General features: G+C 43.8%; 1 long non-coding RNA gene across 1 annotated transcript; it reads left to right on the top strand.

Annotated features, from left to right (window-relative positions):
• The first annotated feature begins 20,115 nt into the window (after nt 1-20,115).
• LOC139275715 (uncharacterized) lies at nt 20,116-57,156 on the top strand. Its single transcript, XR_011595738.1, has 3 exons — nt 20,116-20,190; nt 27,652-27,749; nt 56,937-57,156. It is a non-coding gene; the product is annotated as an uncharacterized lncRNA (long non-coding RNA).
• Nucleotides 57,157-72,089: the final 14,933 nt, after the last annotated feature.

The following is a 72,089-nucleotide window of genomic DNA, read 5'->3' on the forward strand; positions in this document are numbered from 1 at the left end:
GAGGGACCGCCTATGATGATGATGAATATAAACCGCATTTTGCACAAGTAGTCCTGTTTTATGTACAAGTTTTATACTGCTGTGAAGTCCCATTTTTGACTGCATTCTGATTTGTAGGTCACAACTGTATGGAGATCTTTTAGTTCCTTCTTAATTGGTCAGCTTGGCGGGACCTTTGAGAAGAAACTTTGGGTTTTTTTTAAACTTCATTTCCGGGGCTTTAGTGTGCCGGAGCAGAATGCCTGTCCATTATAGATCCGATCCGAGTTTCATCCCATTGAAAGCAATAGGATAAAAATCAGACAAGTTCTATAAGGGACAGACTGTCTGCCATGTTAAAATACAATGTGACAAAAGCAATCCTTTTGCAGCTTTCTGAATTCAACTAACCTCACTGGGTTTTTTATATTCAGGGAGCTACTCCAAAAACCAGATGATGAAGGTCTGGATTTACAGGGAGTTGAACTGGAGCAATGTGTATACGGGAACTGATGGCGACCATTAATCTGACTTTTCGATGACATGTCATCATCGCTCAGCCCATCCAGATCCAACAGACTACCTAGAGAGAGGAAAAAAATAATCAGTTAGATTTTTGCAAAGACTACCAAACTAATGGTGGTTCTCAAATGTGCTGGGTCAAGGTCAGGTATCACATGGCACATTATTCTTGACTACAAATCAGGCCGAAGGCTGTGAATGAAAGAATGTCACTATACTGTTGCATTTGTAGAGCTGTGTTAACCCATTCTCATCAAAAGGTCCTATAGTACTATTATAGTAAAATGTTAAGTTGATGGCAATCAATTAGGTGAACTAATTTTGGTTCACATTTTTGTGTAATAATTTTGCAAATCTGTGTACCGCACTAGCTGAGTAGTTCCTCACTGTCATGTGTCATTGTCCCAACCCTCTTCTCAATCTTCCTCGCTGCCATGCTCCACATCACAGTCGACACGCTCCCCGCTTGAGTAGAACTAGACTGCAGAACCAGTGGGAACCTGTTCAACCTTCGCTGTCTCCAGGCCAGATTCAAGACCACCCCAACCTCTGTCCTCGAGCTACAGTATGCGGACGACGCCTGCGTCTGCGCACATACAGAGGCTGAACTCCAGGACATAGTCAATGTATTTACTGAGGCGTATGAAAGCATGGGCCTTACACTAAACATCAGTAAGACAAAGGTCCTCCACCAGCCTGTCCTCGCCGCACAGCACTGCCCCCCCAGTCATCAAGATCCATGGCGTGACCCTGGACAACGTGGACCACTTCCCTTATCTCAGGAGCCTCCCATCAACAAGAGCAGGCATTGACGACAAGAGCCAACACCGCCCCCAGTGCGCCAGTGCAGCCTTCGGCCGCCTAAGGAAAAGTGTTTGAAGACCAGGCCCTCAAAACTGTCACCAAGCTCATGGTCTACAGGGCTGTAGTAATACCCGCCCTCCTGTATGGCTCAGACACATGGACCATGTACAGTAGACACCTCAAGTCGCTGGAGAAATACCACCTACGATGTCTCCGCAAGATCCTACAAATCCCCTGGGAGGGCAGATGCACCAACATTAGTGTCCTCGACCAGGCCAACATCCCCAGCATTGAAGCACTGACCACACTTGATCAACTCTGCTGGGCAGGCCACATAGTTTGCATGCCAGACATGAGACTACCAAAGCAAGCGCTCTACTCAGAACCCCTTCATGGCAAATGAGCCAAAGGTGGGCAGCGGAAACGTTACAAGGACACCCTCAAAGCCTCCCTGATAAAGTGCAACATCCCCACTGACACCTGGGAGTCCCTGGCCAAAGACCGCCCTAAGTGGAGGACGTGCATCCGGGAGGGTGCTGAGCTCCTTGAGTCTCGTCACCGAGAGCATGCAGAAATCAAGCGCAGGCAGCAGAAAAAGCATGCGGCAAACCAGTCCCACCCTCCCTTTCCCTCAACGACTATCTGTCCCACCTGTGACAGAAACCGCGGTTCTCGTAGTGGACTGTACAGCCATCTAAGAACTCATTTTAAGAGTGGAAGCAAGTCTTCCTCGATTCCGAGGGACTGCCTATGATGATAACGATGATGAGTTTCTCACCCACCCCTGTCAAATCCTAGGAATTAAATTTAAGGTCTTCTGCATAACAGATAACAAATGCATAAGCTTTGAATGTCCACAAACCTTGTCTGAAACATCAGATTTGACTGAAGCAGTTAGAATTTTTTTAAATCAGTCGTTCCACAGGGAGAGGTTTCTGCAAGTTGCCATTCAGCAATTTCAGGCAGGGAATCTGAGCCCTTCCCACCCTTCCGTTGTGGAGACCTAACCATGGGGTTCTTTTAGGGCATTCCCATATATGCTCTCATGATGGAGGAAGAACTGGAGGAAGAGGAAATGCCAGAGGCATGCAAGATAAGACTACACTAAAGGAAAAAAATAGCAACTCAGAAGTACCCTTCCACCAGAGACTACAAACCATGCCATTTCCTCAATGATGTCTCAGAAGAGGTCTGCTTAAGGAGGCAATGGTTCAGTTGGGAAGCTTGGAAGGAACTCTCTTCCATTGCAAATCTACCTCTAAATCATTCTCTCAAACACAAAAATACAAAGAACAGACTTACTTGAGAACTCTTCATAATCATAAGTGGTTTCATTGTCCACATATATATCTTGTGACCTGCTCCTAATAGTATCCTGGTGATACCTGAGAGCCAGTGATGTCAGTGAGGCTTGTATTGTGAGCTTCTTGGGACTGATGTTGCCTCAGGGCTTTTGAGTTCGAATGGGCCAATTTAATAGGCTGCACCACCATTGCAGATATGTGGGCAGCCTGGTCAGATATTCTTGATACATGAGCTGGCATCTGGGGGTGCTTGCTAGCAAGGTCACATGAGCTGCTATCAGGTGAAAGGACTGTATCATGAAAGAAAATCTAGACATTGTATTTGTTCTGGGACAGCTGTTGCTCAGTGGGTAGCACACTTGCTTCAGAGTCAGAAGGTTGTGTTCAAGTCCCAAACCAGAAACTTGAACACACAAATCTAGGCTGACACTCCAATGCAGTGCTGAGGGAGTGCTGCGCTGTCTGAGGTGCCGTCTTTCGGATGAAACGTTAAACCGAGGCCCCGTCTGTTCTCTCAGGTGGATGTAAAAAATCACATGGCACTATTTTGAAGAAGAGCAGGGGAATTATCCCCGGTGCCCTAGCCAATATTTATCTCTCAATCAATATAACAAAAACAAATTATCTGGTAATTATCACATTGCTGTTTGTGGGAATTTGCTGTGTGCAAGTTGGCTGCCGCGTTTCCCACATTACAACAGTGACTACACTACAAAAAAGTACTTCATTGGTTGTAAAGTGCTTTGAGACGTCCAGTGGATGTGAAAGGCGTTATATAAATGCAAGTCTTTCTTCCTGGATCTGAGAGCCCACTGATCATCAGGAGGGCAAACCTGATGGCATCATAGATCCTGCAGACCCTGCTTTCACCACCCTTTCAGGCAGTGCATTCTAGATTGTAATAACTTGCTCCTCATTTCCCCCTAGATCATTAGCCACTTATCTTAAATCTGTGTCCTCTGGTTACCGACCCTCCTGCCTGTGGAAACAGTTTCACATTATCTACTTTGTCAAAACATTTCATAATTTTTGAACAACTCCATTAAATCTCCCCTTAACCTTCTCTGATCGAAGGTTAGTAATCCCAACTTCCCTAGTCTCTCCTCATCCTTCATCTCCTATGCACCCTCTCCAAGGCCTTGACATCCTTCCTATCTTGTAATGTCCAGAATTGAACACAATACTTTAGCTGAGGCCTAATTAGTGATTTATAAAGATTTAGCATATTTTCCTTGCTTTTGTACTCTATGCCTTTGTTTATAAAGCCAAGGATCCCATATGGTTTTTTAACAGCTTTATCAATTTGACCTGCCAACTTCAAAGATTTGAGTATGTGAAGCCTCCAGTACTCTCTGTTCTTGCACCCTCTTTAAAACTGCACTGTTTAGTTTATATTGCCTCTCCTCATTCTTTCTTTCTTGCTCCTTTTTGCTCATCTTGCAATGAACTAAAATAAATATATCAAAGCTTATTGTAGAATACTAGTTGATCTCCTGTGGTATTGATATGGACCAAAGAGGAAAATGGTGCATTTCTTTTCCTGTAATGTTCTCCTCTTCCTTCCTACTCCTGAGTCTTTCCATCTCCTGCTACAGGTGTGACTCTCAAGCTTTTATTGATGTATCTATTTCTCTGATTTCATTTCTCCCTCTGTTTGTAAGTGTCTCCTTTTCTTGGAATTCTGTGTGTCAGTTTATTTCACACATTTTCTCTTTCCCTCTGCATAACTGTAACAAAAGTTCTCTTTCTATATTATCCCTCGGTTTGTGACTCTCCCTCAAACATAACATCAAATTCATTCATATTGTAACTTTGCAAGATGTTGCCTTGCTGTCAGATTGTTAACTAATTCTGGTTCATTATTCATCCCCAAATCAGTATTGTAAGAAAGTGGCTTTTGATGTAATAAATTGTGAGGACTTCATTTTTAAATTGATATATTTTCATTACTGCTCTTTGATTCTGTTAATTTCTAACCACATGCTTTCAGGCAATCTTTATCAGAGCTTTCTTGATTACGTTAGAACGCTCCTGTTGTACTCCGTGCTTGTGGCAACTACCAGAGATAAAACAGGAATAATTAAATCAGAAAATAGCTGTTGATTACATTATTTGTTGTGATCTCTGATCAATCAAAGCCATGAAGAATATTCTGTCCTCATGACATGATCAAGACATATTGCAACAGGACTCGGGATATGATAAAAAAAAAAAGGGGAAGAATTGTTAAGGAATTCATCCAACAGCAGTGAAGATTTAAATGTGATTTGGGAGAGAGATTTTGAAGAGGAAAAGAGACGGGAACATCACAAGACGACTTCACTCGAGACTGTGACCCCTTCCCAGGTGCGAGTAATAATCTGTTATGAGCTACTTTTAAATCACTGTTCAAAGCATTAATATATACTAAAGCTTGCTAGTTTTTTTTGCAATAAATATTTGCTACTGTTGAAAACGATTACATTTGTGTCAACCACTTAAGTTTTACAATATGGCCTATTGACTTGTCGATTGGCCTAGAAATTGGATCGTGCTGCGCCCATGTCGAATGCACCCATAAGAATCCACTATGGCAGGTAGAGTTTGCGCTCCTTTCTCACCAGAAATGCGGCACCTGCCATCTTGGTTAGGGCATCTCCAGAGACATCCAGATAGAGTGCCTGAAACTGACGTTGGGGCCACTGCTTATGCAAATAGGCAGCCTAGAGCCTGTTTCTGGTCCCTTTACAAAATTGGACTGCGAAGAACCACAGTTTGTAAGTTATCCTAAATGTTCATTTGATGGAAAATATTAGTAATATCTAACCTGTCATTACATTTCTGAAAAAGCTTCTCTCCTTTTCTTCAGCCATTACTATTGGTTTCTCTTTGGGTTTGCTCACGGTCTGCAGCCAGGTAGGTGTTAATAGGATGTCAGTGAAGACATCACCCCTTGGATCATTAGAACTTTCAGTGCTTGACTTTGTCTGGCTTCCTGTGTCCTAACTGGCACCAAGTCCCACTCACCCATCACCCCAGTGCTCGCTGACCTACATTGGCTCCCAGTTAAGCAAAATCTCGATTACAAAATTCTCATCCTTGTTTTCAAATCCCTCTATGTCCTCACACCTCCCTATCTCTGTAATCTCCTACAGCTCCACAACCCTCTGAGATGTCTGCATTTCTCTAATGCTGTCCTTTTGAGCATCCCTGATTATAATGGCTCAACAATTGGCAGCCGTGCCTTCAGTTGCCAAGGCCCTAAGCTCTGGAATTCGCTGCCTAAATCTCTCCGCCTTTCTACCTCTCTTTCCTCCTTCAAGGCGTTCCTTAAAACCTACCTCTTTGACCAAGCTTTTGGTCACCTGCCCTAATTTCTCCTTATGTGGCTCGGTGTCAAATTTTTTGTCTCATAATACTCCAGTGAAGCACCTTGGGATGTTTATGTTAAAGGCGCTATATAAATACAAGTTGTTGTATTTGGGTGAGATAATAGAAATGGCAACAGGTTAAAATTAATCTGGGAAATCCCAATAAACATCCATAGTGTGAAGTTGTCTACATTTTGCCATTAAATGGTCACTTAAAGAATAGATCTGTCGCACTGGTGCAGTAAGTGTAAGATTAGGGCTGTGATATAATAGTGGGAGCCTTACCTTGACTTTAATCTTTTTTTTTTAAACCGAATTTCAGTGTTTCCCTATGAGATAGATGCGAAGAGACTGCAGGGTGACTTGGACAGGTTAGGTGAGTGGGCAAATGCATGACAGATGCAGTATAATGTGGATAAATGTGAGGTTATCCACTTTGGTGGCAAAAACACAAACGCAGAATATTATCTGAATGGCGGCAGATTAGGAAAAGGGGAGGTGCAACGAGACCTGGGTGTCATGGTACATCAGTCATTGAAAGTTGCCATGCAGGTACAGCAGGCGGTGAAGAAGACAAATGGTATGTTGGCCTTCATAGCTAGGGGATTTGAGTATAGGAGCAGGGAGGTCTTGCTGCAGTTGTACAGGGCCTTGGTGAGGCCTCACCTGGAATATTGTGTTCAGTTTTGGTCTCCTAATCTGAGGAAGGACATTCTTGCTATTGAGGGAGTGCAGCGAAGGTTCACCAAACTGATTCCCGGGATGGCAGGACTGACATATGAGGAGAGACTGAATCGACTGGGCCTGTATTCACTGGAGTTTAGAAGGATGAGAGGGGATCTCATAGAAACACACAAAATTCTGACGGAATTGGACAGTTTCGATGCAGGAAGAATGTTCCTGATGGTGGGGAAGTCCAGAATAAGGATAAGGGGTAAGCCATTTAGGACTGAAATGAGGACAAACGTCTTCACTCGGAGAGTTGTTAACCTGTGGAATTCTCTACCACAGAAAGTTGTTGATGCCAGTTCATTGGATATATTCAACAGGGAGTTAGATATGGCCCTTGCGGCTAAAGGGATCAAGGGGTATGGAGAGAAAGCAGGAAAGGGGTACTGAGGTGAAAGATCAGCCATGATCTTATTGAATGGTGGTGCAGGCTCGAAGGGCTGAATGGCCTACTCTTGCACCTATTTTCTATGTTTCTATGATCCTTAACAGTACAAACATATTGGAGTTTAGAAGAATGAAAGGTGATCTTATTGAAACATATTAAAGAAGCAGTAGCAGGACATTTGGAAAAGCAAAATTCGGTCAGTCGGCATGGATTTATGAAGGGGAAGTTATGTTTGACAAATTTGCTGGAGTTCTTTGAGGATGTAACAAACATGGTGGATAAAGGGAAACCAGTGGATGTGGTGTATTTGGACTTCCAGAAGGCATTTGACAAGGTGCCACATAAAAGGTTACTGCACAAGATAAAAGTTCACTGGGTTGGAGGTAATATATTAGCATGGATTGGCTAACTAACAGAGAGCAGAGAGTCGGGATACATGGTTCATTCTCTGGTTGGCAACCAGTAACTAGTGGGGTGCCGCAGGAATCAGTGCTGGGACCCCAACTATTTACAATCTATATTAACAACTTGGAAGAAGGGACTGAGTGCAATGTAGCCAAGTTTGCTGATTATACAAAGATGGGAGGAAAAGCAATGTGTGAGGAGGGCACACAAAATCTGCAAAAGGACATAGACAGGCTAAGTGAGTGGGCAAAAATTTGACATAGAGTATAATGTTGGGAAGTGTGAAGTCATGCACTTTGGCAGAAAAAAATCAAAGAGCAAGTTATTATTTAAATGGAGAAAGATTGCAAAGTGCCACAGTACAGCGGGACCTGGGGGTACTTGTGCATGAAACACAAAATGCAGGTACAGCAAGTTGATGCGTTCATAATGAAGGATGAAACTGATTACAATAAGCAAGTGTGACCTTAGCTGCTTTAATGAGACTCCAGAATGCAGGTACCTCGTGGGTGGTCTGCTTATATACCGTGCTCCCAAGGGATGCTGGGATCACTTGGGACTCCAACAAGTAGGCCCTCTGGTGGTAGTGTGATACAGGTTACAAGGGGTTAAATACACAACAGCACTCCCCCGTAAAGTCAATAGTACACTTATTTACAAGGTGAGACGATCTGGGGCTCTTCGCTCCCTTGTCGATCGTCTCGGTACAAATGCGGGTGTGGGTGAGTTGGTTAGTTCTTCACTGGGCTGCTGGGCAGCCGGCCTTGATGGGCCGCTGGGGATGGTGAGTTTGGCTTCGTGGTCAATCAAGATGTCAGTTGCCACTTGTGTGTGTGTTGGAGGGTCAAAGTTGGTGGTGTCTTCTTCAGGTTGTTTGTAGCTGTTGATGAACTGCAATTTGATTTGGTCCAAATCTTTTCTGCACGTTAGTCCATTGGCCAGTTTGACCTGAAACACCCTACTCCCCTCTTTGGCTATGATCGTGCCAGTGAGCCATTTGGGACCATGTCCATAATTGAGTACAAACACACGGTCCTTGACCTCAATATCGCTTGACAAATTTGCACGGTCATGGTACACACTTTGTTGATGCCGCCTGCCCTTCACGTGATCATAGAGATCAGGGTGGACAAAAGAGAGCCTAGTTTTGACACCCTTTTCATGAGCAGCTCGGCTGGGGGAGCCCCGGTGAGTGAGTGGGGTCTGGTGCGGTAGCTGAGCAACACTCGGGATAACTGGGTCTGCAGGGAGCCTTCCGACAGAAAGTTGTTGAGGCCAATTCACTAAATATATTCAAAAAGGAGTTAGATGAGGTCCTTACTACTAGGGGGATCAACGGCTATGGCGAGAAAGCAGGAATGGGGTACTGAAGTTGAATGTTCAGCCATGAACTCATTGAATGGCGGTGCAGGCTAGAGGGGCCGAATGGCCTACTCCTGCACCTATTTTCTATGTTTCTATGACACACGTTTCAAGCTTTGCTTGATGGTCTGAACTGCCCGTTCTGCCTGGCTGTTGGATGCGGGTTTGAACGGGGCAGATGTGACGTGCTTGATCCCATTGCGTGTCATGAATTCCTTGAATTCAGCACTGGTGAAACACGGCCCATTGTCGCTGACTAGGACATCAGGCAGACCGTGCATGGCAAACATGGCTCGTAGGCTTTCAATAGTGGCCGTGAACGTGCTTACAGACATTATTGCACATTCAATCTATTTTGAGTAAGCATCCACGACAACCAAGAACATTTTGCCGAGAAATGGGCCCGCATAATCCACGTGGATCCTCGACCACAGTTTGGAGGACCACGACCACAAACTTAGCAGTGCCTCTCTGGGTCCATTGCTCAGCTGAGAGCAAGTGTTGCACTGGAGCACGCATGACTCTAAATCGGAGTCGATGCAGGGCCACCACACATGGGATCTGGCTATGGCTTTTATCATTACAATGCCTGGGTGGGTGCTGTGCAGTTCACAAATGAACGTATCTCTGCCTTTCTTGGGCATGCGATTGCCCCACAATAGACAGTCCGCCTGCAGGGACATTTCGTCTTTGCGCATGTGGAACGGCTTAATTGCCTCCTGCATCTCTGCTGGGACGCTGGACCAGCTCCCATGGAAAACACAGTTTTTTACCAAGGACAGTAAAGGATCCTGGCTGGTCCAGGTCCTGATCTGGCAGGCCGTAACGGGGGACTTTTCATTTTCGAATGCATCCATTACCATGAGCAAGTCCGCAGGCTGTGCCATTTCCACCCCGGTGGTGGGCAATGGCAACCGACTGAGAGCATCAGCGCAGTTCTCTGTGCCCGGTCTGCCGGTCTGTGGCGGATTATATAGTTGTATGCCGACAGCGTGAGCGCCCATCTATGGATGCGGGCAGAGGCATTGGTGTTAATCCCTTTGCTCTGAGAACAGCGATATGAGCAGCTTATGGTCAATTTCTAACTCAAACTTGAGGCCAAATAAGTACTGGTGCATTTTCTTTACCCCGTAAATGCATGCCAGAGCTGCTTTTTCAATCATGCTGTTGGCCCTTTCGGCCTTGGACAAACTCCTGGACGCATAAGCGACCGGTTGCAAAATCCCCGATTCATTAACCTGTTGTAATACACACCCGACCCCATATGACGACGAATCGCAAGCTAACACTAATCGTTTACACAGGTTATACAGGACAAGCAGTTTGTAAGAACATAACAGATTCCTGGCTTTCTTAAAGGCAGCCTCTTGTGAATTCCCCCATACCCAGTTGTTTCCCTTGCACAGTAGCGCATGTAGGGTTCAAGCAGGGTGCTTAACCCAGGTAGGAAATTACCGAAATTAAGGAGTCCCAGAAACGACTGCAGCTCCGTCACGTTCTGTGGTCTTGGCTCGTTCTTGATGCCTCCGTCTTGGCGTCGGTGGGTCTGATGCCGTCTGCTGCGATTCTTCTTCCCAAGAACTCGACCTCCTGCGCCAGGAAAACACACTTCGAGCGTTTCAACCTGAATCCCACGCGATCCAACTGATTAAGAACCTCTTCCAGATTCTTCAAGTGCTCAATGGTGTCCCGACCTGTAACCAGTATGTCGTCCTGGAAAACCACGGTGCGAAGAACTGATTTTGCAGGCTCTCCATGTTCCATTGGAAGATTGCCATGGCCGACCGAATCCCGAACGGGCATCTGTTATAGATGAACAGACCTTTGTGCGTGTTGATGCAGGTGAGGCCTTTCAAAGACTCCTCCAGCTCCTGCATCATATAGGCCAAGGTCAGGTCCAGCTTGGTAAATGTCTTCCCTCCAGCCAGGGTTGCAAATAGGTCGTCTGCCTTGGGTAGCGGATACTGGTCTTATAGCAAAAAACGATTAATCGTTACTTTATAGTCCCTACAAATTCTGACCGTGCTGTCCTCTTTAAGTACCGGGACAATCGGACTAGCCCACTCATTGAATTCCACCGGCGCGATGATGCCTTCTCGCTGCAGCCTGTCCAGCTCAATTTCTACTTTCTCACGCATCATGTATGGTACCGCCCATGCCTTGTGGTGGATGGGTCGCGTACCAGGAACCAAATGGATCTGCACTTTCGCCCCTGAGAAGCTTCTAATGCCTGGCTCGAACAACGATGGAAACCTGCTCAGAACCTGAGCACGTGAGGCATCGTCGACGGACAAAAGCACTCGGATGTCGTCCCAGTTCCAGTGGATTTTGCCCAGCCAGCTTCTGCCAAACAATGTGGGGCCATCCCCTGGCACAATCCACAGCGGGAGTTCGTGTATTGCTCCATCATAGAAGACTTTGACTTCGGCACTGCCAATTACAGGGATTAGTTCCTTGGTGTAAGTCCTTAGTTTGGTATGAGGCTGAGCTTGGGCATGTGTGCCTTGTTGCCCCACAGCCTGTCGAAGGCCTTTTTACTCATTATGGACTGAATCGCACCCGTGTCCAATTCCATAGATACTGGAATTCCGTTCAGTTCAACTTTCAACATTATTGGTGGACATTTCGTGGTGAATGTGTGTACCCCGTACATTTCTGCCTCCTCGGTACGAGTCTCTAATTCAGCCTGATCCACAGTGGATCGATCTTCCTCTGCAACGTGGTGGTTTGCAGGGTTTGCAGCTCGCCTGCACATTCGCTGGAGGTGTCCCATTGTTCTGCAACCGTTGCACACATAGTGCTTGAAGTGGCATTGATGGGGCCGATGATCACCTCCGCAGCGCCAACAAGGCGTTAACTGCCTCGCATTAACGATTGATGGCGGACTCTGGATCATCTGAGGTCGAGCAGCATTAGCCACCGTGTACGTTCTGCCATGTATATTCCTGCTCGAAAACGATGTTACTTTGTTCACAGTACTGGCCGAAACTTCTTTACTCTGCGAAATTTGTTTGGTGTTGTCGCTGGTGGACATAAATGCCAGGGCTATCGTTATGGCTTTACTTAGATTAGGAGATTTCACAGTCAACAGTTTGCGAAGGATTACCTCATGGCCAATGCCCAGTACAAAAAAGTCTCTAAGCATTTTTTCTAAGAATCCCTCAAATTCGCAATGTCTTGCGAGGCGCCTTAGTTCGGCGACATAGCTCGCCACTTCCTGGCCCTCCAACCGTTGACACATGTAGAACCGATATCTCGCCATCAAAACGCTTTCCTTAGGATTTAGGTGCTCCCGGACCAGCGTACACAATTCTTCATAGGATTTTAGCTGTTGGTTTTACTGGAGCTTGGAGATTCTTCATGAGGCCAGAGGTTGTTGCCCCACAGACAGTTAGGAGGATCGCCCTTCGTTCGGCAGCGTTCTCGTCCCCTTCCAGCTCGTTGGCCACAACGTATTGGTCGAGTCTCTCCATGAATGCCTCCAAATCGTCCCCTTCTGAGAACTTCTCCAAGATACCAACTGTTCGCTGCATTTTCACACGGTTGTTCGTTACCTCGTCGCCAATTGATGCGTTCATAATCAAGGATGAAACTGAGTACTGTGTACAATGAGCAAGTGTGACCTTAGCTCCTTTAATGAAACTCCAGAGTGCAGGTACCTTGTAGGTGACCTGCTTATATACCGTGCTCCCAAGGGATGCTGGGATCCCTTGGGACTCCAACAGGTAGGCCCTCTGGTGGTAGTATAATACAGGTTGCAAGAGGTTAAATACATAACAGCAAGTGATCAGGAAGGCCATTGGTATCTTGGCCTTTATTGCAAAGGGGATGGAGTATAAAAGCAGGGAAGTCTTACTGCAGCTATATAAAGGTATTGGTGAGGTCATACCTGGAATACTGCGTGCAGTTTTGGTTTCCATATTTACAAAAGGATATACTTGCTTTGGAGGCAGTTCAGAGAAGGTTCACTAGGTTGATTCCGAGGTGGTTGACTTATGAGGAAAGGTTGAGTACGTTGTTCCTCTACTCAATGGAATTCAGAAGAATGAGAGGTGATCTTATCGAAGCATATAAGATTATGAGGGGGCTTGACAAGGTGGACGCAAAGAGGATGTTTCCGCTGATGGGGGAGACTAGAACTAGAGGGCATAATCTTAGAATAAGGGGCTGCCCATTTAAAACAGATGAGGAGAAATTTCTTCTCTGAGGGTTGTACATCTGTGGAATTTGCTGCCTCAGAGAGCTGTGGAAGCTGGGACATTGAAAAATTTAAGACAGAAATAGACAGTTTCTTAAACTAAGGGAATAAGGGGTTATGGGGAGCGGGCGGGAAAGTGGAGCTGAGTCCATGATCAGATCAGCCATGAACTTATTGAATGGCAGAGCAGGCTCAAGGGGCTGTATGGCCTACTCCTGTTCCTATTATGTTCTTATATAAGATACTGAGGGAGTTCGACAAGGTAGATGCAGAGAGGATGTTTCCACTTGTGAGGGAATCCACAACTATGGGGTATAGTTTCAGAATCGGGGGTCGCCCATTTAGAACTGAGTTGAGGAGGAATTTCTTCTCTTCCCCAGAGAGCTGTGGAGGCTGGGTCATTGAATATATTTAAGGTGGAGATAGACAGATTTTTCAGCGATAAGGGAGTGAAGGGTTATGGGGAGTGGGCAGGGAAGTGGAGCTGAGCCCAAGATCAAATCAGCCATGATCTTATTAAATGCGGAGCAGGCTCGAGGGGCCAAATGGCCAAATCCTGCTCCTATTATGTTCTTATATAACTCGGGTGCAAACAGAGGATTTGCTTCAGCATATGTGGCAAAGATTCTGCCTTCTACCAGGACCAATAATAGGAGGATTAACATTATAGTTATGCCGAGATGGCTGTCATTTTTCTGGCTTTTCCCAACACTTTTGACTTGCGTTCATAATGAAAAGGCAGCTTCTATAAGTAGTCTGAGCCTTTTATGATCTTATACATGTTAAATATGGACCAGTATGCCCAGGATTAACAATTACTCTCTCATTACAGCTCATTGGAGATCACGTGGAATGCCCTCCACCTTCTCCTGTCTGTTACGAAAGGCACAAGTTACGGTACCGACAGATTAATGCACATAAGTTAAAACTACTTGGTAAAAAATATTTATTTATTAAATCTATTTACAATTTAATTTTATCCAAAGAAGCCAGATACAGAAAAATACTGAATCAGCACAATATTTTAAAACCAAGTTGGAATCAATTCTTTTGTTCTTGTATATATAAAAGAAAAATCACCTTTTAACCCAAACTTTTCTTTTCTAAAAATTATAAGGCATTTTGATTGAGTAAATGGGGAGAAACTGTTTCCACTGTCAGGAGGGTCTGCAACCAGAGGACACAGATTTAAGGGAATTGGCAAAAGAACCAGAGGGGGGATGAGAATTATTTTTACGCAGTTATGATTTGGAATGCGCTGCCTGGAAGGATGGTGGATGCAGATTCAATTGTAACTTTCAAAAGGGAATTGGATAAATACTAGATGGGAAATTATTTGCAGGGCTGTGGGGAGAGAAAGGGGAGTGGGACTAATTGGTTAGCGCTTTCAAAAAGCTGACACAGGCATGATGGGGCAGATGGCCTCCTTCAGCGCTGTATGATTCTGTGACAAGAATTTAAAATATCCCTTCACGAGTTTGATAAGAGTCAAGAATTTTGGATGAAACATCCTTTTAGATCCTGTGTGGACAATGCAAATCTCAGCTCATCCATGGAGTTTGAACAGGAATAAAAACTATGGGAGAAATTCTCCAGTACTTATCCAGTTCTAAGGCTTCTGAAGTCAGCTGTCGATCATCTATGATTAAAGGTACAGTGGCAGAACCCTTGAAAAGATTGTGAGCAAGTAATCACATTACCTGGTTTCTGAGTGCCTGTTAACATCTTGATCAAATGCAATGTAATTAGCATCTAGAATTTGCAGACCAACCAGCCAACCTGAACTGACCCCAAAGATAACATGTCTGCAGGCATTCGTGTTGAATTTCCATTAGGAAAGATAGATTCTATTTTAACTTTAGCTATTTCAAGACCGTATCAAATAGAATACAGAAATATTCCCATTTTGTCACAGTGACAGACCAAATAAGGTGAGTTGACCTCTTTTGTGGCTGTGGACCCTAATGATCCCTTCTCTGGCCTGATTAAACAAAATAATTTATGTCCCCATGACAACGCCAGCTGAGATGTGGCGATATTTCAATTTATATCTTTTGTGAAGAAATACGTCACTATTTGGAAGCAGCTGGCTCTTCTCTATTTGGGTAAGTTTTGACAAACTGAAAGGAGGAACGTGTAATTAAACTTGGATTGTGAAGCTTGGTCTGTACTGGAAGAGAAAACTAAAGGAGTCCAGGAGTTCCATAATTTTGAGGTCCTGGGGGGAAAAATTAGAAAGGAGTTTGGTGCAACGACGCTTGATTTCATTAAATACACAAAGCAGGCAGAACATGTAGGATAGTACATTTAGAAGTTAGGAGGAACAAGAAAAGGAATTTCAGAGGATGACTATAGTACAATAGGGAGAAATGAGAGAGATCAGATTCATTAATTCTGTGAATATATCCTCAGTAAAGTTTGAAATTATGGCAGAAGCTTATTTAAATATGATTGGAAATGTGTTTGTTGGGGGGAAGAATGTGCAATCCATCAATCAGGACCAGTTTGGAGACTTTAGAATAGAACCAAGTGAAAGTCATTCCAGTAAATACCTCCAAGATGATGTTTCTTTGAATTGGAGGCCTGACCAAAGGCTTCATTATTGCAGGATGCAATTAGAGCCTCTGTGCTGTCGCTATCCACCGAAACCGGAGAAGCACGACTTGTACCCCTGTCTTTGTCTTCATCTGTAGGTGGAAATCACAGTACCGCTGTGAGTCACACTCAGTGTACTATATATGCATGCATTCTGATCCAGTGCAACAGCGAAGGACCAAAACAATACACTCCCTGCATATTCTCTGAAAACCTCCAGCTCGACTGCAGTAACTTTGGTCGAATATCGGCGGAAACCCTTGTTTACGCACGTGTCTGGCATTTCTGCAGATCTTCAGCCGAAGTTATGACGGCCTATCAGGAGAACCTCTGAGGAAATTCCTGCCAATTATGAAATGGATCAGAAGGAAGGAGCAGCAAACAGGTCTTGATTTAGATGTTTCGTTTTGTTAGAATGCTAAAAGGGCCAGATTTTGCTAAATGGAATAAAGTAGGCTACAAAATAATTATTAAAGCTCCCTCTCTCCCTCATCAAATCTAAAAGGTGAAATTGCATTTGTTATGGGGTGAGGGCAGAATTTAAGGGGTAACTCTGTAATCTCACACTAGCAGTGGGCTGCCATGCTTAATTTGCATTCTCTTTGAATGTGCCCTTGGAACGCTGTTTCTTCCTTACATTGTTGAATAATTCCGATTGAATGGCTCCCAGGAGTATGGCTGCACATATTCAGATCTTCACCTGGGTGTTTTGATTTAAAGAGACAAATCTAACCTAAATTAGCAAAGGCCTGAACTTGCTTCAGTTTAAACCAATCTCTGAAATTCGACTAACTCAGATCTCCAAAGCCAATCCTAAACAAATGTCAGACTGCAAAGCTAATTTCACACCAATTCATTAATTTATCACCATCTTGGCGGCAATGAGGAATCTGGCCACAAATTTACAATAGCCAAAAATAAAGTGGAATTATGCCGCAGATTAGTGTAGCATTGCACCTTGTTTGGAAGCTATAAAGCGTTAAGCTTTGATAAGCACAGCACCATATTGAAACTTCTGGACCAGATATAAGTGGTTGAAATATTCTAAGTAAATGTTCACCACCTCCTTTCCCATTCATGCATTATATTGTCCATAAAGAAGGCTTAAATGCCTCTAGTTAATTTTCTATTAACAGCTTTCTTACCTCCTGTTCTGGTTTTATTACCCTTACATATACAGTACAAGGTGATGTTAAGCAACATTAATTTACCATCCCATGATTGGAGCCTTTGATCGAAACTGTTCACTCCCTCACTTGATTTAGTTGGACCACTTTTCTCTTCAATGTTGAAATATTCAAATCTGTCAACAGTTTTGAAAACAAATCAAGATAGTCAGTTAATTTGCCTGCAAATGAAAATAAACAATCTTCATACCCTCACAAAGGAATTAAACATGATTTGTTTGGTGGTCTTGTTGCAATAGCATATCTTGTGAGATAGGACACTCAGGCTGATACTGTGTACAGACTCATGCCCTTACCCTCCCACTAGTCTCTGACAGACACTGTCAGCTAGACTGGCTTCTCAGTTATGTTCTGACAGAAGCTCTGTACCCCACTAAGTCAGTCTGCAGGCCAAACTACTGTCCAATGAGAGAATGCCAATCTTCCTCCTTTCATTAATATTAAGAGGCACTCGAAGTAATAGTTGCGGGGGAAGAAGACATTGGAAATGGATTTTGAGAACTTCTTCTCAGCCAAAGAATTACAACTGACCATCTTCCAACACTGCAGAATGATATTAACAAGCACTTTCTCTCCTTGCCTCAGCTGTGAAGATGGGGAGACACACTGCAACTGGGATGGAAAAGAAGACTTTTTCTGTAGGACCGTCTCCTCGTCTTTTTTAGGCAGCTCTCCCTTCTGTGTTGATATTGCATCATCACCTAGCAATCCAAGCACACAGAAATTACTTGCCAAAAGAAAATGAAGAGGATTCCTGACAGCTAAAACAATATAAAGATTTAATAATATGGAACAAATTAGGTCAAGCCACTTAACTTTTTTATTCTTGTGATCTAAATTTTCCTTTTTAACTGGAATTGTAAAGTACAGGATGGGTTAAAATTAATTGTGAAATTAATGCATTGGATACAAGTAATTAACAATAAAAAATATAAAATCAAGTAGGTACTTTGATCTTTGGACCATGTGACTTTATCCGACTTACATAGAAATATAGAAATTTACAGCGCAGAAGGAGGCCATTTCGGCCCATTTAGTCCGCACCGACTGACGAAGAGCAACACGGCCCTCGGTCAGCAGCCCCGAATGTTACATATAAACCAATGAACAATGGCGGACAGGTAAAGAGCATCCGGCCCAACCAGTCCACCCCACACAACTGGGATACCCCATGTATCACAACATTTTACACTCCACTCCACCCGGAGCCATGCGATCTCCTGGGAGAGGCAAAAAAACAGATAAAACCCAGGTCAATTGGGGAAAAACATCTGGAAAATTTCCTCTCCGGCCCATCCAGACAATCGAAACAGGTCCAGGAGACCACCCTGGATGTATTCGATTCCCTGAAGTACTTACCATCCTATCTGCGCCAGCCAACAAGAGGTTATCCAGTCTAATCCCACTTACCAGCTCTAGGTCTGTAACCCTGCAGGTTATGGCATTTCAAGTGCCCATCCAAGTACCTTTTAAATGTGGTGAGGGTTTCTACCTCTACCACTTTTCCAGGCATTGAGTTCTAGAACGCCACAACCCTCTGCATGAAGAAGCTTCCCCTCAAATCACCTCTAAACCTTCCACCAACCACCTTAAACCAATGCCCTCTCATAATTGACCCTTCCACCAAGGGAAGTAGGCCCTTGCTATCCACTATATCCAGGCCCCTCAAAATGTTATACATCTCAATGAGGTCTCCCCTCAGCCTCCTCTGTTCCAAGGAGAACAAACCCAGCCTATCCAATCTGTCTTCATAACAAAGATTCTCCATTCGAGGCAGCATCCTAGTAAATCTTCTCTGCACCCTCTCCAGTGCAATCATGTCCTTCCTATAATACGGCGACCAGAACTGCGCACAATATGCCAGCTGTGGCCTAACCAGTGCATTGTACAATTTAAGCATAACCTCCCTGCTCTTGTATTCTATGCCTTGGCCAATAAAGGCAAGCATTCCGTATGCCTTCTTTAACCACCTTATCCACCTGACCTGCCACTTTCGGGGTTCTGTGGATAAGCACTCCAAGGTCCCTTTGTTCATCTACACTTCTAAGTGCATTTAATGTGTATACCCTTTCCTTATTAGCCCTCCCCAAGTGCATTACCTCACACTTCTCTGAAGAAAATTCCAGTTGCCATTGTTCTGTCCATCTGACAGTAGATTGATATCCTCCTGCAGTCCATGACTTTCCTCTTCATTATCAACACACAGCCAATTTTAGTGTCATCTGCAAACTTTTTAATCATATTCCCTATATTGAAATCTAAATCATTGATATATACCACAAAAAGCAAGGGACCCAGTACTGAGCCCTGCGAAACCCCACTGGAAACATCATTCCAGTCACAAAAACATCATCAACCATTACCCTTTGCTTCCTACCTCTAAGCCAATTTTGGATCCAACTTGCCACTCTTCGTGACCAGTCTGCCATGTGGGACCTTATCAAAAGCTTGGCTAAAGTCCATATATGCTACATCATAAGCACTACCCTCATCGACCCTCCTGGTTACCACCTCGAAAATTCAATCAGGTTAGTCAAACGCAATCTTCCCTTAACACATCTGTGCTGACTGTGGTAGAACAAATTAGTCAGGGGGAAAATTAATTTAGTAAATTTAAAATCTTAAGCAAGAAAGGGTGAAAGAAAAGATATACATGTGTTCATGATGGAATAGCTGAGCTCTGCAGTTCAGTAACTAGCGGTTATAGCCTTATCATTGAACTCATCACAGCAAAACACGTTCTGTTTCTATATTATCAAAACTAGAAGAAGTTATAAAACCCAGCTAAATACATCATTAGAAGGAGCTAAAACTGAGGTTTAAACAACTCCCAGGAAGATAAACCAGATAGTTGAAAAAAATACACTCCAAGGCGAGGTCACATGGGGTGGTAAGAGATTACGAGAAACAATATACGATTGAAAAACATATCAAATGTTTCAAATCAGTTAGGATAAGAAGACAAAGAGTTCAAGGAGCTTCAGAATGATGTGACCACGGAACTTATCGGATAAACGGCGCACAGTGGAGGTAACAAAGTTTGCTGTCAATATAATTGTATTAACCAATTAATTATAGTACGTAGGCGAAAAGTTTGTGATGCGGCAGGGTAACAACAAATGGAAAGCCTCCGCATGGAACTTCATGATTTTGTATATATTTTGACTGTATAAAAACAGCAACCCAAGATTGTTTGGGTCTCCGAGTTATTGAATTCGTGTAGAAGCTGTTTCTCCCTCGATCGAGTACTTTATAATAAACAATTCTTTTCTCCAAAGCAGACTTGTGTTGAGTATCTTTGTAATACTCCACTGCGAGCAGGGTACAATGGGAAACCAACAGTCGGGCGTTTACAGGTGCATCACGAGTGAGTATATTTAAACGGCCACTCATAATCCAATATGAGCTGTTACGAAACGTGTCTGTTGCCCAGGGTACCTGAATCTGTGATAAGTTTGTTATGGTGCAAAAGACTTGGGGATAATTTAAATGTGTTTTATATCTGTCACTATATAAGTCAAAGTAAGGTATCGATGGGATTGTAGACTCTAGGTTCAAGTGAAACCGAGTAGAGGGACAATCGGTATCTAAGAATACCGTTCAAACCAATTTTTTTTAAAAGTTGGTGATACCGTTGACGCTGGGTTTAAGTGAAACCACTTAGGGGGATGGTTAGTATCTGAGAATAGAGTGAAATTGATATTAGATATTTTTCAAACAACCATAAGAAAAACTGATAGTGACTATGTTAAGTGACGGATAGGATCCTAAAATAGAGCCGGCCAAACAAAAAGAATTAATAAGCTTTGTTGAATGAAAAACTGGTGTGAATGTCTGTCTTTAAATGAAAGTGCTTGTGTAGTTCTTGACTGCGGAATATTTAAGGTGGGAATTAATGAAGTTTTCATTTGTCTGAAAGCCTGTTTTTTTAAAAACAAAAGGAAAATGATGTAGCTGTCCGTTTGTTTTAGCTCCACCACTTTTTCAGACAGTGTATTGAAAGTTTTTAACCCTTTGTAGTGTTGCCCTAGATGTGGGAAGTTTTAAAGTGTGAACCTAGAATTGAATTACATTTTAAGTTGGAAACGCAGGAGCGGATTTATTTTGATAAGTTACGGAGCTAGGAAATACATAGGATAGTTTGTGTAAGAAAAGATAAAACTCCCCCAAAAAAGCGTGGTCCCATTTTAAACTTTTTTCCGATACGCTCACTTACTTGTCAAAAGAAAATATGTAATCATTGATTACATTGGGTTGAAAGACAATAAATTTGATCGAGGAATGAGATAAAGAAAGGAGAAGGGAAATTGTAATGCCTAAAGCTTGCGTGGGGGTCTCAAGGCTACAGGCTGGGGGAAGATACGCCCCCTTTTCCTTTGTGTAAAATCTTATGTTAAATTGAAAGCTTTTAGCTCAGTAAAAAGAGTTTTAAATAAAAGATTGGCAATATATTTCAGGTGATTCTCCTTGATAAACATTTTGGTTGTATTGGAAAATCTCAGGTTTGGAAACCTTTTTAATAAAATTGCACATCTGTGTAGCTCTACCTCAACTACTATGTCAGAGGCTGGAGCTTAAAAAGGTGTAATTTATGAGATACTGTATCACAAAATATATCTTGAAGTTACAGAGCAAAAGATTTTCTACTTATGCTATTCCTACTTGGATTGGAGTTTTTAATGTTCAGCTTCTAAAACAGGAGTTAGGCACATAATTATAAAACAAGTACTTTGCATTATGTGATCTGTGAATCACTTTGAAGCTATAAACATAAATGAGGATCCCAATATTTTAAAAAACAGTATATTTGACATTTTTAATCCAAAAATAAATACAAATGCTACAAAAGGGGAGCAGAAATTAGGATGGGAACAGTAAAGAGTTAATTTTGTTAAGGTTTCAAATACCACTGGTTAAGAAAAGGCACAACAAAATACTGAGATACATTTAAAATAAAATGTTAAATCTGATCTCTTTTTAAAAAAAAAAAAGAAATAAAATTATAAGGTTTGGAAACAATCTTGAAATGCCATTTGGGGAAGACGAGGAGTTGTCGCCTCAGGCCAACAAACATGACGGCCGGATAAAACGACTATTGGATGCTGCTAGTAAACCCGCTAAAGTGGCCGTAATCAAGATAAAGGCTCACTAGTGAGTGGCAGATGAGGTTCAGCGGGGTAATAAAGCTGCTGACAATGCTGCCTGAGAGGCGGCTGCATCTGCCGAAGTAGAAACATAGAAACATGAAAGTAGATGCAGGAGTAGGCCATTCGGCCCTTCGAGCCTGCATCACCATTCAATATGATCATGGCTGATCATACAACTTCAGTACCCCATTCCTGCTTTCTCTCCATACCCCTTGATCCCTTCAGCCATAAGGGGCACATCTAACTCCCTTTTGAATATATCTAACGAACTGGCCTCAACAACTTTCTGTGGTAGAGAATTCCACAGGTTCACAATTATCTGAGTGAAGAAGTTTCTCCTTATCTCAGTCCCAAATGGCTCAACCTCTTAACCTTAAACTGTGACCCCTGGTTCTGGACATCCCCAACATCAGGAATATTCTTCCTGCATCTAACCTGTCCAATCCCGTCAGAATTTTATATGTTTCTATGAGATCCCCCCTCATTCTTCTAAATTCCAGTGAATATAAGCCTAGTCGATCCGGTTTCTCTTCATATGTCAGTCCTGCCATCCTGGGAATCAGTCTGGTGAACCTTTGCTGCACTTCCTCAATAGCAAGAATGTCCTTCCTCAGATTAGGAGACCAAAACTACACACACTACTCAAGGTGTGGTCTTACCAAGGCCTTGTACAATTGCAGTAAGACCTCCCTGCTCCTGTACTCAAATCCCCTCACTATGAAGGCCAGCATGCCATTTGCCTTCTTTACTGCCTGCTGTACCTGCATGCCTACCTTCAATGACATGATACCCAGGTCTAGTTGCACCTCCTCTTTTACTAATCTGTCACCATTCAGATAATCTGCCTTCCTGTTTTTGCAATCAAAGTGGATAACCTCACATTTATCCACGTTATACTGCATCTGCCATGCATTTACCCAATCACCTAACCTGTCCAAGTACCCCTGCAGCCTCCTAGCATCCTCCTCACAGCTCACACTGCCACCCAGCTTAGTGTCATCTGCAAACTTGGAGATATTACATTCAATTCCTTTGTCTAAATCATTAATGTATATTGTAAATAGCTGGGGTCCCAGCACTGAAACCTGCGGCACCCCACTAGTCACTGCCTGCCATTCTGAAAAGGACCTGTTTATTCCCACTCTTTTCTTCCTGTCTGCCTCCCAGTTCTCTACCCACGTCAATACATTATCCCCAATACCATGTGCTTTAATTTTTCACACCAATCTCTTGTGTGGGACCTTGTCAAAAGCCTTTAGAAAGTTCAAATACACCACATCCACTGGTTCTCTCTTGTCCACTCTACTAGTTACATCCTCAAAAAATTCTAGAAGATTTGTCAAGCATAAATCCATGCTGACTTGGACGGATCCTGTCACTGCTTTCCAAATGCGCTGCTATTACATCTTTAATAATTGATTCCAACATTTTCCCCACCACTGATGTCAGGCTAACTGGTCTATAATTCCCTGTTTTCTCTCTCCCTCCTTTGTTGAACCAGTTTGCAGCTTTACTACAGAAGAAGACATAAACATAGTAAAGTTACATACAGATGTAAATGATAGAGAAAAAAAAGGAGGTACGGATTCAGTAGGGAGGAAGGACAGAAAGGTGCTGGCCCCGTCCTGTTAAGGAAAATGCTCATCACAGAACTGTATCACGGCATCAACCATGCCGGGCGCGGGGCCATGATAAATAGCACCTCCCGAGACTGGTGGTGACCAGGTGTGGGGCGCGACATTGCAAAATATTGTCAGCAATGTATCACATGCGCACAGCACAACCCAGGAAGGGCCGTAAAAGTAAAGATGGCCCACCAACCACGGCCAGGGGGCTATGGGAAAACATACAGATAAATTTCACGGGGCCACTGACAAATTGTCGAGGACGAAAGTACTGTTTGGTAATTATAGATTTGCTTACTCGGTGGGTGGAAGCCTTCGCAACTCGGAATTGCATAGCCACTACCATAGCATGGATCCTAGCAGAGGAGGTAAGTCCCCACTGGAGGATACCCACCCAAATTGACTCGGATCAAGGAACTCATTTCACAGGTCAAGTCATGAAAGAAGCTTGTAGAATATTCGGTAAGCAAAAGTTTCACATCCCATATCACCCCAAAGTTCATGGATGGTAGAAAGAATGAATCGGACCCTTAAAACCGCCTTGAGCAAGGTGATACAGGAAACAGGGCAGGCATGGACTGAACGCCTACCGATAATATTAATGAGGCTGCGTGCCACCCCAAACAGAACCACGGTATTAACCCCGTATGTATTAATGACCGGACGCGCAATGAAGTTACCCAAGGGGATAGTTACAGGAAGGGCAGAATTAGGACCAGTACGAGATAGAATCAGGAAGTATGTGATGGAGTTGAGTGAGCAGTTGAAAGATATGCGACAGGAGGTCCAAGAAAAACAGAGAGGAGGACGAAGACAGTTGGACAAATACCTCAGCTATAATCCCCAAGGTGGGGACTAAGCTAATGGTTAAGGAAGTGGCAGATAAACCAGGATTCGCATCTAGGTGAAGCAGACCATATGAGGTGGTAATCAGTGGTGACACATGTACATAATGAAATGGATCTGGGGAAGGGCACACGTCCGGAGAAATGGTGCAAACAATCCGGTAGAAGTAGAAATGGTAAGTAAAAACCTGGAATATCCAGGATGTGTTTTATCAACAGAATGTATATAAACGTGATTACCATCGACCTCATGATTCTACAAGGACAAGCTACAAGGCTGCCCCTTGGGGGCCCAGAAGCATATACCCACACCGGAGGGTACAACAACTACGTAAAGCAGCCCCTAGGGGGCGGCATCCAAGTGTCAGGAGCGTTTATCTTGAAGCCACAAGATAAGTGGCTCACAAAATGTTACCTGAATGTTGTAAACCAGGGGAATTAACCTCGGGAAAGCATGTGGTAGTTAAACCTGGAACAGAAGTAATAGTACATTGTCTGGACCCAGAGAGGGACATGGTCTTAGAGATGTCCTCATTAAAAACGATAGAATGGATCATATGTCAGGAAGAGAGAAAGTGTTCAGGTCCAGCAGTGATGATTTATTGGCAAAAACCTATAGTCACGACCCCAGGACCAACAACACTACCACCAATTACTTGCCCCCTCCTTACTGAAGGCCCACCCGACGGGTTGGTGATGAAATCTGAGGGAATGTTGTTATTTGACAATGTGCAGCATGAAATGTTACCTGTGAGCATAAATTTAACAGACCTATATACCTGCCAGAAAAGTTTAGCCCCAAGACTAAAGCCTTGTACACACGGTTGCTAGACACAGTCCTGAGAGAAGCTAGTGACACATCAGGAGCAAGGGAGTATCACAAGCAGCTGAGACACAAAGGAAGCAGGCAGAGGAGATCTATAGGGAATGACATATTAACTGGAGTAAGCACAGGGACCTCTCTAGCAGATGCACTAGATATACAGGCGATCCAAGCAAGAGTAGATCGTTTGAGGGGAACGATGGAGGTACTAATGAGGAAACAGGCCGGGATAGGGATAGAATCTTCAGAGTTAGGATCTAAAATATCCAAAATACTGCTAAAGGGTATATCCATATTGGAAGGCCATGCACGAACAATTAACGAGCTAAATAAGCAGGAATGAGGAGACGATGGCAAGGGCAGGAAAAGAGACACATTTTATGCCTATGGAAGATGGATGATCGGTCAAGTGAGACACAATATGGATCAGATACAAACCAGGTGAGTTCCAGATTGGATAAGTGCACCCAGTTGAAAGAAATGGCACAGCACATCGGGCCATTAGATGCCTGCACCCTGAAAGGAATGACTAGGGTGTATCCGGTCACAGGAGGATGTAAGGGGAAACAAACCCTATGGTAGGGATAATACTAGTGATCCCCATAACAAACCAAGGTTCATACCTGTATCTTCAATATGAAGTTGAAAACATCGGGATACTACGAGGGGAAGAGTACATCCGCCATTACCCGATGGACTAGTATGCGATCAAAAAGAATGGAAAGATAAGGGGAATATCTTTATCCGGGTGCCAGAGAGAAGGAAGCCTAACTGTGTATCCTCACCCAGTGGGAGACGGGAGCAAGGATAGCTGCGGGTTTGACAGTACTACGGAAGGATGTATCATTGGAATAAGCCCTGCTGAACCGAACCCACACATTACGCCTATCAAGGACGAGGAGAATATTGTGTGGTAACTAGCCTGGGAACTTAGGATTACGGAGGCTTGACTTGTAACATTACAATGCCTAACTTTTGCTTTACTCCCAGAATGTTGTGGCAGTGGGAAGAGCACACATGATGTATATACACGCCAGGAAGACAATGACATTGAATATAAGCGATGAGATTAAGCAAAATATTGATGGTTACATGGAAGAGCAAGCACCACCAATTCTCCTGTTACTTGAAGATTTAACTGAGCTCAAAGGAACATTAAGAAAGAACATTAAAAGATATTATGAGCTAAAGGTTAAAGGCAAAGAACTGGACAGTGAAATAAAGGGTAACCTGAACAACCCGCCTTGGTACTTGAGATTATGGAATTGGGGAATGAACGTTGAAAAACATCCGTGGATAAGGATCCTTTCACATACCCTAGTGGCAGTACAGATAGTAATAGCCTTGAGTTGGTTGGTGATGTAACCAGTGCGAAAGACAGAAGAGGTATACCCGAGCAAAGCTACAAGCTAGGGATCAGGTCAAACTCCTGGCAGAATGTGCAGGCAGATACAAGAGACACAGAACTAACCAAGAACACAGAAAGCCTTTGCTAGGGCCATATGAGGAGGAGCAACGGCACAAGTACCTGATGTGAGTCATGCATGCCCCAATCCTATCGCCTGATCAAGGAAACCGGGAGACACACAAATCAAGATAAGGGAAAGGAAAGTTATTATTCATGGTGGGTATTTGGGGTAACCACCTGATCAAATGGGGGATTGTAGTAGAACAAATTAGTCAGGGAAAATTAATTTAGTAAAGTTAAAATCTTCAGCAAGGCTGAAAGAAAAGATATACATGTGTTCATGATGGAAATAGCTAAGCTCTGCTGTTCAGTAACTAACGGTTATAGCCTTCTCATTGAACTCAATCTAGAAACAGAATGTGTTTTGCTATTATCAAAACTAGAACTAAGAAGTTGTTATAAAACCCAGCTAAATGCGTCATTAGGAGTTGAAACTGAGGTTAGAACAACTTCCAGAAAGATAAACCAGATATTTGAAAAAATACACTCCAAGGCGAGGTCACATGGGGTGGTAAGAGATTACGGGAAACAATATACGATTGAAAAACATATCAAATGTTTCAAAGCAGTTAGGATAAGAGGACAAAGAGTTCACAGAACTTCAGAATTATGTGACCACGGAACTTATCAGACAAACGGCGCACAGGGGAGGTAACAAAGTTTACTGTCAATATAATTGTATTAACCAATTAATTATAGTACGTCAGCGAAAAGTTTGTGACGCGGCAGGGAAACAACAAATGGAAAGCCTCCACACGGAACTTCGTGATTTTGTAGGTATTTTGACTGTATAAAAACAGCAATCCAAGATTGTTCGGGGAGAACAACTGGTTTGGGTCACTGAGTTATTGAACTCGTGTAGAAGCTGTTTCTCTCTCAATCGAGTCCTTTATAATAAACAATTATTTTCTCCAAAACAGACTTGTGTTGAGTATCTTTGTAATACTCCACGACATTTCGCCTTGCGAGCAGGGTACAACGGGAAACCGACAGACGGGCTTTTACAGGGGCATCACAAGTGAGTATATTTAAACTACCACTCATAATCCGATGTGAGCTGTTACGAAACATGTCTGTTCCCCAGGGTAACTGAATCTGTGAAAAGTCTGTTATGGTGCAAAAGTGTTGAGTATCTTTGCAATACTCCACAACACTGACTGTCCCTGATTAATCCTTGCCTTTCTAAATGTAGATTTATCCTGTCCTTCAGGATTTTTTCCAATAATTTTCCCACCACTGAGGTTAAGCTGACAGGCCTGTAATTACTCGGCCTATCCCTTTCTCCCTTCTTAAACAAGGGTACCACATTAGTCCTCCAGCACCATGCCTGAATCCAAAGAGGACTGGAAAATAATGGTCATGGCCTCTGCTATTTTCTCTTTTGCTTCGCTCAACAGCCTGAGATGCATTTCATGTAGGACACTATTTTCATGCAGAACACTATTTTCAAAGATGTATGAAAACTAATCACATCAAGCAATTGGGCTTCGTTACCAACTCACTTATATTAAGTAAGCTAGCACGTCTGTGAAAATAAAGGACAAAGGTATTTCACACAAAACATTAGGTGCCCATGCACTAAATTTGAAGATTTAACATTTAAATCATGTAAAAATTACTCATTAGCCATGTTCCTTGACTGGATTTATTATTTTCCATGTCAGTGCACTGACAGCTGACCATGCAATATAACTGTATGTGTTGCTAGCAGGATCACATTTTAGTTATTGTAGGGAAATCTGTATGTCTAAAATATAAAATATTAATATGGTTTTTTCAAAAGTAATGTCAAAGTTAAACTATGCTTGCATTTTATTTCACTTGAAATATAGAATTTTCTCTTGAATTATTATGTTTATTTTACTTAAAACATTTGTTTTTTAATCTGCATTGTATTTGTGTCCCGTGCTTCCCACCACCACCACCTTGTATTGATTGTACGCAAGAGAATAGGGACAAGAGAGAAAAATGATTTCCACAGTAAGAAACCCTGGGTTAGTGTAAACAGAGAATGATATGTGGCCAAAATCGTAAGACATCTTTTAGGGCGTGCTTTGTTTCGAGAATCGAGACAAAGAACTAAAAGCCTTATTGGATACCTCTTTCGATCAAAAGGTCTTGTCAATATCCAGGGTCAGGCCCACCCCTAAGAATAGAATAAAAGTAGCCTAATCAAGATTGACTGCACAGATGGTGTGAGGGGAGAGTGAAACAGAAGTCGAGCTAGTCGAACACACTTCGCGTGATCCCATGCTTTACCGAAGGAAGCTCTAGACGAGAGAAAGAGACTGCAAGCCAGCGAACTGCTCATGTGCGCCAGCTGTTGGTCCAATCGGGATGGATATCAACTGCAAGTTACGGTTGTATGCTTTTGCTGTATAACTAATGTGTTATATTCCATCTTAAACTCTGATTAAACACAATATATCCACCAAATTGGTTTACAGTCGATCCTGATTATTAAAGTGACCAGAGATAGTCTTAAACTTGGCTATTTCCAACAGCTCACACAGGATGAGCAGTCAGCTTGGATCAGGTACAGAAGTGCTGCAAAGGGGAACTGTACTGAAGTAAGAATTCATACTGTGTTAAAGCTTGTCCTTGCTCATGTGATGTGGCACTACTACAGATATTACCAAAAGTAGCTTTGCCACTCGAATTGACATTGTTGCTTGGCAATAAAATGAGTAAGAAAGGAGGATAGAACATGGACTTAAATGTGCCTTGTAAAGTCATTCAGATGTCCCTACCCACTACAGAACCAATTAATTACTTTTCAAGTCACTGTTCTTGCACAGGCAAAGGACATAACCAATATACGCACAGCAAGGTCTCATAATAAGCAAATAAATCAATTTTTTGTGGTGGTGATGGTTGAAGAAGGAATGCTGGCCCAGAGATCAGAACCTCTGCTCATCAGCAAATAGTAGCATAGGATCTTTTACATCCAGGCAGAGGGATCTTGGTTTAACATCTCATCCGAAAGATGTTACCTCTGATGATGTAGCACAATATCAGTACAGAAATAACAGCCTAGATTGCCTGCTTAAGTCTCATGCCACTTGAACTCATAACCTTTTGACTCAGAGGTGAATCAATCTGACACTATGGGCCCAAGTTTCGGCCTCAGTTGCTCCTGATTTTTTCGGAGCAACTGGTGTAGAACGGAGTATCTTAGAAATTCAAATTCTCGGCATTTAGTTTGCTCCAGTTCTAGTTAGTTAGAAGAGTTTCACTTTGGAACAGAATTTTTTTTTCAAAAGGGGGCGTGTCCGGCCACTTACGCCTGTTTTCAAAGTTTTGGCAGTGAAAACTTACTCCAAACTAACTTAGAATGGAGTAAGTGAAGATTTTTGTACGCTCGAAAAAACCTTGTCTATACTTTAGAAAATCAGGCGTAGGTTACAAATCAGGCGTAGGGAATGGGGGGGGGGGGGGGGTTTAAAGGGAAGTTTACAAACATTAAACACTTCAGCTTTACAAATAAAGAGCCATCATCAATAATAAATGATAAATACATCAATAAATAAACCAATAAATCAATCAAAAAAAAATAAGAAATAATTTTTTTTTTAAATCAATAATTAAAACATTTTCTACTTACCGACTGCAGCACCGGGAGCCCTCCAACAGCGTGCTGGGATGCTCGCCCCCTAGTGTGTCTCTGTCAATGTCTCTCTCTCTGTCTGTCTGTGTGTGTCTCTCACTCTCTGTCTGTCAGTGTCTGTGTTTCTGACAGCAAGGGGAGGAGGTGGGTAGAGGGAGAGAGGGGGGGCAGGGGGAGGGGAGGGAGGGGGGCAGAGGGGGAGGGAGGGAAGGGGGAGAAGGGGAAGGGGAAGGGGGAGAGGGGGAGGAGGAGGGGAAGGGGGGAGGAGGAGGAGGGGAAGGGGGGAGGAGGAGGAGGGGAAGGGGGAGGAGGAGAAGGAGGAGGGGAAGGGGGGAGGAGGAGAAGGAGGAGGGGAAGGGGGGAGGAGGAGAAGGAGGAGGGGAAGGGGGGAGAAGGAGAAGGAGGAAGAGGGGAGAGGAGAAGGAGGAAGAGGGGAGAGGAGGAGGAGGAGGCGAAGGGGAGAGGAGGAGGAGGGGAAGGGGGGAGGAGGAGGAGGAGGAGAAGGGGAGAGGAGGGGAAGGGGGGAGGAGGAGGAGGAGGAGGAGGAGAAGGGGAAGGGGAGAGGAGGAGGAGGAGAAGGGGAAGGGGGGAGGGAGAAGGGGAAGGAGGTGGAGGGAGAAGGGGAAGGGGGGAGGAGAAGGGGAAGGCGGGGGAGAGGAAAAGGGGAAGGCGGGGGAGAGGGGAAGGGGAAAGGGGGGGAGTGGAGAAGGGGAAGGCAGGGGAAAGGGGGGGGAGTGAAGAAGGGGAAGGGGAGGGGGGGAAAGGGGAGGGGGGGAAAGGAGAAGGGGGGGGAAAGGAGAAGGGGTTGGAAGGGGGGAGAGGCGGGCCGGGCCCGGCCGGGCCCAAGACTTTGGGCAGGGCCCGTCCCCAGCACCAGATTCACAGGTAGGTGGCGTTGGGTCGGGTCGGGAGCGCGGGTCGGGTCGGGGGGAGTGCGGGTCGGGGTCGGGAGCACGGGTCGGGTCGGGGGGGGCAGAGGGAGGTCGGTTCGATTTGGGTCGGGGGGGGCGCGGGAGGGAGTCAGGTTCGGGTCGGGGAGAGGGAGGTCAGGTCGGGTGGGGGGGGGGGCAGGGGGAGCGTGGGTCGGGTCCAGTCCGGGGGGTCCGGTCCGGTCCGGTCCAGGGGCGGGGGGGGAAGCGGGAGTTGGGTCGGGGTCGGGTCGGGTCCGGTCCGGGGTGGGGGGGGGGGGGTGGGGAAAGCGGGAGTCGAGTCGGGTCGGGAGGAAGCAGGAGCTGGCCGTGGGAGGCAGCCTTATGCACGCAGCCCCATGCACGCAGCCCCAGTGAGCCCATTCGGCCACGGCTAGGGGCTGCGTGCTTCGGGCCCCTCCCACACAGTTTTGGGCACCTGGAGCTACTGCACATGCGCACCCACTGTAGCGCGCATGTGCAGAGGTCCCGGCACTGTTTCCAGCGCAGGGACCTAGCTCCGCCCCCCCACAGCTCGTGCTGCGCCGCGCCCGACTCGAGGACCAGCAGGGAGCCGGAGAATCTAAGTTTTTTTTAGGCGCACTTTGTGCCGCGAAAAACGGGCGTCCAGATCGGGGCTGTGCCGTTCTAGGCGCGGCCTGAAACTTGGGCCCTATATAACCATCCAATAGTATTCAGACCAACAAATAAGTTCTTAGCATTTTCATTGGTACCATATAATAGAAGATGTCAGCTGTGGCTCAGTTGGTAGCAATCTTGCCTCAGAGTCATAAGGTTTCGGTTCGAGTCCTGCTCCAGAGATTTGAGCACAAAACTTCGGTTGACATTTCAGTGCAGTACTGAGAGAGTGCAGAACTGTTGGAGGTGCTGCCTTTTGAAGGCCATGCTTACTCTCTCAGGTGGACATAAAAGATCCCATAGCACTATTTCAAAGGAGAGCAGGGGAGTTCTGCCTGTAGACCTGACCAATATCCCTTAATCAACATCACTAAAAAAAACAGATAATCTGGTCATTATCACATTGCTGTTTGTAGTATTAGGACCTTGCTGTATGCAAATTGGCTGCTGCAATTCCTATATTTACAACAGTGACTACACTTCAAATGTATTTCATTAACTATAAGCACTTTGGGATGTCCTGAGGTCATGGAAGTTGCTAGTTCTTTCTTGCTTTTTAATCCTAGATTTTGTTTTATACACAGCAAATAATATTATCACCAGTCCTGTTATATACAAGGTTGCTGACAATTTCTATTGAATATATCAGGATTGCTGCGATGTTCTGAAATTGCTGCATTTTAAAATCATACCCCCTTTGGTCATTTCTATGTTCCCCATCTTTCCTTTGAATCGTTTCTTTGAGAGCCATTCCCGCTGTCGCTTGAAATCCCACAGTACTTCTTTCAGTTGACGGGTTTCTTCATCAAGTCTGTGGTTGGCTTCTCTGAGTTTTCGGGACTCATTCCGTAACTGTTGGATTTCTTCCAGTAAATCGAACGTGGTGTCCTGTAATGTATGCCGTGATGGATCACAATGCAATCTGTTAATCTGAGAGTGTTAGAACCAGAGTAAATCGGACAGCCATTCTAGTCAGTTTTACATATAATACAGTATAGGTTTTCTGATTGGGATCGCTGAGATTTCTGCCTGCTAGCAGACACTTGCATTTGTTAACTTACCCAGCACAATCATGTCTGTTGTTGTAGAGTCATAAAAATGTTTTCTGCAATGACGGTACTGCTTTGCTTTGGGCAGCTCAGACTGCCAGAGGTTAGAACAGATTGGCCCCAGGAATGTGGTAACATTACACAAAGAAAGATTTGCAAACCATTGATACAGAATATAGCGGAAATGTGAAATGGAACTGGGGGAAATCACGTCTTAATGATACAGTGCAAGAAACAGAAATACCCACTAGATGGGAGTCTGTGTGCTAATTTAGCAAATGCTTTAAATTTATTCCAAAAATATTAAAAACACAAAAACAGAAAATGATGGAAGTGCACAGCAAGTCAATCAGCGTTGGACAGGGAACAGATTTCCTGTGATAAGTCCCAGCTACAACATTAGCTTATCTTTCTCTTACAGATGATGAGTCTGTATACTACCAGCATTTGCCATTTTTATTTCATATTTCCAATATTTCTTTTGATGTATAATTAAATCATTTCATTTGCTCATAATTAATTTTAAAAGCATGCTGTGTAGCTAATGTGTGGAAAATAACCTGTAGTTTTCATACACCATTGCCAATTTGAGTCTAATCTTTATTCAATCTTTTGTTCTGCATTTTAAATGCATTAAATTGCCAGACGCACAAGGAATGAGTTGCAGTTGTATAGCTTCTGCAACGACAAGAAAAGAGCTATTATGATGTACACTCCCACTGGGAGTGCAAAGTTGGACAATTATCCCTTATAGGCAAGTCGAATCATGTTGTAAATTATATTAAAATTTGTCTAGGATATTAGAAACCTTAGGCTAGAATTTCCTTGCATGGGACATTAGTGAGAAAAGGTGGCAAAATTGAGCGGTAAGGCCGAATGCTGCATTCCTGCCCCGAGTAAGATTTTCCTTTACGTGCCCCATGCCCCTGCTGGAACTGCTGCTATCTGCCCCTTCCCCACCTCTTGCATAAAAATGCTCATGGAGCCTAGGTTCCCAATGGTTCCTGCCATTACCATTCAGACCACTGGGTTCTTTGAATGGAGGACGAGGGTTCAGTAGCCTTGTTTCTTATTAGGTCTCGGCCTTGTCTGAGGCCGAATAAAGAATTCTTGTTCTTTTCTTCGAGGCTCTTCTGCCTCTTTAAATCGCTGACTGCCTCTTGTGGTGCTGATGTGGCAATCCCGCTGCAGCACTGTCAGAGGTTGAACCCTCATAGTGGCAGGTTCCCACCACCAGCCCGCCCTGCATTACAAATTACCCCATGCCAGGAAAATAGGTCGGGGTCAGGGGGGCAGTCAGACTCAACATTATATTTTAAACTCTCAAAACTTACTATAGATTCCCCTTCATTTCCTGAAGGAATTGGAAAGTAAAATTCACCTTGGGTGGTATCGCAAAGCTGGCAGCAATGCAAAATGTGCATCGGAAGCCCGTTTTACACTCTGCCACATTTTCTTTTCGAACAATTGAAAAGAAGAAACAGTCATCGTGTCAAGCAGGTTGCTTGATGTACTACTGTCCGATTAGCACTACCATCAAAGATAAATCTTAACCCATTAACTGCCTTACTGGGGTACATTTCCATGAGTAGTAGTTGTCCCCCAGCTCTTTAACCAAATGACCATTGATCATATGCAAGACTTGACGGTGACACTTGGCAGGCTATTCCGACAGTTGTCAATTTAGCAATGTGTCAGTCCCAGTAATTCTTCAAATTGCGCACCTTATCTTTAAAGTAGTCACACTCTTGCTTGGCATCCTGCAGCTCTTCTGCATGTTTAGTTCTTAATTTAGCTATCTCGCCTCTCAGTTGGGAGATTTCCTCATCAGCCTTGGTGAGTTCATTGACAGCATTATCATTGGCCTCCTGGAGATCCTTGAGATGGCTCTTTAGGTCTTCTGGGGAAAAAAAAACAAGTACTTTAGTTGCAATGACGTGAAAGAAAATAAAAACAACTACTCGGCGAAAACACAGCATCACGTTCCACATATACACTGATGACACCCAGCTTTACCTCACCACCACCTCTCTCAACCCCTCCACTATCTCTGAACTGTCAGGCTGCTTGTCCGACATCCAGCCCTGGATGGGCAGAAATCTCCTCCAACTAAATATGGGGAAGACTGATTCTCATCTTTGTTTTCAAATCCTTCCATAGCCTCGCCCCCTCCCTATCTCTGTAACCTCTTCCAGCCCCACAACCCGCTGAGATCTCTGTGCTTCTCCAATTCTGCCCAATTGTGATTCCCCGATTTTTATCGCTCCACCATTGGCAGCCATCCCTTCAGTTGCCTGGGCTCTAGTCTCTGAATTCTCTCCTATAGCCTCTCAGCCTCTCTTCCTCTTCTGCAAGACACTCCTTAAATCTTAACTCTTTAATCAAGCTATTGGTTATTGCCCTGATATCTCCTTATTTGGCTCGGTGTCAAATTCAGATTGATAATACTCCTGTGAAGTGCCTCAGGATGCTTTACTATGTTACAGGCAGTATATAAATGCAAGTTGTTGTTGCTAGAATATTGTTTAGAAAGGAATATACTGTGCATACATCGGCTGTGAATGAAGTACCAGAGATACATGGAGCAGTAAGTTTGCCCAAGGACCCAGCTGAGGGAAGGTTGGCTGCAATGATCCACAGTACAAGTGGTGTATTATGACTGTTAACACCTTAGAAGGTCAGGGTGAAAATTCAATATGGTCTTGGATTTATTTAACTCTGGTTGTTTACTCACATCAGGAAACCAAATCAACTGGGGAGAGTCAAAAACTTAAAATGGCTTCTTCTCATTAACGTCTATTCTTATACATCATAGATCATTTACGCTGTGGCTATCTTAAAAATGCTCCATGGAAACGGGATCATGTGAAGACAATACACTCCATATATAAACAGTTACACTGTTATGGCAGTAATTTGGACTTAAAATTCCAAATTTTGTGGCTCCTTTTGAGAGTTACTTCTTCATTTCTTAGTGCCTTAATGGATTGGAAATCTCAAATGGTATTATCAGTCATGTGAACTACTTGCTGGACAAGCAGCCTTCATTGGAGGAGTGAAGGGACATCACAGCCATGTTACAAGAGCAGGGAGGAAACTAAAGGTAGAGGTCCCCAGTGTAACGGGATTCCCATTTTCAATGGAAACCTTCCTGAAGGAGAAATTAAACACTGAACATAAAGGGAATAAAATGAAGAAAAGTGATTGCAATTCTTATTGCTCATTTGATTTTCAAAATGCCCATCGTTGTACCAAGCCTGCATTAAGATTTTTTTCTGAAAACATACACAGCGCAAACATCTGAGGGGTTTCTGTCGATCTCTCGCTGTAAATCACCAGAAAACAGCGGGGAACTGGTCTCTGTCTTATCAAGGATAAGTGGAGGTATCAACAATGTCGCTTGCTCACTCAGGACCGGGCGTAATACTATAGTCCTGAAATCCCGAAATTCTATGCAATATGAATCCCTTTTATCTAATTTAATGGCCTTGAAGCAGGTTTATTCAAGGCCGTTTTTCAGTTGCACATTGTTCTTTTGCATTGTCAGGTCTTTTTTAAATCTGTTTGTCAGGTACAGTGGATTTTGTGGGTTGGTATATATAAAAGCACTGAATATAAAAACAAAGGTCCCAAAAGCACACAGCCATTTCAGAATATTGCCAACATAGCTTTTGTGGGAAACTGTAAAATGGCCCAGCCTTCCCTTGGAGTTTCCACTTTGGCCTGTTATAAGAGAGGTTGAGGTTAGGGGCGTGCATTCTGCGTGTCAGAGTTCCTGCACTCCGGGTTTTCAGTGGGGCTTGGAACAATATTAGTAGGCCAGGCTTACCTCACTAATGGGTGGAAATGGGATCTCTCTGGAGTTCTAGGACAAAATCAAAGACTGATGGAGAGAAGTTGGGTGCATTGGCACCTCCCATTAGCCCCCCCAACTAACGGGGTGCAAATGCCATTGCGACTGGGCGCTGACATCGATTCCCGCCATATTCAATGGGAATTTAGCGGTGCTACAGCATTACGCCCCGATCTCCTGCACCCAGAGATCGTGATGTCATCGCCATGCCCTTGTTTTTTTGTGGGTTCCTGCCCGCGATGGTTCAGCCCGGCCCTCTGCTTTAAGTGCGGGGCTGATCACACGGGTTCGTCGCTCCCTAGGTGGTGCAGGTATTATACAGCCCGAAGCGATGCTCCTTCCCTTTCAGGGTGGGAAGGGCCATTTGAACACAGCAACGCTGAACGGCCCAGTGTGCAGCGCTGCTGAGGTTTCCGCCCCGCCTGCTCCACTAACACTCCAAGAAGGAAGTGGAGCTCTTGATTTAGCAATGCATTACCTTCTTGGAGCGCAAACGGCAAATGTTTTTAAAGTTTGAAATCTGTTGTGCCTGCCGCTAACTTTTCAAACTTTTAAAAATTCATGCCCCAAATGGGTCGATAGTGAATTTCTCCTCCAAGATTCCTAAAGAGGAGCTCTATTTATATATCTTTACATGTCACTCTCTTGCCAGGGCTGCTACCTGGGTGGAGGGGTAGACTTGATATTACCCCCTCCTCAATTTTCCAGTGTGGCAGGTGCCCTTACTGTGACACAGGAGCTCATCAAGGGCCCCCAAATACACCCCCCCCCCCCCCATCCACAACCTGGAACATCCACTTGGCACAGTATCTGAGGTTTCTAGTGGGCATGATCTTGGTGTCATTGTTGGGATCACTGGCCTGTGGATTTTAGAGGCTTAATTTTTTAGATTTCTTATTTAGAAGATATGTTACCCTTAGTTTTATTTTTCCTTTGGTGATTCCCTTCCTCCTCTCCTCCCCAAATCCAAACCATGCACTTCATGTTGCAATCAAGAGTCTCCCTGGTGCAAGGGTCAAGGATGTCTCGGAGCGGTTGTAGCGCATTCTGGAGGGGGAACAGCCAGCTGTCGTGGTGCATATAGGTACCAACGATATAGGTAAAATAACGTGATGAGGTCCTACAAGCTGAATTTAGGAAGCTAGGAGTTAAATTAAAAAGTAGGACCTCAAAGGTAGTAATCTCAGGATTGCTACCAGTGCCATGTGCTAGTCAGAGCAGGAATGGCAGGATAGCTCAGATGAATACGTGGCTTGAGGAGTGGTGCAAGGGGGAGGGATTCAAATTCCTGGGATATTGGAACCGGTTCTGGAGGAGGTGGGTCTTGTACAAACTGGACAGTCTACACCTGGGCAGGACCGGAACTGATGTCCTAGGCAGAGTATTTGCTAGTGCTATTGGGGAGGGTTTAAACTAAAATGGCAGGGGGATGGGAATCAATGCAGGGAGGCAGAGGGAAGTAAAAAGGGGGCAGAAACAAAAGGTAGGAAGGAGAAAAACAAGAGTGGAGAGCAGAGAAATCAAGGGCAAAAATCATAAAGGACCACATTACAACATAATTCTAAAAGGACAAAGAGTGTTAAAAAAAAACAAGCCTGAAGGCTCTGAGTCTCAATGTGAGGAGCATTCGTAATAAGGTGGATGAATTAACTGCGCAGATAGCTGTTAACGGATATGATGTAATTGGGATTACGGAGACATGGCTCCAAGGTAACCAAGGCTGGGAACTCAACATCCAGGAGTATTCAATATTCAGGAAGGATAGACAGGAAGGAAAAGGAGGTGGGGTAGCGTTACTGGTTAAAGAGGAAATTAACACAATAGTAAGAAAGGACATTAGCTTGGATGATGTGGAATCTATATGGGTAGAGCTGCGAAACACCAAAGGGCAGAAAACGCCAGTGGGAGTTGTCTCCAGACCAACAAATAGAAGTAGGGAGGTTGGGGATGGCATCAAACAGGAAATTAGGGACGTGTGCAATAAGGGTACAGCAGTTATCATGGGTGACTTTAATTGACATATTGATTGGGCTAACCAAACTGGTAGCAAGTGGAGGAGGAGTTCCTGGAGTGTATAAGGAATGGTTTCCTAGACCAATATGTCGAGGAACCAACTAGAGAGCAGGCCATCCTAGACTGGGTCTTGTGTAATGAGAGAGGATTAATTAGCAATCTGGTTGTGCAAGGCCTCTTGGGGAAGAGTGATGATAATATGATAGAATTCTTCATTAAGATGGAGAGTGACACAGTTAATTCAGAGACTAGGGTCCTGAACTTAACGAAAGAAAACTTCAATGGTATGAGACGTGAATTGGCTAGAATAGACTGGCGAATGATACTTAAAGGGTTGACCATAGATAGGCAATGGCAGACATTTAAAGATCACATGAATGAACTATAACAATTGTACATCCCTGTGTGGTGTAAAAATAAAAAAGGGAAGGTGGCTCAACCGTGGCTAACAAGGAAAATTAGGGAAAGTGTTAAATCCAAGGAAGAGGCATATAAATTGGCCAGAAAAAGCAGCAAAACTGAAGACTGAGAGAAATTTAGAATTCAGCAGAGGAGGACTAGGGGTTTAATTAGGAGGGGGGAAATAGAGTATGAGAGAAAGCTTGCTGGGAACATAAAAACTGACTGCAAAAGCTTCTATAGATATGTGAAGAGAAAAATATTAGTGAAGACTAATGTAGGTCCCTTGCAGTCAGAATCAGGTGAATTCATAATGAGGAATAAGGAAATGGCAGACCAATTGAACAAATACTTTGGTTCTGTCTTCACTAAGGAAAACACAAATCCTTCCGAAAATACTAGGAGACCGAGGGTCTAGCGAGAAGTGGGAACTGAGGGAAATCCTTATTAGGCAGAAAATGGTGTTAGGGAAATTGAAGGAACTGAAGCCCAATAAATCTCCAGAAGCTGATGGTCTGCATCCCAGAGTATTTAAGGAAGTGGCCCTAGAAATAATAGATGCATTGATGGTCATTTTCCAACATTCCATGGACTCTCGATCAGTTCCTATGGATTGGAGGGTAGCTAATGTAACCCCTACGTTTTAAAAAAGGAGCGAGAGAGAAAACAGGGAATTATAGACCGGTTAGCCTGACGTCAGTGGTGGGGAAAATGCTGGAGTCAGTTATTAAAGGTGTAATGGCAGTGCATTTGGAAAGCAGTGACAGGATCGGTCCAAGTCAGCATGGATTTATGAAAGGGAAATCATGCTTGACAAATCTTCTAGAATTTTTTGAGGATATAACTGGTAGAGTGGACAAGGGAGAACCAGTGGATGTGGTGTATTTGGACTTTCTAAAGGCTTTTAACAAGGTCCCACACGAGATTAGTGTGAAAAAGTAAGACACATGGTATCGGGGGTAATGTATTGACATGGATAGAGAACTGGTTGGCAGACAGGAAGCAAAGAGTAGGAATAAATGGGTCCTTTTCAGAATGGCAGGCAGTGACTAGTGGGGTGCTGCAAGGTTCAGTGCTGGGAACCCAGCTATTTACAATATACATTAATGATTTAGACGAAGGAATTGTATGTAATATCTCCAAGTTTGCAGATGACACTTAAGCTGGGTGGCAGTGCGGGCTGCGAGGAGGATGCTAAGAGGCTGCAGGGGGACTTGGACAGGTTAGGTGAGTGAAATGGGCAAATGCATGGCAGATGCATTATAATGTAGATAAATGTGAGGTTATCCACTTTGGTGGCAAAAACAGGAAGGCAGATTATTATCTGAATGGTGACAGGTTAGTAAAAGGGGAGGTGCAACGAGACCTGGGTGTCATGGTACATCAATCATTGAAGGTAGGCATGTAGATACAGCAGGCAGTAAAGAAAGCAAATGGCATGCTGGCCTTCATAGTGAGGGGATTTGAGTATCGGAGTAGGGAGGGCTTGCTGCAGTTGTACAGGGCTTTGGTGAGACCACACCTTGAGTATTGTGTGCAGTTTTGGTCTCCTAATCTGAGGAATGACATGCTTGCTATTGAGGGAGTGCAGCGAAGGTTCACCAGATTGATTCTTGCGATGGCAGGACTGACTTATGGGGAAAGACTGGATCGGCTAGGCTTATACTCACTGGAATTTAGAAGAATGAGAGGGGATCTCATAGAAACGTATAAAATTCTGACGGGACTGGACAGGTTAGATGCAGGAAGAATGTTCCCTATGTTGGGGAAGTCCAAAACCAGGGGACACTGTCTAAGGATAAGGGGTAAGCCAGATAGGATCGAGATGAGGAGAAACTTTTTCACCCAGATAGTTGTGAACCTGTGGAATTCTCTGCCACAGAAAGTTGTTGAGTCCAATTCGTTCGACATATTCAAAAGGGAGTTAGATGTGGCCCTTACGGCTGAAGGGATCAGGGGTTATGGAGAGAAGGCTGGGGTGGGGTACTGAGATTGAATGACCAGCCATGATCATATTGAATGGCGGTGCAGGCTCAAAGAGCTCAATGGCCTGCTCCTGCACCTATTTTCTATGTTTCCATGTATCCCTTTTGCTCTCATCCTCTCCACTGAGAAAAAGTTGGAGAAAACTATTAGGTGATGGAATTATTCCAGCAGCTGTCGTACATGGGAAATCATTCTATTGAACCTGCAGAGCCTATGTAGTCCAGTATACACTTACTGATGTTGTGTATAAAGATGATTATATCCACTGTCTGCAGCAGTATTTTGCTTATGTCCCTTTCGTACAGCTGGATTTGTTAAATACAGATGTTTGTGTTTGCTTTAAAAGTATTGAATCTATGACATGGTACGTTGGAGGACTGACATACAGTGTCAAAGTGAGGGGGCACTCATTTGGGAGTCCTCCGTTTGTGTCAGACGATCAGGTTTTTAGTAAATGCCAGCACGCAATAACCGATATTTGTCCGAGCTAAAGGCAGTCCATGAGATGCTGCTTTTTAAAATCTTAAAATTATGTACACTTGATCCATTTGACGCCATACGTGGAATAAGTGGAAAGCAATCTTACCTATTCGTTGCTGTAGCATAGCAGGTGCAGTTGGGTTATAAGCCAAGTAATCTGTTTCACTCTCATCGCCGTTCACCTTGCCTTCTAGAGCTTTGATAGTCTAAGTGGTTAGAAGATTAAAATATCTCATGAAATACTTGTATAATTTCCACGAGTGCATTTATTCACTAATTTCACATGTGTAATCATCTTTATTAAACCATCAAATCATTCGCCAAGTGACGTCCTCACTGAAGATATTTAGACAATACAAGGATCAACAAATGGGTCAGGTACAAATTGTTAAAATTCACCTTTGCAGCAACATAAGCCTGAGCCTGGTCAATGCTTGTTTTTTGTTCATCTTTTCTAAGTGAACCATAAGGCCTGATTTTAGGTCCAGATTAACTGGCTCCACAGAAAGTGCTTGCAGCGAGAGTGGAGCCAGGGATCGGGCCACATCCCCTCTGTGGTAATTAGGCTTTGAGTTCTCATTAAATTAATTGAGAATATTTGCATACATCCCCTGTCATTACCTTTGGAAATAATTTACAGTTAATTGTCTGTGCAAGTGTAAACTAAATAAAAAATATCCATAAGCGGCTCCCCTAATGGGAGTTTATCCAGTGAGTATCCTGAGCCATACAAACCAGCAACGCACCAGATTCAACCCTCGGTAAGTGCCAACTTAGCTCTCGGCTGGGACAATATAATTATCCTCTGCTCCACGCGCGTTATCACCAACCAGCAAGCCTTGCTGAGGTGCACAGTCAGAAATCGGGTGAGGAGAGGAACGAGTACAGCTTTGATTTTTTTTTTATTCGTGCATGGGATGTGGGCATCCCTGGCATGGCCAGCATTTATTGGCCATCCCTAATTGCCCTTGAGAAGGTGGTGGCGAGCCACAGAGGGCAGTTAAGAGTCAACCATATTGCTGTGGGTCTAGAGTTACTATTTCATAGAAGAGCAGGGGTGTTATTCCAAGTGTCCTGGCCAATATTTATCCCTCAATCAACATAACAAAAAAGCTAATTATCTGGTCATTATCACATTGCTGTTTGTGGGAGCTTGCTTGTGAGCAAATTGGCTGCTACGTTTCCCACATTACAACAGTGTGTGCACTCCAAAAGTACTTCATTAGCTGTAAAGTGCTTTGAGACTTCTGGTGGTTATGAAAGAACATAAGAATTAGGAACAGGAGTAGGCCATCTAGCCCCTCGAGCCTGCTCCACCACTCAACAAGATCATGGCTGATCTGGCCGTGGACTCAGCTCCACTTACCCGCCCGCTCCCCATAACCCTTAATTCCCTTATTGGTTAAAAATCTATCTATCTATGATTTGAATACATTCAATGAGCTAGCCTCAACTGCTTCCCTGGGCAGAGAATTCCACAGATTCACAACCCTCTGGGAGAAGAAATTCCTTCTCAACTCGGTTTTAAATTGGCTCCCCTGTATTTTGAGGCTGTGCCCCCTCGTTCTAGTCTCCCCGACCAGTGGAAACAACCTCTCTGCCTCTATCTTGTCTATCCCTTTCATTATTTTAAATGTTTCTATAAGATTACCCCTCATCCTTCTGAACTCCAACGAGTAAAGACCCAGTCTACTCAATCTATCATCATAAGGTAACCCCCTCATCTCCGGAATCAGCCTAGTGAATCGTCTCTGTACCCCCTCCAAAGCTAGTATATCCTTCCTTAAGTAAGGTGACCAAAACTGCATGCAGTACTCCAGGTGCGGCCTCACCAATACCGTGTACAGTTGCAGCAGGACCTCCCTGCTTTTGTACTCCATCCCTCTCGCAATGATGTCCAACATTCCATTCGCCTTCCTGATTACCTGCAAACTAACTTTTTGGGATTCATGCACAAGAACCCCCAGGTCCCTCTGCACCGCAGCATGTTGTAATTTCTCCCCATTCCAATAATATTCCCTTTTACTGTTTTTTTTTCCCAAGGTGGATGACCTCACATTTTCCAACATTGTATTCCATCTGCCAAACCTTAGCCCATTTGCTTAACCTATCTAAATCTCTTTGCAGCCTCTCTGTGTCCTCTACACAACCCGCTTTCCCACTAATCTTTGTGTCATCTGCAAATTTTGTTACACTACACTTTGTCCCCTCTTCCAGATCATCTATGTATATTGTAAACAGTTGTGGTCCCAGCACCGATCCCTGTGGCACACCACTAACCACTGATTTCCAACCCGAAAAGGACCTATTTATCCCAACTCTCTGCTTTCTGTTAGCCAGCCAATTCTCTATCCATGCTAATACATTTCCTCTGACTCCGCGTACCTTTATCTTCTGCAGTAACCTTTTGTGTGGCACCTTATCGAATGCCTTTTGGAAATCTAAATACACCACATCCATCGGTACATCTCTATCCACCATGCTCGGTATATCCTCAAAGAATTCCAGTAAATTAGTTAAACATGATTTCCCCTTCATGAATCCATGTTGCGTCTGCTTGATTGCACTATTCCTATCTAGATGTCCCGCTATTTCTTCCTTAATAGTTTCAAGCATTTTCCCCACTACAGATGTTAAACTAACCGGCCTATAGTTACCTGCCTTTTGTCTGCCCCCTTTTTTAAACAGGCGTTAGATTAGCTGCTTTCCAATCCGCTGGTACCTCCCCAGAGTCCAGAGAATTTTGGTAGATTATAACGAATGCATCTGCTATAACTTCCGCCATCTCTTTTAATACTCTGGGATGCATTTTATCAGGTGCTATATAAATCCAAGTCTTTTTTCTTTATAGGCCAGACTAGGTAAAGGTGGCAGACTTCCTTTCCTAAAGGTCATTTGTAAACCAGATGCTAGCTTTTTTTTAAATTCCGGATTTATTTAATTAACTGAATTTAAATTCCCCAGCTGCCATACCCTTGATATCCCCTGGAGTCAATAAAGCCTGTTCACAAAACATTGTCAAGTCTCACAATAATGGAGACTTCACCACTGCCATTCTTTTTGTAGTCTAGAATTAATGTCAATCTTTCTCATTGCATGGTAGAAAACCTTGGGATCGATTATAAGGCTGACTATCTAGCAGGAATCGAGCAGGTGGGCAGTTTACAATTAGGGGGTTAGTTACCTGCTCAGATTTTTGACTTTAACCTACAGGGTTCTGCAGGCCAGTAAGATGCCCACCTAAAGCAGATTGGGGTCTTTTGAATTTATGCAATTGCATTTGAACTCACGATTGAGCAGGGTAGCCGCTATACATTAGTAGGTCTTGACCAATGTTGGCATTCCGAGATGTATGGTTTTGTTGTTGCTGGTCAGTCTCCTGCAATGTGCCCATGAGAACGTGCTATAGTGCTTCACTGGGAGGTGGATGTTACTACAGCATGACTACAGCAGTTTCTATTACAAATATGGACATAGGAACACATAACAAAAGTCGACCCACAACAGGAAGTAAGGTTTTGTTGTGTGCCTTTTATCATTTATTTTCATATGTCAGAATTCCAGCATGTAGCTCAAGACCATTGATGTTGGGGCTGCATAAAATGGGAGCTGTATCTAACACTTATGTATTCATCCCAGAATAGAGGCTTTCAAAGTGAGACCCTAGAGCACCACAAGCCAGATTTCTGTCTGGTCGTTCCATTTCTCTACATATGTTGATTAAAACTTTGGGCTGGATTTTAGCACCCTAAAACAGGTGGATTGGGGTCGGGTCAGAGATTAAAATTTCAACCCTGACCCCAAACCACCTCCAGTCCACCCGCTTCCAGGTTTAACAGAGGTGAGTCAGGGGGCAGGCAGCCAATTGCTCCCAGGAGGTGGGTTGGTAATTTAAATATTTTAATAAGGCTGGCGGCTTCTGACCTAACCTGTTTTACACGTTTAATTATGAGCGGTCGGATTTCCCAGATCTCGGGAAACCCGGCAACTGAATGGAGGCGAGAAGGTAAGTGCCATTACAGCACTGCTTGTGGGCCAAGAGGAGCAGGAGTGCTCCCCGCCCCCCAAGCTGTCCCCTTATAAAGACCCCTGGTATATGAAATCAGACACTCTCCGGGATCGAAAGACCCTCCTCTACCACTACCGGGGTCAGGGATCAGACACCCTCCAGGATCAGACATCCCCATGGCTGTGGATCGGACTTAACTGGGCCTGCGGCCCGCTCCGGAGTGATCCCCGTGCACTCGAAGCCAAGCCTGTCAATCAGACTGACTTCCAGGCGAGGATCTTGTCAATATAAAAGATGCAGGCTGTGGAATTAAAACTCCTCCCTCCCCCCACCGCCTATGTAACTAGCCCCTGTTAATATCCAGGCCTTTATTTCCGTTGCTGTGTACTAATAAAAAATGTTTTTTTTATTTGTTCCTGGGATGTGGGCATCACTGGCAACATAAGAACATAAGAAATAGGAGCAGGAGTAGGCTATTTGGCCCCTTGCGCCTGCTCTGCCATTCAGTAAGATGATGGTGATCTGATCATGGACTCAGCTCCACTTCCCTGCCTGCTCCCCATAAACCTTTATTCCCTTATTGCTCAAAAATCTGTTTATCTCCGCCTTAAATATATTCAATGACCCAACCACCACAGCTCTCTGGGGCAGAGAATTCCATAGATTTACAACCATCTAAGAGAAGAAATTCCTCCTCATCTCAGTTTTAAATGGGCGGCCCCTTATGCTGAGAGTATGTCCCCTAGTTTTAGTTTCCCCTATGAGTGGAAATATCCTCTCTGCATCCACCTTGTCGAGCCCCCTCATTATCTTATATGTTTCAATAAGATCACCTTGCATTCTTCTGAACTGCAATGTGTATACGCCCAACCTACTCAACCTATCTTCATAAGTCAACCCCCTCATCTCCGGAATCAACCAAGTGAACCTTCTCTGAACAGTCTCCAATGCAAGTATGCCCTTCCTTAAATACGGAGACCAAAACTGTACGCAGTACTCCAGGTGTGGCTTTACCAATACACTGTACAGTTGTAGCAGGACTTCTCTGCTTTTATACTCTCTACACCTTGCAAAAAAGGCCAACATTACAATTGCCTTCCTGATTACTTGTACCTGCGTACTAATTTTTTGTGTTTCATGCATAAGGACTTCAGATCCCTCTGTATTGCAGCACTTTGCAATTTTTCTCCATTTAAATTAAAATTTGCTTTTCTATTTTTTCTGCCAAAATGGATAACCTCACACTTTCCCACATTATGCTCCATCTGTCAAGTTTTTGCCCACTCACTTAGCCTGTCGATATCCCTTTGCAGATTATTTGTGTCCTCCTCACAATTTGCTTTCCCACCCAACTTTGTATCATCAGCAAACTTGTCTATGTTACACTCGGTCCCATCATCCAAGTCATTAATATAGATTGTAAATAGTTGAGGACCCAGCACTGATCCCTGCGGCATCCCACTAGTTACTGTTTGCCAACCAGAAAATGACCCATTTATCCCGACTCTCTGTTCTCTGTTGGTTAGCCAATCTCTATCCATGTGAATATATTACCCCCAACTCCATGAACTTTTATCTTGTGCAGTAACCTCTTTTTTGGCACCTTGTCGAATGCCTTCTGGAAATCCAAAATACACCACATCCACTAGTTCACCCTTATCCACCCTGCTCGTTACATCCTCAAAGAACTCCAGCAAATTTGTCAAACGTGATTTCCCTTTCATAAAACCATGCCGACTCTGCTTGATTGAATTATGCTTTTCCAAATGTCCCGCTACTACTTCCTTAATAGTGGACTCTAGTATTTTCCCAATGACAGATGTTCTGCTAACTGGTCTATAGTTTCCTGCTTTTTGTCTGCCTCCTTTTTAAAATAGGGGTGTTACATTTGTGGTTTTCCAATCCGCTGGGACTGCCCCAGAATCCAGGGAATTTTGGTATATTACAACCAATGCATCCACTATCTCTGCAGCCACTTCTTTTAAGACTCTAGGATGTAAGCCATCAGGTCCAGGGGACTTGTCCGCCTTTAGTCCCATTATTTTACGGAGTACTAGTTCATTAGTGATAGTGATTGCATTCAGTTCCTCCCTCCCTATAGCCCCTTGATTATCCACTATTGGGATGTTTTTAGTGTCTTCTACCGGGAAGACCGATACAAAATATTTGTTCAACGTCTCTGCCGTTTCCATGTTCTCCATTATTAATTCCCCAGTCTCATCCTCTAGGGGACTAACATTTACTTCAGCCACTCTTTTCATTTTTATGTACCTGTAGAAACTTTTACTATCTGTTTTTATATTTTGTGCTAGTTTACTTTCAAAATCTATCTTCCCTCTCTCTCATTTTTTTAGTCATTCTTTACTGGTTTTGAAAATGGTCCTAATCCTCTGGCTTCCCACTAGTCTTCACCACATTGTATGACTTTGTTTTCAATTTGATACCATCCCTTATTTCCAGTTAGCCACGAATGTTTATCCCTTCTCTTACAGTCTCATTGGATATATTTTTGTTGTGAGTTGTGAAATGTCTCCTTAAATGTCTGCCACTGCTCATCAAGCTTCCCATACTTTATAATCTATGTTCCCAGTCCACTTTCGCCAATTCTGCCCTCATAACTTTGTACAGGTAGTCTCCTTTATTTAAGCTTCGGACCCTGGTTTGAAAACCAACTTTCTCACCCTCCAACTCATTCCCAGAGGATCCTTTACTATGAGATCATTCATTAATCCTGCCTCATTACACACTAAGATAGCCTGCTCCCTGGTTGGTTCCGCAATGTACTGTTCAAGGAAACTATCCTGGTTGCACTCTATGAACTCTTCCTCAAGGCTACCCTGACCAATTTGCTTTGTCCAATCAATACGAAGGTTAAAATCGACCATGATTATTGTTGTTCCTTTATTACAAGCCTCCAGTATTTCTTGATTTATACTCCGTCCAACAGTGTAGCTACTGTTAGGTGGCCTTTTGACTATGCCCACCAGCGACTTTTTCCCTCTATTATTCCTTATCTCCACCCAAACTGATTCAGCATCTTGATCCTCTGAGCCAATATCATTTCTCACTTATTGCCCATCTCTATTTGCCCTTGAGACCGTGGTGGTGAGCTGCCTTCTTAAACTGCTGCAGTCCTTGTATTGAAGGTATTCCCATGATGCTGTTAGGGAGGGAGTTCCAGGATTATGACCCATGAAGGAACGGTGATATATTTCCAAGTCAGGATGGTGTGTGACTTGGAGGGGAACTTGGAAGTGGTGGTGTACCCGTGTGCCCGTTGCCCTTGTCCTTCTAGGTGTTAGAGGTTCCGGGTTTGGGAGGTGCTGTCAAAGAAGCCTTAGCGAGTTGCTGCAGTATCACCTTGTAGATGGTACACACTGCAGCCACGGTGCACTATTGGTGACGGGAGTGAATGTTGAAAGTCGTAGATGAGGTGCCAATCAAGTGAGCTTCTTTGTCCTGGACAATGTTAAGCTTCGAGTGTTGTTGGAGCTGCACTCATCCAGGCAAGTGAGAAGTATTCCATCACACTCCTGACTTGTACCTTGTAGATGGTGGAAAGGCTTTGGGAATCAGGAGGTGAGACACTCGCCGCAGAATACCCAGCCTCTGACCTGCTCTTGTAGCCACAGTATTTATGTGGTTGGTCCATAGGTTTCTGGTCAATAGTGACCCTCAGGCTTGATGTTGGGAGATTTGACGATGGTAATACCGTTGAATTTCATGGGGAGGTGGTTAGACTTCTTGTCATTGCCTGGCCCTTGTGTGGCGTGAATGTTACTTGCCACTTATCAGTCCAAGCCTGAATTTAACAAAAGTACCGTTTCTTTCAGTGAATTGACACAATCTTTTGGAGGTTAGGACGGGGGTCCCTGGATTGGTTATTTTCACATTGCAAAGTATGAATAACGCTGATTCCTGACCAACCAACATCCCTGCAATGACTGACGTGTGAGATTGTGTTTAATGCACTTTCTCCTCGGGATGGAGATCTCGCACTTCCATGGACTATATTGGGAATCTCTAGTTCCCATCAGATCTTTCTTTTGTTCTCTAATTAAAATCCCCCCAAAATTAATGACAGTATTCACATTCGTGCTGATAGAACAAAAAACTCAAATTAACATATGGAAAGGACATCCACTGCAACCTGTTTGGAGGATGCAACTTCCTGCTTTTAACTGTTCTTGTGTTGTTAGTACACGTGACCATCTTTAAAAAAGGGAACAAGTCCGATTGCGGCAGCGACAGAGGAATTTCCCTGTTATCAGCCACTGGGAAGGTCGTTGTAAGAGTTCTCCCTGTGGCTGAGGAGCTCCTCCCGGAGTCACAGTGCGGATTTCGTCCCTTACGGGGCACAACAGACATGATTGTTGCAGCGCGACAGCTGCAGGAAAATTGCAGGGAACAGCGCCAGTCCTTATACATGGGCTTCAACCTTACAAAGGCCTTTGACACTGTCAACCGCGAGGGTCTATGGAGCGTCCTCCTCCATTTCAGATGCCTCCAAAAGTTCATCACCATCCTCTGCCTGCTCCACGATGACAGGCAGTGATCCTTACAAACGGATCCATTAAGACCCAATCCATGTCCGGACCGGGGTCAAACCGGGCTGCGTCATCGCCCCCAACCCTCTTCTCAATCTTCCTCGCTGCAATGCTCCACCTCATAGTCGACAAGCTCCCCACTGGAGTGGAACTAAACTACAGAACCAGTGGGAAGCTGTTCAACCTTCGCCGTCTCCAGACCAGATCCAAGACCACCCCAACCTCTGTCGTCGAGCTACAGTACACAGACGACGCCTGCGTCTGCGCACATACAGAGGCTGAACTCCAGGACATAGTCGACGTATTTACTGAGGCCTTATGCTAAACATCAGTTCCACCAACCTGGCTTTACTGCAAAGCACTGTCCCCCAGTCATCAAGATCCACGGCGCGGCCCTGGACAACGTGGACCACTTCCCATATCTCGGGAGCCTCCTATCAACAAGAGCAGACATCGACAACGAGATCCAACACCGCATCCAGTGCGCCAATGCAGCCTTCGGCCGCCTGAGGGAAAGAGTGTTTGAAGACCAGGCCCTCAAAACTTGCCACCAAGCTCATGGTCTACAGGGCTGTAGTAATACCCGCCCTCCTGTCTGGCTCAGAAACATGGACCATGTACAGTAGACACCTCAAGTCGCTGGAGAAATACCACCAATGATGTCTCCGCAAGATCTTACAAATCCCCTGTGAGGACAGACGCACCAACATTAGCATCCTCGACCAGGCCAACATCCCCAGCATCGAAGCATTGATCACACTTGATCAGCTCCGCTGGGCAGGCCACATAGTTTGCATGCCAGACACGAGACTCCCAAAGCAAGCGCTTTACTCGGAACTCCTTCACGGCAAACGAGCCATAGGTGGGCAGCGGAAATTTTACAAGGACACCCTCAAAGCCTCCCTGATAAAGTGCAACATCCCCACTGACACCTGGAAGACAGTGGCCAAAGACCGCCCTAAGTGGAGGAAGTGCATCCGGGAGGGCGCTCAGCACTTCGAGTTTCGTTACCAAGAGCGTGCAGAAATCAAGTGGAGGCAGCAGAAAGAGCGCGTTGCAAACCAGTCCCATCCACCCCTTCCCTCAACGAGTATCTGTCCCACCTGTGACAGACACTGTGGTTCTCGTATTGGACTGTACAGCCACCTAAGAACTCATGTTAAGAGTGGAAGCAGGTCTTCCGATTCCGAGGGACTGCCTATGATGAGTACATGGTGATTCCTTAGACATACTGTTGACGTGACTGAAGATTCCACAGAAACTCCCATTGTTGACAATTAGGTTTCTGGTCAATGGTAACTCCCAGGCTGTTGATTTTGTGGGATTTGGCAATGGTAATCCCATTGAATGTCATGAAACTTTCTCTTGTTGGAGATGGTCATTTATCTAGTCTTTATTTGACGCGAATGTTACTTGCCACTTATCAGCCCAAGCCTGAATGTTGTCCAGGTCTTGCTGCATGCAGGCATGGATTGCTTCAATTGCTGAAGAATTGTGAATGGAACGGAACACTCTGCAATCATCTGACCTTATGATGGAGGGAAGGTAATTGATGAAACAGCTGAAGATGGTTGGGCCTAGGACACTGCCCTGATGAATTCCTGCAGCGATGTCCTGAGGCTAGGATTATTTACCTCCAACAACTACAACCATTTTCCTTCGTGCTAGGTATGATTCCAGCCAGTGGAGAATATCCACCCCCCGCCCCCCCGATTCGCATTGGCTTCAATTTTACTCTGACTCCTTGATGCCACACTCGGTCAAATGCTGCCTTGATGTCAAGGGTAGTCACTCTCACCTCACCTCTTGAACTCAGCTCTTTTGTCCATGTTTGGACCTAGGCTGTAATGAGGTCTGGAGCAGAGTGGTTCTTGTGGAATCCAAATTGAGCATCGATGAGCAGGTCATTGGTGAGTAAGTGCTGCTTGATAGCACTGCTGATTGAGAGTCGACTGATGGGACTGTAATTGGGCAGATTGGATTTATCCTGCTTTTTATGGACAGGACACACCTGGGCTGTTTTCCACATTGTCGGGTAGATTCCACTGTTGCAGCTGTACTGGAGGTACGTTTAGTTCTGGAGCACAAGTCTTCAGCACAACAGCCGGGATGTTGTCGGGGCCCATAGCCTTTGCTCAGCCGTTTTTTGATATCACGTGGAGTGAATCTAATTGGCTGAAGACTAGCTTCTGTGATGGTGGGGACCTCAGAAGGAGGCCGAGATGGATCATCCACTTGGCACTTCTGGCTGAAGACGTTTGCAAACGCTTCAGCCTTGTCTTTTGCACTTGCGTGTTGGTCTCCGCCATCATTGAGGATGGGGATATTCATGGAGCCTCCTCTTCCCGTTAGTAGGTAATTGTCCACCACCATTCACGACTGGATGTGGCAGGACTGCAGAGCTTTGATCTGATATGTTGATTGTGGCATTGCTTAGCTCTGTTTATAGCATGCTGCTTCAGCTGCTTAGCATGCATGTAGTCCTGTGTTGCAGTTTACCCAGGTTGGTACCTCATTTTTAGGTACGCGTGGTGCTGCTTCTGCCATACTCTTCTGCACTCCTTATTGAACCAGGGTTGGTCCCCTGGCTTGATGGTAATGGTAGAGTGAGGGATGTGCCGGGCCATGAGGTTACAGATTGTGGAATACAATTCTGCTTCTGCTGACGGCCCACAGCGCCTCATGGATGCCCAGTTTTGAGCTGCTGGATCTGTTCTGAATCTATCCCATTTAGCAAGGCTAAGTGAGTGGGCAAACATTTGGCAGATGGAGTATAATATGGGAAAGTGTGAAGTTATCCATTTTGGCAGGAAAAATAAAAAAGCAAATTATTATTTAAATGGAGAGAAACTATGAAGTGCTGCAGTACAGAGGGACCTGGGGGTCCTTGTACATGAAACACAAAAAGTTAGTATGCAGGGACAGCAAGTAATCTGGAAGGCAAATGGAATGTTGGCCTTTATTGCAAGGGGGTTGGAATATAAAAGCAGAGAAGTCCTGTTACAACTGTACAGGGTATTGGTGAGGCCACACCTAGAGTACTGTGTACAGTTTTGGTCTCCTTATTTAAGGAAGGATATACTTGCATTGGAGGCAGTTCAGAGAAGGTTCAGTAGGCTAATTCTTGAGATGAAGGGGTTCGCTTATGAAGAAAGGATGAGCACGTTGGGCCTATACTCATTGGAATTTAGAATAATGAGAGGTGATATTGAAATATAAGATACTGAGGGGGCTCGACAAAGTAGATGCAGAGAAGATGTTTCCACTCGTGGGGGAATCCAGAACTAGGGGGCACAGTTTCAGAATACGGGGTCGCCCATTTAGAACTGAGATGAGGAGGAATTTCTTCTCTGGGAGTCGTAAATTTGTGGAATTTTCTGCCCCAGAGAGCTGTGGGGGCTGGGATATTGAATATATTTAAGGTGGAGATAGACAGAGACAGATTTCTGAGTGATAAGGGAGTGAAGGGTTTTGGGGAGCGGGCAGGGAAGTGGAGCTCAGCCCAAGATCAGATCAGCCATGATCTTATTAGGTGGTGGAGCAGGCTCGAGGGGCCAAATGGCCTACTCCTGCTCATTTTTCTTATTTATGTAATACGATGGAGGGTATCTTCAGTATGACAATGTGACTTCATCTCCACATGGATTGTGTGGTGATCACTGCTACCAACGCTATCATGGACAGATGCATCTGCGACACGTAGATTGTTGAGGTCGAGGTCAAGTAGGTTTTTCCCCTCGTGTTGCTTCTCTCACCACTTGCTGCATGCCCAGTTTGACAGATATGACCTTTAGGGCTCGGTCACTAGTGGTGCTACCGATCCACTCTTGGTGATGGACATTGATGTCCCCCACCCAGAGTACGTTCTGTGCCCTTGGTACCCTCAACGCTTTTTCTAAGTGGTGTTCAACATGGAGGAGTACTGATTCATCAGCTGAGGGAGGGCAGTAGGTGATAATCATCAGGAGGGATAAATATTGGCTGGGACACTGGGCGTAACTCCCCTGCTCTTTGAAATACTGCCATGGGATCTTTTACATCCACCTGAGAGATAAGACGGAGCCTCAGTTTAATGGCTCATCTGAAAGATGGCACTTCCGACAGTGCAGCAATTCCCTCAGTACCGCACAGGAGTATCAGCCTGGATTAATGTGCTCAAGTCCCTGGAGTGGGACTTGAACACACAACCTTCTGACTCCGAGGCGAGGATACTACCATGAGATAGAGCGAAACACAAACTGGAGAGGAAGAGTGAGTGAAAGAGAGAGAGAGAGAGAAACTCAAACTGGGGAGGGAGAGATTTCTGTCTTGTAAAAGTTCATAAAATGGGACAAAAGCTTTAGTTAGAAGTTACTTATACCAGTAACGTTTTTGTTAAATCAGTGGTATTGACTTAGTGTTGCTGAGTGTGGTCGACAATGTCAAAACATTGCAGAATTAGTTTTTATTTAAACATTACTTATCTTTAAATCTTTCTATTCCTTTGTGTTCTTTCTTTGATTTATAAATTATGTTGTTCATCTCACTCTAAAACAAAAAGTAAAATATTTAATTTGGGACTTGGTGATAAACACTCAACTCAGGTAAATGCAATTATATTTGCAAACAGTGGGCAGATATCATGTGATCAAACGTCACATGATCAAATCTCTAGGAATACGTCACTCCAGTGTTAGCAATCCTACCTGCACCAGGTAACTACAAGAAGTAACAATAATTCAATATTCAGTTCAACTAATCTATAAAGCATTGTTCAAAAAAGATCCTGTTAAAAATGTTTGACTTTTATCAAATAACAAAATGCACATTGTCAGGCTGATAAATCCCATCAGTTGCAATTGGTGAATCCCAAAATAGCACATGCTTCACTGTAACCATGGTGATCAGGCCTGTGCAACAACCTGTAGTTAAGCCAGAACTCATAGCACAGCCGCAAGCAGTATCAGCAACTGCCAGGTGAAAGCCCAGCAATAAAACATTGAGCTTTATAGCAATATATCATTGTAGATAATACTTCAGTTCTAGTTATCAGGTTGCAGTTCCAATTTTCTAGTACAACATTCAGCCTTCTTAATATTTTATAGATTTCTAATAAAAGACACGTCCCCATCAATCACCCAACAAGTTAATCCACGGGGTAAACTAATCCATAAAGACTAGGAAGGTCGCAGCTCTGAACCTTGGTCTGTATCGAGTTAGTTAATCTCACCCAGGATGGCAATAGGCCTCGGCATTTGAGTTAAAGGAGGAAAAAATTAGGCAGAGTTCCTGCTCCTGATTGCCATCCAGCATTTTCTTGATAGAAATATGCGTCAAGACAGGAGCATAAGCAGCTGTGATGCCCCGTTGAATTGCCTGTCGCGGCTCAGACATTAATAACTGTGAGGTATGAAAGACCAACCAGAATCTGTGGCGTCATACTCAACAAAGAGGCAATGATTTTCATATAGGAAGAGGAGAAAAATTGGAAGAAATAGTTGGCGAATAAAGAATAAAATTAGTAGCAAAATCAAAGACCAAATATATTGCAAAGTTAATGTGTATCTGGAGTGCAAATAATTTTATTTTCTAATAAATGAAAATGATACAAGACGGATGGTTTCAGTTGAACAACCATGCAATTCATTATACCTATAGCAATTCATTTTAGCAACATTTCAATTGCTAAGTGTGTATTTGCTCACTTTAAAAAGAAAATCTACAAAATGCCATGCCAGATCTGTTATAAATTTCTCTTCTGCCATTAATATTACAACTGTGCACCTATTTAAAATGTCACAATTAACTGAGCAGAAGTGTGGCAGATTTACTTCTAGCATTATTTGGCTCGTTGTCTGTGCCAGCTTTTTGCGAGCAACTCCAGGATTAATCCCACTGCCTCGCACACTCCCTCAGCTGTACATTTTCATCTGCTTCAAATCTTTATTCAATTTTCCATTAAAAGATGCAATGGCAATGCGGAGAGTGCAGGAAAGTGGATTTGAGGTAGAAGATCAGCCATGATCTCATTGAATAGCGGAGCAGGCTCGAGGGGCCAAATGGCCTCCTCCTGCTCCTAATTCTTATGTTCTTATGGTCTCTGCCTCAACCATTCCCTGACAAAGCATTCCATACTCCAGCAACCCCTGTGTAAAGAAATTGGTTCTAACACCTCTTCTCACTACCTTAGTGATGAATTTAAATTGTTGACTCTTCATCTCTGGCTTCCCAACCAGAGAAAGAGCCCTTCCAGATTCATTCTATCAAAGCTCTTTATAACTTTTTTTAAAAACTTGATTAAATTTGCTCTTAGCCTTTCAGTGGAAATTGTCCCAGTACTTCAAGTCTCTCCCCATTACAATAGTTTCTCATCCCTTGTATCATCCTGGTGAATTTATGTTATATTCTCTATGGGCTAGAATTTCTTCTCTCGTCGCCCATTTACCATCCAGGTACCGTAGGTTTTGTTGAAAAATGTAAAATACCGGCCATTTCAGCTCCCGATTAGCGCCAGCGGTAATTTGGGCCTACCATTACCACCAGCGTTGCTGCAAATCGCCCGCCCACTTTGGACATCCAGAAATGTCAGAAAATTCACTCCCAGTGCTAAGTTCCATTTTAAAAGTTTTTTTTAAGGCCTGCTACCGCACGTTATTGCTGCAATGGAAACTGCCCATTTCTGAAGTACTGAGCCGACTTGGGCCCAGCGTTATGCTTCCCTCCATTTTGTTTGCAGCTTGACAGTGGTCCAGAAGATCGTGGATAATGAAGAAAACCAATTCTTGATGCAAATATAATATGTGGTGTACATTATTAACAGATATGTGAGGTTTCGACAAGATGACCACCGCTACTGTAGTTAAGTGATTCTATGCAGAAAATGAAGTTTTGTATCTTTGAATGTGATTGGGAGAACCTTTTGTTCAGTAGGCTTTGGGCTGACATATATGCTGAGTTTCTGCTATAATTTGGTTATGTGTTAGCTAAGTGACACTTCCACTCTGGTGGATTGAAACATCACCTCACCAACGTGCAAACATTGTATCAGTAAGTCTATGAAGGATTGTGACCTCTAAAAGCTTTGCAAATTATTGGATTGTATAATAAAAAAGTTTGCGTATTCAAAGGGGCTCATTGTCTCACACACAGACCAGGCACTGAGTTCACTCCCAGTACAGGATTAGAGAGAGAAAGGGGCTCACTGTCACACACGGAGGGGGGAGGGGGGAGGGGTTGTGTCCACGCAATGGCGCCTCATTCAAGTCACTGTGTGTACATAACAACCTGAGGGGGGGGGTGAGGGTGGGAGTCAGTCACGAGATGTACATCTAAGTAACCATTCTTCAAATGGCTTAACAGTGTGGTCGTGGGGCTATTCAACTGTAGCAGACATCACAACTGTAATGTATGCACCTGTGAGAATGCTCACAGGCTGGTAGAGCTGTTGCATTGTAAGTGGCTAACTCAGTTACATGATGTTCACAAGACTCCAGGAAACCCCAGTCAGTTGGGTCTAGGTCATCCAAGATGAGGTATGAGTTTACAAGGGATACCGTCAATCACACATTTAAAGCTGTCTTTTCTAAAAGTTGTCAAATGGGAGATATTTTCCCCTTCCCAGAAGTGAGTGAGACACAGTACAATAATGGTTTAGTTGAATAAAATTTTAGATAAAACTTGTAATTTGTATTAATTGTTAACAATGTAATGAAATAACATTTTTTATGAATACAAATTTTGACAACAACAAACATTATGAACAACAAACTGCAACATCAACAACAGTATAAAAACCACTGAAAAGACCCTGCACTCTCGCACAATTCTACCTGTGGCCACCTTTCCTCTCCAATCCCCCCCTGACCCTTTCCTCCTCCTCCCGCTATCAATGCCCCTGGCCCAGCCCACCAGTACGTTGGGACCAGTACGTCGTGCAGCAGAGCACCTCGAGCGTGACAGCTGAGGGGGACGATGACAATAGCAGCGCTATGTATGGGGGTTCTGGAGAAGATGGAGGTGCTAAGGACCCATCTTCAAAGTCGGAAGAAACTGGTTCCTCCCGACGATCAGGTGCTGTCACCATTGGTGGTATGGTACCTTGGGGTGCAGTGCCATATCCCACGACCGTCGATTGCTGCATTGCATTGGCGGTCCGGGTGTTCTCCCTTGCCGCGGCAATCAGCTCCGCCATGTCCTCCGATTGGCAGGCTGCTAAAGCCGCGATGTTTTCAGACAACGCAGTAATGGACTGGCGAAGCTCTCGAATCAAGTCGATGCTCATCCTGGACAGTCCCACCATGTCCAGGCTAACATCTGCCCGTCGCACAGCGTTCCCACTCTGGCGGCTCAGCCACTGTAGATTCACCACAGGGGTCAATGTGCGCTGTTGCAGTCCGCTTGGTCCCGCTTCCTCGGACCGGTAGCCAAGAAAGTTAGAGGTAGAAACTACTCCTGAAGTCCCGCTATCCTCCCCTCCTCATGCAACACCATTGTTACAACGCTTTGAGGAGTGTTGTCCTCCAGCTCCAGTTTTGTTCATTGAAAATTTTAAAGTTTGCTATTTCTTCATTGAAAAGTTAAAAGTTTGACACAAAATGTTTTATTAAAGTTAAGTACAAATATACAAAGTTTAATAAATCTATTCTTTTGATTTAACCAGAATCAGTGCATTATTTTGTGAATTTAATCAACAGAGTATATATTAGGCCAACATAAGCCAACCCAACATTATTAAAAGTGCAAACAGGTGTAAACAGTCAATATGGTACAATACTATAATCAAACGTGCCGCCGTTTAACATTCAGGCAGAAAAACGTTCATGGATTAGCCACTGACTCAAGTCTCCAGCAATGAATACAGGTCCCCTTGGTTGCCCCACCCTCCTCCGCCATCGTCCTGCGGATTGAGGTGGTTCCTCCACCTGCTGCTGGTCCTCTCCTCCTCCTCAGCCTTCTTTGAATCGTCATCCCTCCTTCTCCCCTCAGGAGGATCTTCAATGTCCAGTACCTGTCCCCTCATGATGGCCAAATTGTGCAGCATGCAGCACACGACAGTGAACTGAGCGCCATGGTGAGGGGAGTATTGCAGGCAGCCTCCAGAGTGGTCCAGGCATCGGAAACGTTGCTTTAAAACGTCAATTGTCTTCTCTATGATGCTCCATGTCGTTTGTCCATGTGAGACATATTGTACTGACGTTCTGCCTCTGGGGGTTTGCATGCGGGGGGTCATAAGTCAGGGGGCGAGCCCATAACCTTTGTCCCCGAGCAACCAGCTCTGCCTTTCTGGCAGCTCCTGAAACATCACAGATATGATGCGCTCATGTAGGATGAAAGCATCAAGGATGCTACCGGGTTATTTGGCATCCGCTGCCGATCGTCGCACATCAACTGCATATTAGGGAGTGGAAACATTTCCTGTTACGGTAAACTTCAGAATCTTGCAAGGCTGCTCTCAAGGCGATGTGGGTACAGTCAATGGCACCCTGTACCCTGGGGAAGCCAGCAATTCTGGAGAACCCCACAGCCTTGTCTCTCACAGCCTGCATGGTCATAGGGAAAGTGATGAACTGGTCCCTTTTGGCATACAGTGCAGTAGTCACCTGTCGAATTCGGCACTGGATGGCGTGCTGCGAGATCGTCCCCAGTTGAAGCTTGAAATGATCCCGTAGCATAGAAGGAAAGTGCCACTTGTTACCTTTACTTCTTCAGGTAGGGCAGTCCTCCTTCCACTTCTTGACCATATGTCTGCCCTGATTAGTTGACAGATCTCAGTGATGACCTCCTTTCTGAATCACAGCCTGCGAATGCAGTCTGCCTCACTCAGTTGCAGGTATGAGCGCCTCTCCCTATAGATTCGCTGAGGGTAAGGGCTCCTCCCCATCATTCTGTGTCTCCAATATCGCCGTTGAATTATTCATTGCCTCTGCATGCCATGCATGGCCAACACCCTTATCACATCAGGCACGCTAAAAATTGCACCTATGATTGTTGTTATGCAGATGAATAGTTAAATCACTGACACCTTTCCTCTCCGTTTCCCTCCACAAGGCTGGGTGACACCCGAGATTGGATCACGCCCTTATCTGCACATGCAGTTGTTTGTACTTGCAGTGATTCTCTTGGGTCACCTGTGGCAAATGGTGATTTCCAGCTTGCTGCTGTGCCTGTGCACAAAACGTCCCATTTCGGTTGCTGACCAAGCTCGAGGCACGAGTCAAAGGAATGTTGGCCAGGCAGGATCACAACCTCAGCCGGACACGAACACAACAACTCAAAGCTCAGCTTCAAAAGCAGCCCAGGCTCTGGTGCTTGTGTCTGGCCGGCACTCCTTCGACCTGTGCCTGGAGCCCGGTCAGCAATGATTGTGTTGAGGTGGACAGTCACGATTTGGGTGAAAAAGAACCCAGGAAAGTTATTTCAATTCCCTCCAAAAGAAATATATACTTGTTTTTTACATTGTTTCGGTCCAAAAATTCTGAAATTACTTTCCAAGTTATTTTCAAAGTACCCGGTCAAAAAAAATCCATGCATTTGTACTTTATTTTGTTGTCTTTTGCCTGGCCCCAATGTCCTTTTATGCTCTGTGCTGATTTCCTTAAATTCACAAAAGGTTTTTTGGGAGCTTTTTGACAGTGTGTGCCACGCTGGAAAAAATCATGGACAGCCAAAATCGCCTAACTGCACAAAAACGGCGTCCGAGCCTGTTTTCACTTGTGTCTGCGCTCAAAATTTTTAAACTGCCGCACATGGTCAGCGCCAGCATACAAACGTTGGCAAAAGTTGGAAACAGAGGATTTCACGCTAAAAAAACATTTGGACGCTAAAAAACGGCGCACAATCATGGCAAAAATAGGGGCCTAAGTCTCGGTTTATCCGTATCCTACAGCATCTTTCCATTGAATAGACATCACACTCCTTTTCCTTGTTTTTCCTCCCAAAATCTATTACTTCACATTTATTCACATGAAATTGTGTCATCCACCAAACCCACTATTTTTGTGTCATCAGCAAATCTCGAGATTGTGATCCCTTTCCCCAAATTCGAATCATCTATATATACTGAGGAGGCAGTGCTGACCCTGGTGATATCCCTTTTTAAGTCTGAGTAACCCATTAATCCTACCTTTTGTTTTTTGTTAATGAGTTTTCGACATGAATCTTGTTCTGAATAAACATTTTTATTTTCAACTACTTATGCATAAGTAAGAGCCTAATTGGGCTTTTAGCATGAAAGTTATGAATTCATAGAAACATAGAACATAGAAAATAGGTGCAGGAGTAGGCCATTCGGCCCTTTGAGCCACCACCATTCAACAAGATCATGACTGATCATCACCTCAGTACCCCATTCCTGCTTTCTCTCCATATCCCTTGATTTCTTTAGCAGTAAGGGCCATATCTAACTCCCTCTTCAATATATCCAATGAACTGGCATCAACAACTCTCTGCGGTAGAGAATTCCACAGGTTAACAACTCTGAGAAGAAGTTTCTCCTCATCTCAGTCCCTGCAGTCATCCCCCTGCAAAACAGATACACTGCTTTGGGTAATGTTGGGGGGGGATGACTCATCGGGGGAGGCCAGCAGCAGCCAAGTTTATGGCACTGTGGGTGGCTCTGCTGCACAGGAAGACAGGAAAAAGAGTGGGAGAGCTATAGTGATAGGGAATTCAATTGTATTGGGAATAGATAGATGTTTCTGCGGCCGCAACCGAGACTCCAGGATGGTATGTTGCCTCCCTGATGCAAGGGTCAAGGATGTCTCGGTGCAGGGCATTCTGAAAAGGGAGGGTGAACAGCCAGTTGTCGTGGTGCACATAGGTACCAACGATATAGGTAAAAAACGGGATGAGGTCCTACGAGACGAATTTAGGGAGCTAGGAGCTAAATTTAAAAAGCAGACCTCAAAAGTAATAATCTCAGGATTACTACCAGTGCCACGTGCTAGTCAGAGTAGGAATCGCAGGATAGCTCAGATAGCTTGAGGAGTAGTGCAGAAGGGAGGGATTCAAATTCCTGGGACATTGGAACCGGTTCTGGGGGAGGTGGGACCAGTACAAACCGGACGGTCTACACCTGGGCAGGACCGGAACCAATATCCGAGGGGGAGTATTTTCAAGTGCTGTTGGGGAGGAGTTGAACTAATATGGCAGGGGGATGGGAACCTATGCAGGGAGACAGAGGGAAGTAGAATGGGGGCAGAAGCAAAAGAAAGAAGAAAAGAAAAGGGCAGAGAAACCTAAGGCAAAAAGCAAAAAGGGCCACATTATAGCAAAATTCTAAGGGGGCAAAGTGTGTTAGAAAGACAAGTCTGAAGGCTCTGTGCCTCAAAGCGAGAAGTATTCGGAATAAGCTGGATGAATTAACTGCGCAGATAGCAGTTAACTGGTATGATGTAATTGGCATCACGGAGACATGGCTCCAGGGCGACCAAGGCTGGGAACTCAAAATCCAGGGGTATTCAACATTTAGGAAGTATAGACAGAAATAAAAGGAGGTGGGGTGGCATTGCTGGTTAAAGAGGAAATTAATGCAATAGTAAGAAAGGACATTAGTTTGGATGATGTGCAATTGGTATGGGTGGAGCTACGGAATACCAAAGGGCAGAAAACACTAGTGGGAGTTGTGTACAGACCACCAAACAGTAGTAGTGAGGTTGGGGACAGCATCAAACAAGAAATTAGGGATGCATGCAATAAAGGTACCACAGTTATCATGGGTGACATTAATCTACATATTGATTGGGCTAACCAAACTGGTAGCAATGTGGTGGAGGAGGATTTCCTGGAGTGTATTAGGGACGGTTTTCTAGACCAATAGGTCGAGGAACCAATTAGGGAGCTGGCCATCCTAGACTGGGTGATGTGTAATGAGAAAGGATTAATTAGCAATCTTGTTGTGCGAGGCCCCTTGGCGATGAGTGACCATTACATGGTAGAATTCTTTATTAAGATGGAGAGTGACTCAGTTAATTCAGAAACTAAGTTCCTGAACTTAAGGAAAGGTAACCGATGGTTTGAGGCATGAATTGGTTAGAATAGACTGGCAAATGATACTTAAACAGTTGACGGTGGATAGGCAATGGCTAACATTTAAAAATCACATGGATGAACTTCAGCAATTATACATCCCTGTCTGGAGAAAAAATAAAATGGAGAAGGTGGCTCAACCATGGCTAACAAGGGAAATTAAGGATAGTGTTAAATCCAAGGAAGAGGCATATAAGTTGGCCAGTAAAAGCAGCAAACCTGAGGACTGGGAGAAATTTAGAATTCAGCAGAGGAGGACAAAGGGTATAATTAAGAGGGGGAAAATAGGGTACGAGAAGAAGCTTGCCGTGAAAATAAAAACTGACTGCAAAAGCTTCTATAGATATGTGAAGAGAAAAAGATGAGTGAAGACAAACGTAGGTCCCTTGCAGTCTGATTCAGTTGAATTTATAATGGGGAACAAAGAAATGGCAGACCAATTGAACAAATACTTTGATTTGTCTTCACGAAGGAAGACACAAATAACCGTCTGGAAGTACTAGAGGACCGAGGGTCTCATGAGAAGGAGAAACTGAAGGATATCCTTATGAGGTGGGAAATTGTGTTCGGGGAAATTGATGGGATTGATGGCCGATAAATCCCCGGGGCCTGATTGTCTGAATCCCAGAGTACTTAAGGAAGTGGCCCTAGAAATAGTGGATGCATTGGTGATCATTTTCCAACAGTCTATCAACACTGGATCAGTTCCTATGGACTGGAAGATAGCTAATGTAACACCACTTTTTAAAAAGGGAGGGAGAGAGAAAGCGGGTAATTATAGACTGGTTTCCCTGACATCAGTAGTGGAGAAAATGTTGGAATCAATTATTAAGGATGAAATAGCAGCGCATTTGGAAAGCAGTGACAGGATCGGTCCAAGTCAGCATGGATTTATGAAGGGAAAATCATGCTTGACAAATCTTCTGGAATTTTTTGAGCATGTAACTAAAGAGTGGACAAGGGAGACTGGATCAACTGGGCCTTTATACATTGAAGTTTAGAAGGATGAGAGGGGATCTCATAGAAACATGTAAGATTCTGACGGGACGGGACAGGTTAGATGCGGGTAGAATGTTCTCGGTGTTGGGGAAGTCCAGAACCAGGGAACACAGTCTTAGGATAAGGGGTAGGCCATTTAGGACTGAGATGAGGAGAAACTTCTTCACTCAAAGAGTTGTTAACCTCTGGAATTCCCTGTCGCAGTGAGTTGTTGATGCCAGTTCATTGGATATAGTCAAGAGGGAGTTAGATATGGCCCTTACGGCTAAGGGGATCAAGAGGTATGGAGAGAAAGCAGGAAAGGGGTACTGAGCTAATGATCAGCCATGATCTTATTGAATGTTGGTGCAGGCTCGAAGGGCCAAATGGCCTACTCCTGCAACTATTTTCTATGTTTCTAAATAGCTTACCCCGTATCCTTAGACTGTGACCCCTGGTTCTGGACTTCCCCAACATCGGGAACATTCTACCCACATTTAACCTGTCCAATCCCGTCAGAATTTTATATGTTTCTATGAGATCCCCCCTCATCCTTCTAAACTCCAGTGAATACAGGCCCAGTCGATCCAGTCTCTCCTCATATGTCAGTCCTGCCATCTCGGGAATCAGTCTGGTGAACCTTTGCTGCACTTCCTCAATAGCAAGAATGTCCTTCCTCAGATTAGGAAACCAAAACTGAACACAATATTCCTCACCAAGGCCCTGTACAACTGTAGTAAGACCTCCCTGCTCCTATACTCAAATTCCCTAGTTATGAAGGCCAAAATAAATTTGCCTTTTTCACCGCCTGCTGTACCTGCATGCCAACTTTCAATGACTGATGTACCATGACACCAATGTCTCGTTGCACCTCCCCTTTTCCTAATCTGCCGCCATTCAAATAATATTCTGCCTTCGTGTTTTTGCCACCAAAATGGATAACCTCACATTTATCCACATTATACTGCATCTGCCATGCATTTGCCCACTCAACTAACCTGTCCAAGTCACCCTGCAGCCTCTTAGCATCTTCCTCACATCTCACACCGCCACCCAGCTTAGTGTCATCTGCAAACTTCGAGCTATTATACTCAATTCCTTCATCTAAAATCATTGATGTATATTGTAAATAGTTGGGATCCCAGCACTGAGCCCTGCGGCACCCCACTAGTCACTGCCTGCCATTCTGAAAAGGACCAGTTTATCCCGACTCTCTACTTCCTGTCTGCCAACCAGTTCTCTATCCACGTCAGTACATTACCCCCAATACTATGTGCTTTAATTTTGCACACTAATCTCTTGTGTGGGACTTTGTCAAAAGCCTTTTGAAAGTCCAAATACACCACATCCACTGATTCGCCCCTGTCCACTCTACTAGTTACATCCTCAAAAAATTCTAGAAGATTTGTCAAGCATGATTTCCCTTTCATAAATCCATGCTGACTGGAACCGATCCTGGGATGCAGACTATCAGGCCCCGGGGATTTATCGGCCTTCAATCCCATCAATTTCCCTAACACAATTTCCTGACTAATAAGGTTTTCCTTCAGTTCCTCCTTCTCACTAGACCCTCGGTTCCCTAGTATTTCCGGAAGGTTATTTGTGTCTTCCTTCGTGAAGACAGAACCAAAGTATTTGTTCAATTGATCTGCCATTTCTTTGTTCCCCATTATAAATTCATCTGAATCTGACTGCAAGAGACTTACATTTGTCTTCACTAATCTTTTTCTCTTCCTTTTTGCGAACAAAAGTTGTGAGAATTGTCTTTACTCACCATGGCTACTGATTTTCTGTATGGCACTGTAATGATTCCTCCTTGCATGTAAGCAGCTGCAACGTATCACCTAAAAGTCCCCTGCACTTGCTCTCTGTTGTCACAGACGCCTGTGATCCTTTGCATTGAATGCAACATCTAATGGTGATGTATCAAAACCAGTAAGGTCTTGGTTCAGTGACTCAGTGCTCCAACATATTCCAGTATGTCTCAGATTGATCAAAGAAAGAACTGCTCGAGTGTCATATTTAATTCTGGACTTACCTTAAGGATGCCGTTCACGTCATTGAAAAGCTAAGTTATTTTCTCCAACACACAAACTGCTTGCTACAAATCTTGGGCAATGAACAAGCTCTATTGTCTGTTTATCTGTGCCATGATGAAACGTTAATGAATTTTGGTGTTCTGATGTTTATTAGAACACAAGAATTTTAATTTATCCTACTTGGCAGGAACAGGGCAAGAAGGACTTTAAAATGGAATGGCTCCATTTCCTGCTCTGTTTCTGCCATTTTCAGATTTTAAAGTCGTTGGTTAGATGGCAGATGATTGCGTTCATGCAAATTGGGCTCCCGTGACTCAATCACATTGCAACGCAGGCCTGAACAGGATAGGCCACGCAGCTTTCCTGCCAGATAAAACCAGGTTGGCAGCTATTGGGTGGGATGTAGAGGCTCTCCAAGGTAAATTAACAACTTTCTTTTACGGGGCCAAGACCAGCAGAAGCTCAACCGGCAGAAAACCAAATTGCTGCACTTTAGAGTCACAAATCCTTCAGTTTCCACCACTGTGACAAACAACGCCAGAGATAGTGATGATGTGAATGACCTTGGGCGTTCTATACACAGCTTCGATGCCTCTGGAGGAGATATGTTGTCAAAAAAAGATCACCAGTATTGTTATGTGATCTCTCAAACAATCCAGGAGACTTTTTATTAGTATCAGTATTAGCAGCAGTGATCCTCCTGGCCCCACAAAAATAAAATAAATGTTAAGGACCACTGGCCAGGCAGGCTCTGCTAAATTTTACCTCAAAATTGCAGTCAGGGTCCTAGGTATGTCATATAGGACCCTATTTTCAATATTGCAAATGGTTTCCAGCCTGAAATAGGTGGGTACTGCAGCCTCCCATCTCAAGATGCCCCCTATGATTCAGCGACTCACAGGATAAATTCACTGACCTAGTGGGCAGCAACACTTTTCTTAATTTCCTTCACTTTTCTTTCTGTTCATTGACAAGGTCCAATTAAAGCTGATAATACAACACCTCAGCTTTCATTCTAGTAATTTGCCCAACTCCTTTATCTCCTTTGTGTTCAAATACAACAAACCTATTTTGCTGTAGAGTAATTCTTTGTCACTGATGTAGCACAGCCAATTAACTCTCTTCAGTTTATGCTGTTAGTCTATAGTCTGGGTGTTATGTTCTTCCAATTGTACAGGTGAGACCAGCAATTAAAACTGTAAATGAATACAAGGCTGTCTGTGAAATTTCAAACCTATTCACAAAGTTTTGAAAGCTATGAAAATGGTTTTGTGTTTTTTTGCCTTGCCCCAGTTTGTTGTTTGCTGATTTTTATCACTCACAAAGAGGCATTTTTGATATAACTCACTGGCTGTGGAATATCAGTAAACTACGAATTAGGAATTGGCACTTGAACAGTATTCAAACCCAAACAGCAATCATTCTTACGCATCTGCTTTAATAGAGTGTTCAGGGTAATTCCACCAAGGAATGTGTAAAAACACCAACCTTTTCGATGCACAGGCCAGCAGCGAGCCAGAGGAAGCATTCCTCTTGATCCCAAAAAATGCTGTGAGCATTCCTCTTGCTCTACCCATACCACAAAATTTAAACAGGCAGGCTTTCTGGCTGCCCACCTAAAGATTAAGTATGCGACTGCTGCAACACCAGCATAACTGGGGCGGTAAGTGGTCCAACACCACTTTCAGACACTTCCTGAAGCACAGTGAAAGTCGGCCCCCTACAGTTGTTTTTCCTGCATGCCTTTAACTCTGATGTATAAAGAAAATGTAAAAAGAAGTATTCTATGGATTTCCAAGGATTTTTGAGATAAGAACCTTCTAAACATGTATGAAATTCTTACTTGCAAATTTGTGCATTATATGAACAGAAAGAAAAATTGATAACTGAAAGAGTACCTCCTTCTGAAGTCTTTTATTTGCTGACAGTACTAAGCACTGTTCCTCCAGTAGTTGCTTGTTGATGTGCTGAAGTTGCTTCAGTTCTTCGCTGAGCTGATTGAGATCCTCATCTTTTTCAGCCAGGAGAGTTCTCAGCAGAGCCACATGGCTGTCTTGGGTAACACCCACTTCTGTAGCCTGAAAGCAAAAGAAAATGCATTCAATTTCAGGAAAAATAAGTCTGCATGTTTGTTAATTTTGACAATCATGTACAATACATACGAACACTGTAGTATCCCAAATTGGTTGCTGCATTTTCCTACATTATAGCAGTGAGTGCACTAGGACAGCTGGGGGAGGGAGAGAAATCAGCTTTGTTTCCTGATTCTACCCCTGACCCGGCTGGAAAATGCCTTGTACGTGGATGTCAAATGGGAGACCGGATCAAATTTGGCTGTGCTGCATTAATTGAAGAGACATCTTCCAAGATTTTACTCAGTCGTGAAATGCTACTATGTGAAATCTAAACAGTAGCATGGTGAGCTTTTGCTATAACGAGAGACTGCCATTTTAAAATATTTTCCAGATAGTAATTTATTTTTCACCTCAGAATGTAAATTTCAGATCAATTTAATACAATGAGGAAAAGGAAAATTTATCAGGTAAATAAGTCACCAGGTACAACATTTGAGGTGTCTGGTTCTATGCAATATCTGATAAATCAGTTTTAACATACAAGCATCCTGTAGAGTCATGAGATTGGACAGCATAGTCTGCTGTAATTCATTAATCTTAAATCTTTGTTGATCTTGATTAGGGGATGAGTGAAACAAGCAGTAAATAAAAATGGCAGATGATGTTGCAACGTATGTTATCCTGATACTGCGATCAGGAGATCAACCATTCATTACAGATTTTAAAAACCCTACAAATACGCCTGTACTGGAAATGCTATAATTGAATATTCTCCTTGTTAACTGACCAGGATTTTCTCTCTCATGTTCCTTCTGTTGCTCCTACATGTGAAAGTGTCCCCCTATTTTTAGCTTACATAATCTAACAATACAGATCAAAATATAAATAAAGTTTTAATGGCTTTTCATGTATACAAAATCTGTGTCACATGATTCTGTCCAATGCAATGACTTCCTTCCACTTGCTGGCAGTCACACATAACTTGAGGTGCCTTTGCAAATTAACGAATCGATTTTAAACTCATCTTAATCTATCAGAAGCAAGGAGTTCATCATTGTAGTTCTTCCTGTTGCAGTATGTTCCTTTATTTTGTGTCTCTGAGTTAACAGCATCAATACTGTGTAAGCACTTTCAACTTTTCAGAACTACCACTATCTTACACTAATGTTTATATTTGACATTTTCTCCACAGAAAACCAACTCTAAACAGACAACCAAAAAGATGAAATTTGCATTTATATAACATGTTTCCGATCCCTTGGACACTCCAAAGCACTTCTCAGCCGATTAATGATATTTGAAACTGAGTCACTATTGCTTTGTATGCAAATGCAGCAGGCAATCAGTATGTTGCAATGTCCCACAAATAGCAAATTAAATAAATGTAAGGTAATTAAACTGAAAATTTAACTCTTTCTCTCTCCACAGATGCTGCTTGATTTGCTGAGTATTTCCAGCATTTTCTGCTTGCCCCTCCAGAATTTCAGCATCTGCAGTACTTTGTTTCTGTATTGGACAGTTACATATCTTAAATTAAATAAATGACCAGTTTTTCTGTTTTGGAGATATTGGTCCAAAAATCACAGTCTTTATAGGCGCATATGATGTGCGCATGGATGTTCCGGGTTAAGGCACGCGATGCACATGCATCAGAATACAGCACGTGCAAACTGTAAAAATTTCTTTTGACAGTTCCAACGCATCCCCGGGTGAAGGGCCTTCGTGGGCAGAGATTTTGACTATTTGCCCAATGTCCTTCAGACACTTACGCCTGGTAAAAGCGGGCGTAAGGCCTGTTTTTACCAGCGTAAGAGTTTTAAAAGATAGAAAAATAAAATGTTATCAGTAATTTTATATTAAAAACCCTGTCCATTAAGGTGAGTTTATTTTTACCCCTGTTAAAAACATATTAAAACATTTAAAAATAAGTCAATTTTTAGCTAAAACACTTTAATTCAATTTCAATTATTATTAAATATGTGAAGTGTTTTTCTTATTTATTTAAAATGTTTGTGTTTTTGGGGCTATCCCCATTCATAGAAATGGTACAAATTCACCATTACTGTGAATGGGGATACGCCATTTTCATTGGTTGGTCCGGCCCATGTGATCCCAGGCTGCACATAAGCTCCTGGAATATGTGGGCCCCTACACTGGACTGCGCAGCTAGGCCTCGGAGCGCAAATCTACGTGCCTCTGGGACCACTAGGTCCTTTCATTAAAAAAATCTTGGTCAGAGGCATCCGCCTGTGGGAAGCCTCTGACCGCAATGGTTGGTCCATTGGGAGAGATGAATGTTGGTCAGGACGCTAGGCGAACTCTCTGCTCTTATTTATGTTCACCTGTGCAAGCAGACAGATTTTGCTTTGACATCTAATCCAAAGGACAGAACCTCCAGCAAAGTAGCACTCCCTCAGTATCGCACCGAAGTGTTGTCCTAGATTACATGCTCGAATCCTGGGCCAGACTTTAACCCACAATTTTGTGATCCAAAAGTGTTACCGCTGAGCTGGCTCTGTGCTGTGGGCCTGTTTTGTTCAACGGCTGTGGCTGCCAACTTATTAGATAAGCATTTCATCTATGTTTCTATACAAGATGCAAATATTAACTGAATCACCATGAAAAAAGGCAATTTTTATAAAAGTACATTTAATATTTAACATAGCTCTGCAAAGAAAAACCACACTGCAAATAATCACTCTGTAGAAGACGGTCTGTGGTCGGCAATAAGGCAGCTTCAAACAAAAGTCATTTTTTTGGATCAGATTGCTTCAAGAACTAAGCATAGAACAATGCCAAGGATTTATTGCAATTCTCTATCCCAGAGGGCTGTGGATGCTCAGTCATTGAGTATATTCAAGACAGATATTTTGGATATGAAGAGAATAAAGGGATATGGGGATCAGGCGGGAAGGTGGGGTTCAGGTAGACGATCAACCATGATCTTATTGAATGGTGGAGCAAGCTCATAGGGTCCAATAGCCTATTCCCACTTCTAATTCTTATGTTAATATTCTGTTTAAGTTGAGGAAGATAACCCACCAAAGTGGTTAGCGTCACTGATTCCTTATTTTGTATAATTGCGTGACGTTATACCGATTGAACTAAGTGACTCTGATCATATTGATTCCCTGTATGTTTTGTAATGAAATAGCTTATGATTTGAGCAAAGTTCTGCCTCATCTCGTGTTAATTCAGTCTGACGTCAGAGAGATCGAAGTAACACACGTGTGAAAGGTTCAAATTGCAAGGGGTTGCTATTGATACAACACTGGGTTATGTTATTGTACAAGTAGTTATAGTGCAATGTAAAATGCTCAGGCCAGTTAAGGGAGCAACTGACAATTACCCTCAAAGGTATGTATGGCAGATGTGAATTTGTAACAGGCACCTTGTCAAACAGCTTTTGAAAATCCATATTCACAACATCTACTGCATTTCCTTTATCAATGCATTCTGTTATTTCTTCAAATAACTCCATTAAACTGTCGGCAAAACTTGCCTTTTGCAAATCCATGCTGGTTTTCCTTCATTAACCTAAGGTGCGGAAATTCTTTTCGGTCTGTTTTTGGGTCTGAAATGGGCCCCAATCGGGATGCTTGACGCTGGCCTGAAATTGGGCCTCGGTTCTCATGAACATTATCTGGGTGAGCTGCAGGCGCCTCTTGTGCCTCCAAAGGCGGCTCACCCATTTGGTCCAGCAAGGGCCCGAAGATAAGTCCCGGGGGCGGTGGTGGAGTGGTGACAAAGCAGGGGCCGATCTCCAGCACT

This window comes from Pristiophorus japonicus, chromosome 11 (assembly GCF_044704955.1).
Source record: "Pristiophorus japonicus isolate sPriJap1 chromosome 11, sPriJap1.hap1, whole genome shotgun sequence".
Classification (NCBI taxonomy): Eukaryota; Metazoa; Chordata; class Chondrichthyes; family Pristiophoridae; genus Pristiophorus; species Pristiophorus japonicus.